The sequence below is a fragment of the Bombina bombina genome, chromosome 1 (genome assembly GCF_027579735.1).
Source record: "Bombina bombina isolate aBomBom1 chromosome 1, aBomBom1.pri, whole genome shotgun sequence".
Taxonomy (NCBI): domain Eukaryota; kingdom Metazoa; phylum Chordata; class Amphibia; order Anura; family Bombinatoridae; genus Bombina; species Bombina bombina.
The window spans coordinates 1095781166-1095853254 of NC_069499.1; the positions used below are offsets into that span (position 1 = coordinate 1095781166).

Consider the following 72089-nt stretch of genomic DNA (forward strand, 5'->3'; position numbering starts at 1 on the left):
GAAACACTTATTTTCAGGATCTCTACTACTTCTAATATTTAAGCCTCCAATTTGGAATCTACAACGAAGTGGAAATTAAAGATTTACACTCTACTTACCTTTCTACATTAAGGATTACAAATTGCTACTTTCTAAACCCCACATTTGTGCCTATTTACCTTCTAATTTAAACAACTCCTTTAAGTGAACAGTGAGACGCTTCACTGAACTGGAAGAGCTGCTGGGTGACGTCATCTCTCACTGAGACGCTCAGTCTCAGATTACCTGCTGCGGACACAGATGACTAGCAAGATTTGTAACGGCTACTTTGTTACACTCACCGCTCCCTGCAAACATTCCAGTGACCGGATTTACACGCTGGATATCTTCTTCTTTCTCTCTGGGGAACGCTGACAAACACTGAGGGCTGAAGCTGCTCCAATCCAAAAAGAAATAATTGCAAGTATTGTTCCTTTTCATTGACTGTTTCATTTAAAGTACCAACATTACAAAATTCCTGTTATGTTATAAGAAGATACAATTTAACAATTTTGCTCTAATAATTGCCTAAGTCTAAATAAGCAACCAACTAACAGAAAATACTGTAAAACTGTCTTCTTGGAATAATTAACATCATTCAAGAGAGACTTTAAGAAGTAAGCAATTTTGTTCTACATACTTGAATTCAGTTACTTGGTATAACAGTGTGCAATTTAACTATTTGTTAACATTGTGCTACTTATAAATCACCATTCATATTGAATCTTTGCTTTAAACAGAGGTACCTGTCATTTCATCATTCCTTTGATGGGTAATGTTTTAAAGCATACAAGCTTCTAATTTATTATTGCACTTCCTTAACAAACTAATAGTGGTTTCACAAAGATATCACAATATCATTGCTCCCAGTATTGTCAAAAATCTTAGAAAAATGTGTCCATACGCAACTATGTGAGTAATACCAACAATCTAACTATCTGACCCCTGATCAATCAGGTTTTCGTCCGAATCACTCCACTAGAACTGCCCTCCTAAAAGTTTGCAACGACATCCAAACTGGCATGGGACAAGGAGACCTAAATGGAGCTATTTTCCTTGATTTTGCAAAGGCCTTTGACACAGTAGACCACTACATACTACTGCTCAAACTAAAAAACTCTGGTATTGCTGATCGTCCGTTAACCTGGTTTTGATCATATGTATCGGATTGATCACAATATGTCTTCATTTCTGACAGCAACTCCCTCCCTATCCCAGTCACTTGTGGTGTTCCCCAAGGTTCCATTCTCGTCCCCCTACTATTCACATTATTTATAAATTATCTGCCTAATATCTGCAAATCCTCAACTGTACACATGTATGCAGATGACACTGTAATCTATGCAAACAATTCCAATCTGCCGCAGCTTGAAGCAGTGCTTCAAGACCAGTTCACAGAGGTAGAAAGTGGATCTCAAAAAACAAACTCTTCCTAAACACTGACAAAACTGTCACAATGATCTTTGGAACGAGACATACATTACACAAATTACAAAATTCTCATCTACGCATCAAAACAAAATCCAATTGCACATTGACCGCAGTAGACTCTTTCAAGTACTTAGGTATGTTGTTAGATCCCAATCTATCTTTTGGCCTCCACATAGAAAAACTTGCATCTAAACTTTATCCAAAACTAGGTGCCCTGTACAGAAACAAATCCCGTCTCAGCCCTACAGTAAAGGAAAAGATTGTACAGCAAATGCTGATGCCTATCATGGATTACGGGGACGTAGTATATGCACCTGCACCGCAAACTCACCTTAATAAACTTAATACACTGTATAACTCATTCTGCCACTTTGTGCTACAATGTAACTACAGGACCCACCATTGTGACATGCTAAAAGAACTAAACTGGCTGTCGCTGGAATCCAGAAGCACCCTCCATCTTTCCTGCCTTGTGTTTAAGAGCCTTTCTGGGAAGCTCCCACCCTACCTGAGCAGATTGCTCTCCCCGGCTATTCCCACCTCCTATAACCTCCGATCCAGTACCAGCACTTTATTTAGCTTGCCTCAATACAAAAAGAAAGCAGCTCGATCCTCCTTTTCCTACAGAGCACCACAGTTATGGAACAACCTCCCGCACACTTTCAAACCTTCCGCAAGCCTAATATCCTTTAAGAGATCCCTCTCTACATATCTCAAAACAGAATGCACCTGTCATGGTTGATTATATATTTCCTACCTGTTCTATGTTAAATTTTTGCATATATTGTGTACTATTATTGTTTTTTTATTTTGTTGTACCCGACTGTATCAATGCAATGTTTTGTGGACCCAGGACATACTTGAAAACGAGAGAAATCTCAATGTATCCTTCCTGGTAAAATATTTTATAAATAAATAAATATTCTTTATATAATTAAACAGCCAGCAACCCTTAGGCCATTACTTTAAGCCATTCAATTAGAATTTTATAATTGTACTATAGTTTTGCTGAGTAGGGGTTTCTGCTACAGTCCCCTATTGCTATTAGATTTGCAGCCCAAGCTCCCAAATCTTTTCTTTGTTGTATTTAATTTAAACATTGAAAAATTGTTGGGTCACAGCTGTGTGTATTTTTTTAACAATGCTACAGTTTTCTCATGGCTTATAGTCTATGTGTTAATGTTTTCTCTTAGCCTTAACCCTAAACTATGCCACGCTGTTTATAGTCCAGCCCTACCATATTCAGCCTGTGAACCTCCCAAAAATCAATATAGCACGCAATAATGTTCGATATTCAATGATAGTTGTACAGAGCACAACCTATAATGTAATTGTATAGATATGGGATATTCTCTGTTCCAAAGTTATCTAATTTAATAGTTGGTACTTCGTTCCTATCTTATAATTGAAAGGCAGACACTAGTGTTCAACTTTGTTATACTTATGTTCTATAAACTTATACAGCATGCCATATAAAATGTTATTTAGCCAGCAAATTTTGCCCCCCCCATATGTACATTTATATGTATGTGTATGTGTGTGTGAATATATTATTATTATTTATTTTTATCTGTTTCTCCCCTACTCCCCCCCCCCCCCCCACCTATAGTGCTTTGGTTTAGGTTGATACCAGAGGCTACAATTGGTACAATTTGGTTTCTCTCAAAATCACCCACTTGTCATTTAATATTTCTATTTTTTTGTCTCTTTCATATATATATATATATATATATATATATATATTTATTTATTTATATATATATATATATATATATATATATGTAATTATTTTTTCACTAGAAATCTAAATATATAGAAATATTACAATGTATATTTTTCCACATTATATTATTATGTTATACCACTTTCATACCTGTGTAACTCACTGTTATACCCACTTAATTACTTGTTTTTTAACTATTGATATATTATTAGCACCTGTGGTTTTCTTATTATGCGCTTAGTAGCATTAAATATATATCCATATTTTACTTACGGCTAGATTTAAGAGTTTGGCGTTAGCCGTCAAAATCAGCGTTAGAGGCTCCTAACGCTGGTTTTGGCCTACTGCTGGTATTTAGAGTCAGTCAGGAAAGGGTCTAACGCTCACTTTCCAGCCGCAACTTTTCCATACCGCAGATCCCCCTACGCCATTTGCGTATTCTATCTTTTCAATGGGATCTTTCTAACGCCGGTATTTAGAGTCTTGGCTGAAGTGAGCGTTAGAAATCTAACGACAAAACTCCAGCCGCAGAAAAAAGTCAGGAGTTAAGAGCTTTCTGGGCTAACGCCGGTTCATAAAGCTCTTAACTACTGTGCTCTAAAGTACACTAACACCCATAAACTACCTATGCACCCCTAAACCGAGGCCCCCCCACATCGCCGCCACTCTATTAAAGTTTTTTAACCCCTAATCTGCTACCCCTAACACCGCTGACCCCTATATTATATTTATTAACCCCTAATCTGCCGCCCCCAACGTCGCCTCCACCTACCTACAATTATTAACCCCTAATCTGCCGACCGGACCTCACCGATACTATAAAAAAGTTATTAACCCCTAATCCGCCTCACTCCCGCCTCAATAACCCTATAATAAATAGTATTAACCCCTAATCTGCCCTCCCTAACATCGCCGACACCTAACTTCAAGTATTAACCCCTAATATGCCGAACGGACCTCGCCGCTACTATAATAAATGTATTAACCCCTAAAGCTAAGTCTAACCTTAACACTAACACCCCCCTAAATTAACTATAATTTAAATCTAACAAAATAAATTAACTCTTATTAAATAAATTAATCCTATTTAAAGCTAAATACTTACTTGTAAAATAAATCCTAATATAGCTACAATATAAATTATAATTATATTGTAGCTATTTTAGGATTAATATTTATTTTACAGGCAACTTTGTATTTATTTTAACCAGGTACAATAGCTATTAAATAGTTAATAACTATTTAATAGTTACCTAGTTAAAATAATTACAAAATTACCTGTAAAATAAATCCTAACCTAAGTTACAATTAAACCTAACACTACACTATCAATAAATTAATTACATAAAATACCTACAATTAAATACAATTAAATAAACTAACTAAAGTACAAAAAATAAAAAAGAACTAAGTTACAAAAAATAAAAAAATATTTACAAACATTAGAAAAATATTACAAAATTTTAAACTAATTACACCTACTCTAAGCCCCCTAATAAAATAACAAAGACCCCCAAAATAAAAAAATGCCCTACCCTATTCTAAAATTAAAATAGAAAAGCTCTTTTACCTTACCAGCCCTTAAAAGGGCCTTTTGCGGGGCATCCCCCAAAGAATTCAGCTCTTTTGCCTGTAAAAAAAAAACATACAATACCCCCCCAACATTACAACTCACCACCCACATACCCCTAATCTAACCCAAACCCCCCTTAAATAAACCTAACACTAAGCCCCTTAAGATATCCCTACCTTGTCTTCACCACACCGGGTTCATCGATCAGTCCAGAAGAGCCTCCGAAGTCTTCATCCTAGCCCAAGCGGGGCTGAAGATGTCCATGATCCGGCTGAAGTCTTGATCCAAGCGGGAGCTGAAGATGTCCATGATCCGGCTGAAGTCTTCATCCAAGCGGGAGCTGAAGAGGTCCATGATCCGACTGAAGTCTTCATCCAAGCGGTAGCTGAAGAGGTCCATGATCCGGCTGAAGTCTTCTATCAAGCGGGATCTTCAATCTTCTTTCTTCCGGATCCATGTTCATCCCGCCGATGCGGAACATCCATCTTCACCGACGACTTCCCGACGAATGACGGTTCCTTTAATGGATGTCATCCAAGATGGCGTCCCTTGAATTCCGATTGGCTGATAGGATTCCAGTCGTCGGTGAAGATGGATGTTCCGCGTCGGCGGGATGAACATGGATCCGGAAGAAAGAAGATTGAAGATGCCGCTTGATAGAAGACTTCAGCCGGATCATGGACCTCTTCAGCTCCCGCTTGGATGAAGACTTCAGTCGGATAATGGACCTCTTCAGCTCCCGCTTGGATGAAGACTTCAGCCGGATCATGGACATCTTCAGCTCCCGCTCGGATCAAGACTTCAGCCGGATAATGGACATCTTCAGCCCCCTCTTGGGCTTGGATGAAGACTTTGGAGGCTCTTCTGGACCGATCGGTGAACCCGGTGTGGTGAATACAAGGTAGGGAGATCTTCAGGGGCTTAGTGTTAGGTTTATTTAAGGGGGGTTTGGGTTAGATTAGGGGTATGTGGGTGGTGGGTTGTAATGTTGGGGGGGGTATTGTATGGGTTTTTTTTACAGGCAAAAGAGCTGAATTCTTTGGGGGATGCCCCGCAAAAGGCCCTTTTAAGGGCTGGTAAGGTAAAAGAGCTTTTCTATTTTAATTTTAGAATAGGGTAGGGCATTTTTTTATTTTGGGGGTCTTTGTTATTTTATTAGGGGGCTTAGAGTAGGTGTAATTAGTTTAAAATTGTTGCAATATTTTTCTAATGTTTGTAAATATTTTTTTATTTTTTGTAACTTAGTTCTTTTTTATTTTTTGTACTTTAGTTAGTTTATTTAATTGTATTTATTTGTAGGTATTGTATTTAATTAATTTATTGATAGTGTAGTGTTAGGTTTAATTGTAACTTAGGTTAGGATTTATTTTACAGGTAATTTTGTAATTATTTTAACTAGGTAACTATTAAATAGTTATTAACTATTTAATAGCTATTGTACCTGGTTAAAATAAATACAAAGTTGCCTGTAAAATAAATATTAATCCTAAAATAGCTACAATATAATTATAATTTATATTGTAGCTATATTAGGGTTTATCTTACAGGTAAGTATTTAGCTTTAAATAGGAAAAAAAATATTTAGCTTTAAATTTAAATTATTTAATAAGAGTTAATTTATTTCGTTAGATTTAAATTATATTTAACTTAGGGGGGTGTTAGTGTTAGGGTTAGACTTAGCTTTAGGGGTTAATACATTTATTATAGTAGCGGTGAGGTCCGGTCGGCAGATTAGGGGTTAATAATTGTAGGTAGGTGGAGGCGACATTGGGGGCGGCAGATTAGGGGTTAATAAATATAATATAGGGGTCGGCTGTGTTAGGGGCAGCAGATTAGGGGTTCATAGGGATAACGTAGGTGGCGGCGGTGTACGGAGTGGCAGATTAGGGGTTAATAATAATATGCAGGGGTCAGTGATAGCGGGGGCGGCAGATAAGGGGTTAATAAGTGTAAGGTTAGGGGTGTTTAGACTCGGGGTTCATGTTAGGGTGTTAGGTGCAGACATAGGAAGTGTTTCCCCATAGGAAACAATGGGGCTGCGTTAGGAGCTGAACGCTGCTTTTTTGCAGGTGTTTGTTTTTTTTCAGCTCAAAATGCCCCATTGTTTTCTATGGGGGAATCGTGCACAAGCACGTTTTTGAAGCTGGCCGCGTCCGTAAGCACCGCTGGTATTGAGAGTTGCAGTGGCAGTAAATATGCTCTATGCTCCCTTTTTGGAGCCTAACGCAGCCCTTCTGTGAACTCTAAATACCAGCGTTATTTAAAAGGTGCGGGAGAAAAAAAGCCAGCGTTAGATACGCGGGTCGTTACAGACAAAACTCTAAATCTTGCTGTTAGTTATCGGCCCATGAGTGGCTCTTTTTTCTTTTACAATAATTTACCTCCAGTATTTTATATAATTACTCATGGGTCCAAGAGTGGCCTTTACACCCACAGGAGGTCATATATATATATATTAGAGGGGGGGGGGGGGAATTAGATTTCGTATACACTTTTTCATCACAACAGCCTTTATATTTATATTTTATCTTATTTCTGTGAATTAAGATCTACAGTCTTATTGATTTAGTAAAATGCTTATCATTATTAAAGGGACACTGAACCCACATTTTTTTCTTTTATGATTCAGATAGAGCATGCAATTTTAAGCAACTTTCTAATTTTCTCCTATTATCAATTTTTCTTTGTTCTCTTGCTATCTTTATTTGAAAAAGAAGACATCTAAGCTTTTTTATTAGTTCAGAACTCTGGACAGCACTTTTTATTGGTGGATGAATTTATCCACTAATCAGCAAGAACAACCCAGGTTGTTCACCAAAAATGGGCTGGCATCTTAACTTACATTTTGCATTTCAAATAAAGATACCAAGAGAATGAAGAACAGTTGATAATAGGAGTAAATTAGAAAGTTGCTTAAAATTTCATGCTCTATCTCAATCACATAAGAAAAAATGTGGGTTCAGTGTCCCTTTAACAAGCTTATTCAATTTTCTCTAACTGCTAAAGATGGCCTAAATTTACCTGTAACTTTGTTTGTTGTGAAGAAACATATTCAATCCTGTATTTGCTAAAAAATCGCAATAAAAGATTATTTAAAAAAAACAAAAACATGTTTAACAATTATCTAACACAATTTAACATTGACATTTTTTTCCCACTACCATCAGAGAACCTCTAGGATATCTTGTGTGAATCAGAGCTTTGTACTGCTATAATCTACACAATAATTGCTTTATTAGAGTTTTCTTATGTCTTCATCAATTTAGCCCCAGCAGGGGAAAAAATACCTGTACCCAAGGGGCTATTCAAGGGGTATGTCCTTGTTCTATGTTTTAGGTATAACTTTTACAAACATAAATAAAACAGGTCTTGCTAGGAGATGAAGCTTCATATCATAGCAGACAGGCAATAGGGAGGACGAGTTACAGTTAGGCCTTGTCTGTTTTTCTTAGCCATCAGTTATAGCTGTTATACACTTTTTTTTGTAGTAGCTCTGATTTGAAGTTAGACATGGACTGAACAAATGACACAATGCCCTGAAATGGAAAACAATGCAAGTTTTGCTAAAACATTAAGTGATAGATTACAAGTGGAGCAATATTTAAGGCTCCCGCTTGCATACTAATTCCACTAGAGGTTTTTTGTGCGCATTAGGTAATGCTCGTATTACAAGTTGAAAGTAAACAGTTTTCACTTGCCCGCTAACCGGATGCGTGCAAAAAGTGGAACTTAGAAATATCACAATCACATTAATGTATTCCCCATAGAAGTCAATGAAGCAATAAAGTGGGAAAAAACCTAACACTCTACTCGCCCGCAAATCGTATCGCATATTCTTATGTGCGCAAACCCAACATGAAAATATGAATATTTCACATTCCAATGTTCTTCACCTAACATAATATGTTCTATTTATTTATAAATGCATATTTCTACATATATCTGATGATAGTTGGTACAATATATAGATATACCTATATATATACATGATTATATATGTGTATATATATATATATATATATATATATATATATATATATATATATATATATATATATATATATATGAATATATATATATATATATATATATATATATATATATATATGAATATCTATTTAAAAACACATAGAGCCTATCTGCTATGTGCAGAACATTGGAATGTGAAATATTTACTGTAAATACACAGTATAAAACTTTATTAAAAATGAATATTGCATAAATATGTTTTTACATGTTTTCATCTACTGTACTTAACTGCAAAGGGCTCCAATGCACTTATATAACATATATGTCTATATGTGTGTACATATATATTTATGTGTTTATATGTGTATATATGTCTGTAAATACATATATACACATATGAATACATATGTACAAACACATATATATATATATATATATATATATATTATATATACATACATATCTATCTTTAGACATGTACAGTATATGTATGTATCTCTATGTTAAAGCCCTTTGCCTGTCTTTTTTTTCTAACACCTGATATCTTTGAGCCCTTATAACTTTTTTGTGCAATATTTTTTGAATCATTGAATCGTTAGATAATGTTAACCAGTTAACCAGAGCTCTGAGGACATGGTAATCATTCTAGTGTAAATCACGATCGCACTCACAAGTTTGCATCTACTTTGAACTTGTAATACGAGCACTACACCTGACGGAACCCCTGTTCATTTTGGGGATGTGGACAGAATATTAGCAATTTCCCTTTTCTACCTTAAAGGTAGTTTAATTTGAAGGTCCCCTTTCATTTTAGAGAATGACCTCAAAGGATAGAAATCTAGGGTACAGGCCCTGCTAAATATTAAGTAAGTTATGAGCCAAGACATCACATGACTTACCATTTGAGATTAGCAATGCACATAATGGTTGGAACTAAAGACTAAAATTTAATATGCTATAAAATATATCAATATGTATTGAGACATAAAAGAATGATAATTTTCTCCTACATTTTAATGAGGCTCTTTATTGAACATCAAGATGTTAGTGTGAAATAAAAGCATTAGAAGACTTTTATTCTGTCACCTCACAAACTTCAGCTTTTTCTTTTGTTGCTCAGAAAGTTGACAATGTCCATGTGGAGTGAATCCTGAACTCTTCTGGAATCTTACCTGAGTTGATAAGAGATAAATTGGGGAAATGCCTTTATGGCCTCCATGAGTAATAATAAACAGATTATTTGTTTTCTTTTAACATCCAGTTCATGCAATTTTTCTCAATCATAGTTGTTTTGTCTCTACAATACGGAGATAAGGCATGTAAGTTTGATGCAACCTTGGCTAGAAATCTGCACCTGTATGTAATACTACATTGTCATTATGGACTTTAAATATGGTTCTTCCACTAAAAGTACTTAAAGCTCTGAAACTCTTCTTGTAGGGTAAATGTCAACAACAATACATAAGCCTTACTGGAGGATTTAGCAGATGCTTATAGAAGTGCATCAAGCACAATTGGTAATTGATAGGGATGCACCGATACTAGTATCGGTATCGGTACCGATACCAAGTACTTCCACCAGTACTTGTACTCATGCAAATGCACCGATACTTAAACCGATACCTTCAGATCTTAGACCTTACCCATACACCATCTTGTGGCATTTTAATTTTTTTCAAACTTGATGTTTCCATTTCATTTTAAGCTGGAGTAGAGACTAAACTAAAAATTGTTCACTTCTGTTCTGCCAATAAAAATTGCGGTTATTTGTATTATTGTAAGTCTGAGAGCAGTGCTCCAAAAGCTGCTATACAGATGGAAGCCTACCTTGGAGAGATCACTGTACTTCATTCAGACAAACCCCTGAAGTACTAGGCAGTTAATAAATTGAGATTTAATGGCCCAAAAATATATTTCTTTCCCGTGCAGTAGTGTGGAAATTGAAAGACTGTTAAGCTTAGCGTCAAACGTCCTTACTGAAAAAAGAAACAGACTTATAGCTGAACATGCAGAGATGCTTCTGTTCCTCAAAAAGGACTTGCCACTAACTTTTGGAAAATGTATTCTAATTGCTAGATTGCCTGTTATACTGCTAGTTCTCATCTTGCACAATTATGCTCAAAACATACTGTACTCTGAGGAACATCCTTATCTTATATAATTGCAGGAAGAGTTGTTCATAGGACATATTAAGTTAATTCCTCTGAACACGCATACTACAATTATAGGACTAGATTTAGATTTCATTTGATTGATAAGCTTTAACAATGCTCTATTCACATTTCCAACTCCATAGACTTTAATGGAGTTGGACATGTAAAGAGAGCATTGGTAAAGCTTTGCAGTCAATGTAATCTATCCCATAGTGTTGTTCCCCATAATTAAACAGTTCACTGTTATATTTTTAACTGTATTGCACTTTTGGTTGGTTGTGAGTTTACATTTGTTATGTATTGTTTTTATTATTAATATATTTTATTGTAATATTTTTATTTATAAACATGTTCTGTGAAATGTCTTCGAGTTTTTACAACTTTGTAACAACAAGCAAATAGAACTGTTTTATTATTCCATAATGTCTTTTGAGTTATAGTTCTTCATAATTATAAGTATTGGTAATTGGTATCGGCGAGTATTTGAAAAAAAGTAATGGTACTTGTACTCTGTCTTAAAAAAATGGTATCGGTGCAAACCTAGTAATTGATGTAATTGTAACTTTAAAAGACTGGATATAAGCCAATGCTTGAAAGAAACACATATTTTATTCCTGAAATAGCCAATCAGGCAAACATTGCAAAAGGTAGTATAAATTTATGTTGGATGTAAATATGCTATATCATCAATTTGCAAAAACATTCCCAGACTACATATTAAAAGGACATTAAAGGAAAATGAAGTCCAAATTGCACCTGCAGTTTTAAGAGACTTTTCAATTTACACTATTAGATTTACTTCTTGGTATCATTTGCTTAAAATCATACCTAGGTAGGCTCAGCAGCAGTAGCACACTACAAAGAGCTATCTGGTGATTACTAGTAACACACATATGCCTCTTGTCATTGGTTCACCACATGTGTTCAGCTAGTTTCCAGTAGTTTACTGCTGATGTGGAGCTGATGTCCACTATGGGTCCCATGTACTATTCGACAAATGGACAAGGTTATTGTGTGACCAATCCAACAAGAGCAGGGTCTGTCAATCACTTCAAACAAACGTGTTTAAGATAATTGATCTTTGACACCTTAGAAGTGGTGAAGAGGTTAAGTAGCAGCGATCATATGACAATTGCTTCTTTCATTAGCGTAAGCAGGCTTGCATGAGCTAGCCTGGTCTGCAAGGGCCCCCAAAGCAACCTGCGTAGTATATAGAGTCTATGTGCCTAATCTATTTACAGGGGTTACACACATAGTTATATATAAGCAACAATGCAATACTAAAATGTAGAATATTAAACTTAACATTGAAAGGTACATTAATGAATTTCTGTTTTGAATATATGAATTTTTGCATTACATATGTATTAGAAAAAATGGTTCTAGTAAATAGCATCACAGATACAGAGATAGCAATAACTATGCATGAATCACGTGCAGATATGCCACATGTACCCTCATTCAAACACTGCTCATGCTCAGAGAGCCAGAAGTTGCATGTATTTCTCAGCTATGATACAAATTGTCATCACTGATTCTTTCTGCTCAGTGTCTAAATGAAAGTGCACAAGACATTTATACCCATAAACAGTAAATGCTATCACTGAAACAAGAAGCATTTTGCTAATATATATCGGTATTGCAAAAATGGTTCTATTCAAAACTGAAATGTATTCATTTGTGTTTCACTTTTGAATTTTAAGCCCCTTTCAAATGTTTTTGAGTAATCCCACTTCCTGGATTACTGCAATAAAATGTAAGGGTTTGTATGATTGTTTATAATTCCCCACAGTAGCTGAGGTATTAGTGTACAGGGGGGAAACATGAATCTCATCTCTGGCAAAAAGCACCTACCCCAGTAACTGAGGAGATGGGAAAGTAGCTGAGGTATTAGTGTATAGGGGGGGAAACATGAATCTCATCTTTGGCAAAAAGCACCCACCCCAGTAACTGAGGAGATGGGAATCCCCTGAAGAAATTATATACTAGATGATTCCTGTTATTTAATTATGGAATTTAGGATAACCCAACTATTGTTATTTTGTTTAAAATAAAAAATAAAATATCTTTGTTGAGTTGCCATTTTGTATGACCAACTGGATGACCTGCTGTTAAAGAAAAAACATGTCTTACTTCCCTGAGAACTTGCTACTTCCTGCCCCCTTGAATATATATGTAGGATTTTACCATCTTGTTCTCTGTATGCATATTTACACAGATTGTCATTGAAGTTTACTTAAAATGTTGCACAATGATTTTCTTTCTCCTCATACATTTCACCCATGAAATGTTTCTCCCCAGCACAAATTGATGAATCCACCAATCCCATTCAATTTATCTGAGATGAAATATAGAATGAAGAATGAAGATTAGATGAGGAGATAATATTGAAACTGATTAATTTGGAACAAACTTACCTTCTTTTCCTTCCAGTTTTCAGGAAATGCGGTTGTAGCAGATGAATTTACCAACTTACCCATTTGTTTTCCTAAAATCTTTATCCAGGTTCTTACCATAAGAAAAAAGTACTGGAACAAACTGGACAAATACAATAAATTGACCTGACTCATTTGAGGTGAAAGGAACACCATGCCTTATCTAGTGCAAAAATGTGTGGGATAAAATGTAGACTGTTGTCAGTGGACCACAATAAATGCAATATGTTGATATAGTCATTAAGATCTTAAATATTAACCATATGCCACGTTATTACATTACTAACATTTTTGAGAAAAACATTGGGCCAGCTTACAAGTGGAGCACTAATTAATGCTCCTGCTCGAGCATTAACTGCGATAGCATGTGTCGAGTTGCGCTATTAAGAGTTGAAATTAAACAGTTTTTTCTCATGTGCAAACTCGTAGAGTGCAAAAAGCCGGACTTAGAATATTGCATGCATGATAACATGTTCCCCCTTAGAAGTCAATGGAGAAAAAAGGCCATCCTACTTGTGCGCAAACCTGAATGTATATTCTCATGTGCGCTTACCTGACATGAAAATATGAATATTTTCCAATTCAAAGTTCTTCACATAGAATAATATGTTCTATTTATTCATAAAGACATATGTCTACATATATCTGATGTTATTTTGGTAAAATATATATCTATACCTATGTATATAGATAATTATATATAGGAATAGATATGTAAAGATAAATAGGAAAACCTATTTAGAAATAGATAGTACATATTCTGCTAGGTGCAGAACATTAGAATGTGAAATCTTTATAGTAGATACATAGTATATCACTTTATTAAAAATAAATATTGCATAAATATGTTTATACATGTTTTCATCTACTTAACTGCAAAGGGCTCCAATGCACTATATATATATGTATGTACAGTATACATATGTATTTATGTGTTTATGTGCATATATGTCTTTAAATACATATACACACATATAAGTATATAAATACCTATGTACACACATATAAACATATATATATATATATATATATATATATATATATATATATATATATACACACACACACACTTTTTAACATTGGTAAAGCACTTTGCATATCTTTCTGTTGTAGATTTGCTGGTGTGCTTGGGATCATTGTTCGGCCAAGCTTTAAGCTCCCAATTGACTCTAGAATACTTTAGTATACAGAGGAGTTCATGTTGACTCAATGACTGCAAGGTACCCAGGTCCTGTGGCTGCAAAACAAGACAAAATCATCACCCCTCCACCACCGTGCATGACAGATGTTATGATGAGTTTGTGCTGATATGCTGTGTTTGGGCTTTGCCAAACGTGGCATTGTGTTTTATCACCAAACATCTAAACATTGGTCTCGTCTGTCCAAAGGACATTGTTCCAGAAGTCTTATGGTTTGTTCAGGTGCAACTTTTTCTTTTTAGAGAGAAGAGGCTTTGTCCTGGCAACCCTTCCATTCAAACCATACTTGTTCAGTCTTTTTCTATTTGTACTGTCATGAACTTTAACATTTAACATGCTTACAGAGGCCTGTAGGGTCTGAGATGTAACTCTTGGGGTTTTTTCAATTTCTCTGGGCATTGCACAGTCTGATCTTGGGGTAAATTTGCTGGGATGTCCACTCCTTGGAAGATTGGCAACTGTCTTGAAAGTTTTCCACGTGTGAATAATCTTTCCACTGTAGAATGATGGGCTTCAAATTGTTTGGAAATGGCCTTATAGCCTTTCCCAGATCGATGGGCATTGCTAATGTCTTTCCTCTTTGGCATTGTGTTAACACACACCTCAATGCTCCAGACCAGCAAATGGCTAAAACTTCAGTTTCCTTACACTGCAAGCCCTGTTCCCTGTGTGTGTGTGTGGGGGGGGGGGGGGGGGGGGCACCTAGAGTGATGCATGATGCCGGTGGAGCAATGCCCAGCCAAGCACCCAATTTTAAAACCAATACTGATTGCAGAGGTGCCCCTGAAATGCACAGATTTCCCAAGCCTAATTCTACTACTCCTTATACACATTTGTTCCTAGGTGGTAGAAATGATATGCATCAAGTGATGATATAAGATACTGCAAACATATGTTTTATCAAACAAAATGACAGTATGACAGTTAACTTCTACAAAAAAGGCAAGTGATGGGGTAGTTTGGCCAATGTAAAACAATTCTAGCAAACAACATGTTGATGTATTCATAAAATGATCACACCCAGCTAATGGTTATTCATTGAAATTCAATGTACCATTACTAATAAACGTTGGACAGACAAGGTTCACATTCACAAACCTGTCTATTAAAATAAATTAAATCAAAGGGGACAGTTTCAGAAAATTAAAGACATTATTAAGTATATTCCTCACCCATGAAATAATATTCAAGGAAAATCATCTGCATAAAGGTCTCAATTCTAAGCCCAATGCCCCTGTGTAGAAAAGGTACTGAACCTGTAATCTTCTATCTGGATACATATAGAAATGCATTTATAGCAAAAATAAAATAATGTTAAAGGTTCTGTGGCACAGTTACGGCAAGATTACAAGTGGAGCGCTAACATTGCACGCTCACAAATGGGCAAATTCGCCTGTTTACAGGCGCTCAATAAATAACCAGTCATTACAAGTTGCTGGTTATTTATACCGCAAGCTCGCAGTAGCAATTAGCGCTCAAAAAATTAACCAGAGGTCAGACCTTTAGTTAATTTTGTAAATGACACCCAATTACCCCAAAATAACATGTAAGGTCCCTTTTAAAAAAAAAAAGTAGCATTTAAAAAAATAAAATAAAACCGCACTAAGCAGTTTTTGGGGCTAAATTTGGTGGGTGTAGGGTGTTAGAAAAAAAATAACAGTAAAAATGCCTTTACATTGCGGTCTATGGGGACTGTGTGTTTCCAGTAAATATATATGTATATGCTTATATACACATATTAATACATAAATATGTATGTATATATTCATATACATATATATTTATATTTGCTGCCCATCGCTGTGCGACTTACCACCTCCGCTACGCTAGTTCTCATGCTGTGTCTCAAGGCATGAGAGCGAGCCTCCCATTCGAGCCTATGGAAGTGTGCTTTCGTGAGCAAGCACCTCACTTGTAATACCAGTGCACATTTGCGTGAGCTGATATTACTAAGTTGAGAGCAAATATCGATTTCGCGGAAGCGATATTTTGCGCTCCACTTGTAATCTAGCCCTTAATAGGGTACATTGTTCCCACTGTCATTATCCAAGTCCAAACCACTTGAGGACCTTTTTATTTTTCATATTATAATAATGAACTGGATCTCATCTGTAAATAACTGAAACTATTTAGAGCATGCATCCTCAGATAATGTAGCAGGATTATTCAACCTGTGATTTCCCAGTACAGCTCCAGTTTTGACCTTTTTATTTTTTTAAATTCTATAGCACAAAAATGTTTATGCCATCCCTTACATTTAGCCACTGCACATTTCTTGGGTTAATAAATGAGGTAGATATCTAATTTTTTTGTTTCTATTGTTTGAACAAGAAATACTGCAAGTGATTGGCCATATGGAGCAGACATTCTGCCAGGAATGAGGGCTAATTTTGTAACTCACTGCCTTCTATGTCTTATTATCTAATAATATGTATCACCTGATTTTAAAACCTAAATTTCAGCTATATCGATTAATTTAATAAGTCATAATTACAGTGCAATAATATGTGGTGGTTTCAGAACTAGAAGAATATGTTATTTCTACATAAGTATGTTATTCATAGTTATTAATATAATTCTAGCATGAATATCCAATCAGATAGCAATCCAGGCTCTGTTTTTCACTAATTTCAAATATCTGTCAAGATGGCCAAATCTTATATTTCTGTATATGTCAAAACATCTTAGAGATTAAATTGTTTAACTAGCTCAATGTGATATTTGCCTGTCACCTTTTGGAAGGATTTGTGTAAGCCTGAGGTGCTTAGCGTTGTAAAATCATAAATATATCAAATGAAGCAGCAAACCAAATCATATGTATTTCCAAAACCCAAAGGTCAAAGAATCTAACACATATTAACCTTTATTATGTTACAGTGACACTAATAAGTAACTTTAAGATTCTCTACAAATATACTGCAATGTGCAAATAATTGATCTAAGGGCTGTATATATTAATTTAGTTTCAACAGATCACAAATAAATAATTATATTTAGGAATTTTAAGGCATCAACTGATAGGTCATGTGCAATCAAGACTAAATTAACAAATAAAAAGTCCTCATCTCAAGCTAATAAAGTGGTTCTGTCTTCAGAAAATGTCCCTTAGGTTTCCAAAAGTGCGTAATATCAATCATGCTAATTAAACGAGAAATAAAAGAGAACCTTTCCTGCGGAGCTAAGCTGTTTTGCAGAGCTATGCAAGATGGATCACTTTTATGTCTGTTAAGCATTTTTTTTGTCATTGTTGTGATCTATTTGTTTTAATGTTGGAACATGCTGCTTAAAAATACCTCGCAAGAAAATTCAAATTAACTTCACTAATGTTTTTTTTCTGATCAAGGTGAATTGGGATCACTTATAACCAGTATCAATTCTAGGCATATGTCATTGCTCAATTCCACATGTACCTCAGTGAAACAGATAATGTGTGTGTTCTTTTTAAATGTACCAGAATATAATACCAACATAGCATTTAATTACAGCTGTAGAGCAGCAAAAAATAATAGCTATAGTAATAATATTGTATGTGTTGATTGAAGATTGCAACAAAAGTTTGTGATTAAGACTTTGTCCTTTTTTCAAACCCGGTATATATTTTTCCTTTTTCGTAGCAAATAGTTCCATAAATGAAATCTGAATAAATCTTGCAAGCAGCTTGATACTGTAATATTATGCATATATATTTATTGTCTGCTTTAATCCAACTATACTTCAAACACACAAAATATTTTCTTTGAAATATCACCAGAATTCAGCGAATGGACTGAGAGCCTTATGGTGTAATCCAATTTCACTCATGAGAAATCAATAAAGTAAACATCAATCCATTGATGGGGGAAAATGACCTTCAAATAACAAAGGTCAGAGGTAAGTCCACTGTCCACAGTTAGGTGATTGTCATAGACTTCACAGTGGGAACACTAGAAAACCAGAGAAGGTGGAGTATTGCCATCCCCCAACAAGATTACCTTTCTCTAACTTCAAGTAAACCTTATCTTCTTTGTCCAAGTAGAGAAGGACGCCATTAGTTGCTGCTTCACGTGTTACATCTTTATCTCCAGCAAAAGCCGAAATGACTGGTTTTCCATTAAGCATCAAGTTAACCTAGGGTATAAGAAGCGGCCATATTATACATAATTAAAAAATACATGCGGTTAGTCTTCCAAGACAATCATATTTTAATCAAGTTAACAAACCTACCTAGCAGTTACAATGCAATGAAGTAAATTATGCAAAGGACTCTCACTTATTTTATATTTCAGTTTATAAAATTTAAATTTCAGAAACTCTGTACTATATATATGATGACCTATAATGAGCCAGTTAACGAGTGTATTGCTAATAATGCTCCCGCTTGAGCGTTATTAATTGAGCTAGAAGTAAGCTTTTTGCGCGTGTTGGGTTGTGCTCGTATTTTAGTTGAAAGTAAACCTGACACGCACAAAAAGCAGAACCTACAATATCATATGCACGTTCAAGTATTTTCTCCATAGATCAATGAAGGAAAAAAAAGGGGGGAAAAATAAAATGCTCCTTACCCGCAAATACGGTCACATATTCTCATGTGTACTAACAAGACATGAAAATATGAATAATTCACATTCCAATGTTCTTCCCATACAATAATATGTTCTATTTATTCATAAACAAATATGTCTATATAGTTGATGGTTTAGTGGTACAATATATATCTATTCAGATTTATATATATATATATATATATATATATATATATATTATAGGTATAGATATTTACAGATATATATATATAGCAATATCTATTTACAAATACTTAGAACATATTCTGCTATGTGTAGAACATTGGAATGTAAAATATTTACACTTCTATATGTCTATATATGTGTACACATGTATTTACGTGTTTATATGTGTATTGTAAATACATATGTGCACATATATAGACATTTAAATATACATACTTATACGTCTTTAAACATGTATATGTATGTATCTCAATGTTAAAGCCCTTTGCCTGACTTCTTTTTTTCTAACACCTGAGATCTCATATCTTTGCGCCATTATAACTTTTTTGCGTAATATTTTTTAATTATTTTTATTATAGTGTTATTAGTGTTACTGTACTTTGTAATGTATTTTTGATGTGTTTTGTGACACTTTTTAGTTTTGCAAAACAGTTAACCAGAGCTTTGAAGTCATGGTAATCATTCTAGCGTAAATTACGATTGCGCTTAAGCAATCACATTTACTTTCAACTCATAATACGAATGATAAACTGGACATGGACAGACACCTGTGATATCCCTTATCGCTCTTGCGCAAACGTTTGTGCTCCACTTGTAATCTGGTTCAATATTGGTTAAAGTCACTTAACAAGCAACCAAATCTTTTAGAGATTTTCTTTGTCTTTGTGCCTTATGTTATATTGTCTTTGAAATGAATAAATAAGGGATAGGTTTGTTTTAATACAATCTCTTTGTATAGTTTAGATTATCAATGAGTATAAAATTTGTTATGTTGTAGTTTATGAGTTTGCTCATTACAGAGGCATACATTTTTGTATTGTTTATAAAAAAGCTCTCAGGAAATTATTTCATGCCCCAGAGTCTTGACTTTACATTCCGGCATGCACAACTAGGAGACTTCCATTTGGAAAACTAGTTTAAACATTTTTAGAAATTCTTCCAACTGAATTTATTTACTGCTATATAAGCAGAGATCAAATAAGAAATTATTTAGAAAAATAAAAGTTAAAAACAAATATAAAATTAAGGACAGGTTGGTGATTAGTACTGGATATGAAAGTGTGAATCTAAATAAAATGCCTGAAAGATAGAGCTGAGCTGGTCAATAGAGTCATTAAAGTAACTCCTTAAAACCTGGCCTGGTTTTAAATTCTGCTGTTTAACAGAAAATCAGAAACAGTACAAATGAAAAAAGAAACCTATACATACAAAAGCATTTTCCAATCTAACAAGAGGATTACATTATGACCCTTTTATTACTTTTTATCTTGCCCCCATTTAAATATGTGCCAATACAGATCAATGTCAGCCAACTTGCACAAATATCCACAGCTGATGAAATGGCTCCTTTTGTGTTCATTTAGTGTCTGTGTTTCCTGGTTATGAATATTAAGGCTTAATTAATAAACTTTGCTAAAATAATTGCCATTTTTAGATGTCAGTATATATATTTTGATTATATAAATATTTAAAAATATTTTCTATCTCAGTAAAGGAACAAATTCAGTTCAGACCCTCATGAAAAAAATGGACAAACCAACTTTATCAAGCTTTTTTGTATCTAAACTAAATAACTACATATAGTTTTCTTGAACTGGTCATATAAGACCAAGTTGCTTAAGTAATTTGCTTTATTTTTTCTTACCTCTTTACCAATTTATATTCTTTACTGTATATAAATGTATTGATTTTCTAGTTTTAATGGGGGATTTTTTAATTTAAGCTAAAATGTTCAGAGATGAAATGGAAGCAACCTGACTACAATGTAAATTTTTGTCATAGGGTTGCTCCAAACTGTAGGCATTGCAAAGAAAAATGAAGAACACAATTTTTTAAATTAATCACAAAATGTATAGTTTTATTAACTACATCAGGTGTCAAAAAGATAAACATCTTTCTAAAGAAAATATGAGAGTATTTAAAAGGGTAAATTCCTGCCTGCACAAGCAGGGCAAACGTATGCTTTTACTTCATAATTTTAATGCTTTTTAGCCTTCTAGATACTTCATATTTTGATAAGAAAAAAATAAAGCTTAGAAATCATGAACTAGAGCTATTAAAGCTATTAACCTTTCTGGCACAAATCAGGTGCATTACATTGTATTTTAATTGAGTTGTGCTGATACTACAAAATGCTAGTTCAGATAATGAATATGATCAGTTCATCAATTGCCAATTTGTACATACATGCATACATACATACATATATACAATGAAACCATCTATGGTAAGTAGACTTAAACGTAAGTAGATTTATCTAGCAATATACAGAATGTGCCATCTCAATGCTACTTTAGATTATTTTAAAGTTACTGTGGCGTATGTCTTTGACCTGCATTTTCTCCTTTAAGGTGGATCTCTGATTGGTACAAAATATTCCCTGAAACCAGCATAATCATAAAGTAAAATACTTCAAAGAAAAATACATCAATACTTTAGCCATCTTTCTAGGCACACACTGGCATTGTAGTGCATTAAGGTGATAACCATATGAGATGAGAATCGCATTTGACTCCCCCAATCACTTATTTAGCAATTAATTGTCAGATTGCATACTCGTCTTAGTTTACATTTTTAGATGCCAATCATTTGTTTCTGAATACATACAAAATTACACAGAATATTATGTGCACAATATTTTATAGACTGTATGTTTTATTTGGAAAAGTTATATGCTAAAATTGCCCCCCCCCCCCTATTGTGTATTCTCATTCATATACTGTATTTATCTATAAGAACTCTAACAGCACAATCATTTCCATTTACATTCACTGCATCTTAAAATTCTTAAGATGCATGTCATCTTTTAAAAGACATACAACAGAAACTATGCCACTGCCAATATATTGGTATTTGAACTCCAAGAAGGATGGTGAGTCCACAAGCTGTCCATATACAATCAGGATGTCTGGTTGCTGTGCACATTATCTTCATTAATATGTATGGGGCAGCTGTATATGTGGATTTTACACTGTAGCTTGGAAGCATTTATCAGCAATTATATATATATATATATATATATATATATATATATATATATATATATGTATTACATATATATATATATATATATATATATATATATATATATATATATATATATATATATATTACAAAGTTGTATCATTTAACAGGGAACATAGGAGGTAAAAGTGAAATATGAAAGAAATGACTAAGTATGTGAAGTGATTCAATAAAATAATGAAACAATATAAAAACTGTTACATCAACCAAAAAAAGTATATGTCTTTAAATATCCATATGTATTTATTGAGAAATATGCAAAACAAAGTTATTGTACACAACTATTTCTGTGACATTTTGCATTCTTTACTTAGCCACATTACACATTGTTTTAATATAGGTGATTAAAGGAAAATGTGAAGAAATATTCTTCTATATATGCTTGAGCCAGTATCTATGGTTACCTAGCAAAATGACTAAGACAGGTGTAAAGTTGGGCTCTTATTTTAAAAGGTTATGTTTAATTAACCATTGCAAGCTGATATTTGTTCCCACAATAGTTTAAGAACTCTGAAACAAAACATAAAAAGCACAAAAGTACAGTGTGAGATAAATACCTGTATAGTCTGACTTTGATAGACCTTTATGACGTGAAAGTTGAAGCTGTAAATACCTTTTCTTGGGGCTACGAAGACAGATTCCAATGTAAAAAAGTTTCCAACATTTACTAAGATCTAAAAAAACATATAAAAAAGTATGTTACAAGGAGAGAACTCAAGCAGTAACATAAGTTTCTAATTGCTTACTTATATAAAACCATATCTATTAATAACAATATTACATTAAAATATGTTAGAGCAGCTTTAGGTTAGACAGATTAGATTTTAAAATCTGCTTTTAAATATACAGTCTGCAAAGCATTAAACCTTACTTGTTCTATATTCATGTTAACATAAATGAGCCAATATTGCAATAATGGATTTTACATATAGTACATAGTATATACAATTACAGAAACTATTTTATTGTTTTAAAAGATTTTATTTCCAATGCTATTTATTTTTTATTTTTTGCATTACCAGTGATATTGAACAGGCTTATAACATTTATAGGAAGTGACATAATAGCAAATAGATTGTTACTATCCATTCAAATGAAACAATTATGACAAATACTTGTTTACATAAAATTTGTAAATAGTGGATGTTTAACATGTTACTTTTTGTCAACCTTTTCATTCATGTCTTACATTCTGTCACACGTAACATTTATACTTATTCCTCTGTAGCACCCACAGTCAGGTGCTATGGCATGCTAGTACATTCAGAAACCCTGGCTAAGAATCAGTTCATTAGAAAACACACAAAAAATCAGAAATACAATCTAAATCACAAATAATTCAGAAAATTTCAGTCCCTATGGTATCATGTAGAGCTGTGTTACTTAGGGGTTAAGGAACTCTCCAAATTAAATGAATCAACTCTGTAGTACAGTGTAATTAGTGGGGAGATTTATTTTTTCATTGTAAATTTTTTTTATTGAAAAAATAGAGAGACGAATAGTTAATCAGCTTAGACATAGAAAGTGAGTGGGCGAGTCAATCAGACAGAGAGAGAGATGGAACAAGTTATTTAATTAAAATCACCTATGCTTCTACATTGTTTTCTATGTTAGGTCAATCTAAAACAGCACTGGGCTTGGGAAAGCATACAATTCCAAGAAAACACACTGGTTCTCTGTTTCTATGTGCTGCCAATGACTTTTCTTTACAACCAATGTTTTCTACTGTGTTTTCAATAATAAATTCTTATAAATCCCTTTTCACCTTACAGGAAATATAAACAACACTATATTTGGGAAATCCTTTAATTATATAATTTGTTAAGTTCTTTTTTACTGCATTGCTCTTTTTAAACTGAACAGTCAACATCCTTATTCTACAGAAGTATATATTTTATAAATTATATTATGTAAAATAACAAATTGATTTAAATGTAACAGTCTTTACAGTTTTTATTACTTCCTCATCGGTATGTTAATGTATTACTTATTTTGTTCTTATGTTAAATATATTGTGCCTTTGTACCTCACTGTGTAATATCTTGGTTTTGTGTAAATAATACTATTCTATCCCAAATAGCTCATTATAAATATATACACATTGATATACAGCCTATTTAAAATACTTTTACAAATAAAAACGTGACACCTGGGATTCTGTGCATGAAGTACCACATGAAACCATTTGTAGTCTAAATAAAAGTGATTTCTGTGGATAGCAATAGCCACCATAAATTGCATCTACTGAAAACCAATCGAGATTATGAGGCTGTAATATATTGACATGTTTACAAATGCTTAATTACAGCAGTCAATAATAAAGTGCATGAAATATTAATTAGATTGAAAAATGTACTAAATCAGGACAGCTGTGAATTGAATGTAGCTTTGAGCACTTTCTGGATGCATTTCCAGAGTTCGAAAGACCCCTTTAACACCAAGCTCCTAACTCGCACCTGTTGATTTCCTCTTCAGTCATATTTTATACAACCGTAACTTGCTATAGTTTAAGTAGACTGAACAACAAACATTAGACACATATTCATAACCAGCGTTTAAATGTGATTGAGATTTTCTTTATTTGTACCTGATCAAAGTAGATAATCCTAGTTTTGTTGCTCATCTCTGAGGGTTCATGATTTGTGCTCCGGACAGCTGAAAAAGCGACCTTAGAGTTAGCAGCCCGGACTGAAATTCCTAGAGGAGAAGAGGAAGATCCTTTGGAATCAGTAGCAGGATTAGAATCACAAACCACCAAACATTTGCCCTCCAAAACTATAGGTTCAGTGTCATTCTGTGCGAGAGCCGGAGAGTGAAGTGACAGACTGGCAATCAGCACTGTCAGGACCATGGATAGCTCCTTCCTGCAGAACCACATTTTCAGCACCCTTCTATTCACACTTCGTATCTCTCTAATCCACTATCAGCAATGCTGCAAAAAAAAAAAAAAAAAAAAAAAAAGCACCACTAGAGTGCTCAAAATATTTTCCTCCCGTTTTCAATAATTAGTCTTCTCTTTCCTTGTTTGGTCCTTTTACAATCTTGTCCACTTCCAAAATATTCAACACTTCCCAATACTTCCTTTTTCCAGGACAGTACATCCAAAAAGCCCTAAAGTAAATTATTGATGAGAAAAAACATGAAAAACAAAAGAGTTGACGTTGCCATGATTTCCTCTGTATCAGATCATCCTCTCTATCTGCTTGAGCTTAGATGCAGTGTTGTATTGATTACAGAGGTAGCTCAATGCTGCCAGCAGCTCAGATCCTGAGTCTGATTTCCTTTGCCAGGGTGCTTGCAGATAGTAGTTCTTACCACAATTCCCCAAAGCGTTGTGTCATAATAAAGCTGCACTGCCCTCAGTCAGCTCAACTAGTATCCCAGTGTATGCATTGCACAATATCATTGTTTGAGTTGTTTACTAATTATCAATTAAATCAAGAAACATTTTGTACATTTTTTCAAGCCAAATATACTTACTTTTTATTATAGTAGTTTTTTTAAAAAAAATTAAAAGGTGCAATGTTTTAGTGTGTTTCTCATACGAAATAGACACATAGACTAGATAGATTGATCGATAGATGGATATATAGACAGATAGACAGAGATAGATAGATAGATAGATAGATAGATAGATAGATAGATGATAGATAGATGATAGTAGATAGATCATAGATAGATGATACGTAGATTGATATATGATAGACAGATTATATAGATAGATTAGATAGATATATATAGAGAGAGAGACTATAGAAAGATAAATGATAGATAGACAGGTAGATAGATAGATAGATAGATAGATAGATGATAGATAATAGATAGAAAGATAATAGATAGATAGATAGATAGATAGATAGATAGAGATAGATAGATAGATAGATAGATAGATGATAGATGATATAGAGAGATGATAGATTGATAGATAGATAGATAGATAGATAGATAGATAGATATAGATATAGATATAGATAGATAGATAGATAGATAGATAGATAGATAGATATAGATCGATTTTCATCTGTCTTTAATCTATTTATTATTTGTCTAGCCATCAACTGATCTCTCTTTTGTGCATGTATGGGAATATTATATACTTTACTGTACATATATAAAAAAATATAGATACAGAATAGCATTGTATAGTATACATGTATTTACAATATTAAACAGTTCTATTTTGTTTGTAATAACAAATATGAAATAATTAGTTTAAGCACTACAAAGCGTTTGAATACATTTATAGAACACCAGACTTAGTAGATTGTTGTTTTTGTATATGGATTGATGTCTGCTTTCATTAACCATACATTGTTGAGGTAAATTAAGACAGAAATGTTGCCAGATCATTAAGACTGATTATCTTAATGAAATCTGAAATGACCGGCACAGTGTGCTGAAATGTAAAACAATTATCAGTTCTTCCACCAAAACACTATTGACAAACTAGCCATGAAGATTAATGTTTTTCTTTGCTGTTTTGTGGCGCTTCCAAGTGGATGTTTTAAGTAACTCCATCTGCGTCTTATCAAAAAGCCCATATGTGCCTTTGAGTAATCCTCATGTGTATGCACAGAAGGCAATATATTGGAGTCGCCAGACTCCCTCTTGTTGTCGGCACTATTGTTTTATAAATATTGTCTGTCTGTGTAAAACTGTATATGTTTGTTTAAGCTCAACTGATATCATTTATATTACAGTCTGAATATAAACATCACTAGGTCCTAACAGGTATGCTGTGTTATTATTGTATTACACCATTCCTCCTGTAAATTGCCAGAAACATATGAGGTTACATGAGTCTGAAAGGAGCACTGCACTACCTTAGTAAATAACAGCATTTAAAAGGACATTATTAATGTCCCTTTAAATGCTGTTATTGACCATATTGCTGCTTTAAAAAGGGACACATATGAAAAATAAATATGCAAAACATTTCAGCCCTGAAAACAGCACTGACACATGTATTTTTCATATGTGTCCCTTTTTAAAGTGGCAATATGTTTACCCTAGCACTTTGAGAAGGTTATATAAAATGATAAATCGTAGATATAAAAAAATCTCTGCTATATTTTTCTTACTTATTTTGATCCCTTTTCCTGTAATTCTATTCTGAAATTGTGAGTTTTTTCTGTTCCTGTTAGAAATGGAAGTGCATAACAATGTTACATCCCACACAGCCATTGGCTGCACACTCTAGTGACCTATTTATAGCTGTCCCAAATTGGCCACAGCAGAAAAGGTAACCTAAGTTACAACATGGCAGTTCCCATTGTTTTACAAACACTAAAACTTTACACTTATTTTGTCAATTCTTAAACAGCTAATGAAACTTCAAAAAATGCATCTACATGTTATTTGCAATCTAATCTTTTACAAGTGGAGCTCAAATGTATTGTTTGCCTGTAAACTGGCAAATGCACCCATTTACGGGTACGCGATAAATAACTAGCCATTACAAGTGGCTGGTTATTGCTACCTCAAGCTAGAGGTAGCAAGTTGCAGTCCGAAAATTAAGCAGAGATCCGATCTCTAGTTCATTTTCAAAATGTGCCCCAACTGCCCCCGAAATTAAGTTTAAGCTTCTATTATTAATAAAAAACAAAGTAGCATCTTTAATTTTTAAAATTAAAGTACATGAAGCAGTTTCTAGGGGTTAAAGTGAGGGAATGTGGGGTGTTAGAAATAAAATGGCAGTCTATGGGGAACTGTGTGTGCTCTATAAATATATATACTGTATATGAATATGCTTATATACATATATATTTATGTGTTCATATGTGTATATACACATATAAACACATAAGTATATATGTATATATTCATATATATATTTTATATTTGCTGCCCATCGCTGTTTGACTAACACCCTTCGCTGTGCTTAGGTTCTGCGCCGTATATGATGGCATTAGAACAAGACTCCCACTGGAGCCTATGAAAGCGCACTGCAGTGAGTGCAAAGCCTCCATGCGAAAGTTAAAAGGACATGACACCTATATTTTTTATTTCATGATTTAGAAAGAGAATGCATTTTTAAACATCTTCTAATTTACTTCTATTATCTAATTTGATTTATTCTCTTGATATTCTTTACTGAAATGCATATCTAGATATGCTCAGTAGCTGCTGATTGGTTGCTGCACATAGAAGCCTCATGTGATTGGCTCACCCATGTGCATTGCTTTTTCTTCAACTAAGGATATCTAAAAAATGAAGCAAAATAAATAATATAAGTAAATTGTAATGTGGTTTAAATTTCTATTCTCTATCTGAATCATGAAAGAAAGATTTTGGGTTTAGTGGCCCTTTAAATTTTGCGCTCAACTCGTAATCTAGACCTTGAAATATAATGCCCCTTTAACCATATTTTCCTTCTGAAAGAAGTCTAAATACAAGCTGTATGAATTGCAGTTGAAACTAATGCATCAGTAGCAGTTGTCTACTTCTTGATAATGATCACTGGCTAATACAGACAATGAACACAGCTATACTGATGAAATGAGAACAACTTCTGCACACTGGACAAGAAAACATTACTTTAAACAGAACAGGAGAAAAAAAATGTTTCTTCTTTTGTTTTGCTTTGTTTTGGGGTTGTTTTTTTTTAAAAAAATGCAATGCATTTCAAATTGTCATCTTCTATATCAAACACAGAAAAAATATCACTAGGATATTTTTTTTATTTGTGTTCGTTTACTTTTTTGAACAGTTTTACTACCATAACTGTTTAGATGCTAGACATTCGGCACATGTAGACAGTTGCATTGTTGATAATTGATATTATCATCTGAAATTTATAAAAAAAAAATCTTTGATGTATTAAATTGTAGTAATATGTGTCAAAGATGCATTAAGCATCACTTAATAGTCCACAGTCTCAATAGTGGCCATTCCTGCCATTAGCATTTATAGCTTTGTGAAGTGCACAATACATTTGTACATCAAATGGAAAAAAATAATTACAACCACAACACTTCACTTGTAAAGTGGTTTGTGTAATCGTTACTGATTGTACAATATTTTATGTTTTGGTCAAAGCATTCTGCTCTACAGAATGAAAGATGTCTCAGCAATCTTACAGACACAACCGAGGGGCGGACCATTTAGGCCCAGCATGCAGTATTCATGAAGAGTATATTGCTCTTGTGGAGTGTTGCTCTCAAAGTTGTCTCCTTTATCTTTTTTTTTCTTTTATTTCTCTTTAGTTGTTTTTAAGTTTTCTTTTTTTAATATGTTTTATAGTAGGATTTTGACTCAACAAAGGAAAAAAAGGTAAAGTATATCTCCCTGGGGAAAAAAATAAAAATTAGGAGAAGGAAGGATAAAAGTATTTCCCTGTACAGTTTCCCTCAAATATAAATGAACACAGCAACATATACACTAGGTGATAGATGTCGATATATATTGGAGTCTCTGTTAACTCCCCACACACCAGGTGATGGATGTCGATATATATTGGAGTCTCTGTTAACTCCCCACACACCAGGTGATAGATGTCGATGTATATTGGAGTCTCTGTTAACTCCCCACACACTGCAACTCCAAAAGCGTTCCCAGCACCTTCTTAAAAAGGCACTTTATTAGGACCAAAAGGCACATAAAAACAGCAACATTTCAGCTTCATTACCCTTAATTATGTTTAAGCATAATTAAAGGCAATTAAGCCAGAATCATTGCTGTTTTTATGTATTTTGGTTCTAATAAAGGGATTTTTTTAAAAGAAGGTGCTGACAGTTTCCTCAGGAACCCCCAGGCAGGATCTGGACACTAATAGATGAATTACAAGGTACTCTATTTGCTTCACTTTATTTTATATTGAGAAGGTATTCCATGAATCCCAGATCTCACTATATAGGGCGGGCAATCCCCTCATTAAATAATGAGCTACCTGATGTTTCCAGCTTCTCACTATTGATAACTGCCATTAAAATACATAAATAGAGATGTTTCCCAGGTCTCAGCATAATCTGGATTCCCAGGGACAAAAGGCAAACCTCATGTACTGCACATTTTGTCAGTTCTATTCAGGCACGTAATGTAAATGCTGAGTTTCTAATCTTTGGGCATTCCCATCACACATGGATATCTGACTCTGTATCTCCATAAGCACACAAACATAAAGGGAAGTGTGAAGGTAACAATTCATGTGATCTTGAGGAAACTGAATGACAACGTACTATTATCTTAAAATACTATTTATATAGTGTGACTTAATGGACAGCAGATCTACTTGTCAATGGATCATGCTTTAGTCCCAAATTCTATGTTAAGATCCCTCTCGACTCCCGCATACTGTGGTTCTTTCTCAAATCTGGGCAGTTTAGTAAACACTAATAATGGATAGAGAGCGTTATCCGTCCCTGGGCTCCTGCTTACCACTTCAATTCCAAAAGTGACAATGAAAGTGTTTTCTCTTTATGAAAACCCTTATCTGTGAGAAGAGCCTGAAAGCATAGCTATCTCAAAATGTTGAATTCATTTTGTAGTGTTAATTTTTATATGTATAAGTGATTTCTGTCATGTTGAATAGTTCTTGATGTGAGAAAAAACCCCAAAAAACAAAGAAATAGAGTCAGAAATAGAGTTGGATAGATGTTAAAAGACAGGGTAAAGAGCAATATATAGGTGCATAAAGATGACAGATATATCAATAGATAGACAGACAGATCGACCGACGGAACCGCTGACTGACCAAGCAACTGACAGACTGACTTATTAACAGACAGACATAGATAGATAGATAGATAGATAGATAGATAGATATTAAAGGGTGAGTATTTAAGGTACATGGAAGGTGACAGAAACAGAGAGGTACAGTATGCATGGTTAAAAAAAAAAAAAAATATATATATATATATATATATACAGGTAACCCTCAGTTTACGCCGGGGTTAGGTTCCAGAAGGAATGGTTGTAAATTGAAACCGTTGTAAATTGAAACCCAGTTTATAATGCAAATCAATGGGAAGTGAGGGAGTTAGGTTCCAGGCCCCTCTCAAAATTGGCATAAGTAACACCTAATACATTATTTTTTCTGCAAACAGTTCTTTCTATGCATTCCAATCTGGACTGAATTATAGACAGAAAGATTTTTTTTCCTTTGCAAGCTGCTCGATAGCTCAGGTCTGGTTAAACTGGTTCATTTCAGCTTGCTTGGCTTGCATATCTATGCTGCAACACAAGTGGACAGCTCCACCTACTGGCTATTTTAATCAATGCACTGCTTCTCAATGATTTTCAATAGCAGTCACATGACTGAAAAAAGAGGTTGTTAAACCGAGGGCCACCTGTATATATATATATATATATATATATATATATATATATATGTATATGTATATATATATATGTATATATATATATATATATATATATATATATATATACAGTATATTGACAAAACAGATCAGCACTCACCAACACTTTAACCACTCAGTGCACGGCCAAAAAGTAAATACAATAATGTGTATTGCATAAGGACAAGACCTGGTGATGATCCCTGTAGTCCCTCGCAAAGAAAGCCAGCACACGAGATTTAGAACAACACACCTTCCTTTAATGCAAAAGTAGCATAACGTTTCATCTCCCACTGGAGCTTTGATCACATGCAGCAGTTCATGAGAATAAGTCAGGCATAAAACAACACACACAAATAAACCCTTAAATACAAGCAGCAATGCGTGTCCATGGAAACTCAATAGCATATATCTTGCAACTGCGCATGCGTAAATGACGTAATAACGCATGCGTGCGCAGTGATGTCATGGCGTCTAAGCTGGTTGTCATGGATACCATAAACAAAAATAGAAGGTCAGCGGAAAAACACAGCAATAACAAAGGCAATATATAACCATCACCTTCACCCAAAAGTAGGCATCAAGACAACACTGCGCATTGCCCACTATTATATACATATAAAATCTATCAAAGACATTGCTGTACGCCAACAGGCATATATCTAGTGAATGACGGAGCTAAACAACCTGTATACAGGTTGCACACAAATTAAATTGCATATGATCAGTTAGTGAAACTAATTTTAAAAACAAAACAGCCATATTTATAGTTAACCACCAGTATATTAATGCATAAGTAATCTATGATTGGTCTATAAGAGAGCAAGTAATCTAGATCAAGATTGGTCTATAAGAGAGCACGAAATCTCCATGACATTTTGATGAAGACCGACCCCATCACAAGCTACCAAAGTCAAACTTGGTTACCCCCTAAGAAGAAGGGATGTCATAGATGTGGGAATTGCATCACCTGCAATGGCATGATTGTTGGGAATAGGTTTCATCATCCACATACGAACCAAATCTTCAATATACGACATCGGCTCACGTGCACTTCTGATCATGTGATCTACATGATCATTTGTCCTTGCTCGCTATATTATGTGGGTAAAACCATTACATCCTTCAGAGAGAGGTTAGCCAATCATAAGACAGCCATTCGATTGGCTTTGGATAAGGGCACCTCAGATCAGCCAGTGGCATGCCACTTTGCTCAAGCGGGACATTCCATCTCTACATTGAGGACTATTCTAATTGACCACGTACCAAAGAGTAGACGTGGGGGTGATCGAGTTGGATCTATCGACTTGACACTATAGCACCCAAAGGCTTAAATATGTCCATTGACTACAGCTGCTTCTATAAATGACTGTGGGTTTCCTTTCATCTGATTATGGATGTTTTTACCATACCCTAGATACACGCTGCAAAATTTTGTAAATATGTTTAGTTATTTCTCTAGTGGCCACTATATGTTTATAATGTCATATTTCAACCTAATTTACAGTTAAGTCCTGATCGGACTATATTAGGGGCTATATTTAGCTCATTGTTTATAAGTAGATTACTTATGCATTAATATACTGGTGGCTAACTATAAATATGGCTGTTTTGTTTTTAAAATTAGTTTCACTAACTGATCATATGCAATTTAATTTGTGTGCAACCTGTATACAGGTTGTTTAGCTCCGTCATTCACTAGATATATGCCTGTTGGTGAACAGCAATGTCTTTGATAGATTTTATGTGTATATAATAGTGGGCAATGCGCAGTGTTGTCTTGATGCCTACTTTTGGGTGAAGGTGATGGTTATATATTGCCTTTGTTATTGCAGTGTTTTTCCGCTGACCTTCTATTTTTGTTTATGGTATTCATGACAACCAGCTTAGACGCCATGACGTCACTGCGCACGAGATATATGCTATTGAGTTTCCATGGACACGCATTGCTGCTTGCGGTTCATGCCCGACATTATGATACACAGCTGATTTGATTATCTTTGTATTTGGCGTTTTTTTGTGTTGCATTTTGATTGGTGGGTGGGGGTATTTAAGGGTTTATTTGTGTGTGTTGTTTTATGCCTGACTTATTCTCATAACTGCTGCATGTGATCAAAGCTCCAGTGGGAGCTGAAACGTTATGCTACTTTTGCATTAAAGGAAGGTGTGTTGTTCTAAATCTCGTGTGCTGGCTTTCTTTGCGAGGGACTAAAGGGATCATCACCAGGTCTTGTCCTTATGCAATACACATTATTATATATACAGTATATATATATATATATATATATATATATATATACTGAGAAATGAGGTAGTAGGAGAAAAGGGATAAGAGAAAAGAAATAGAGGGAAGAAAGAGGCATTTTCAAAAAAACATTTAATCTATATGAACGTTTATGTCAGGCAAAAAATAATCAGTAGTTCATAATAGTAATAGGATTTTTTGTTTTCTGAAAAAGTAAAAAAAAAAAGTATCAGGATTTTTTCACGTCATCTATTTCTTCCAATAAAAATGTGTTTTTCATTTTTTTTTACTATGCAACTTTATATTTGGTTATGACATGACCATATTAACTGACATTACTCTGAATGATCCTAAATAAATGCTTTTTGGCTAGTGCCACTATGTGGTGGCACGAAGAAAGAACATCTATATTTGCAATAACAAACTTCAGTGCAGCAATCAGTTTCACTTGCAGGAATTTTTACCAGTAAGTTGTTAGTGTTTAGGAACATTGGAAATGTTTAAAAATCCAGAGCCCCAGAATTTAAAATGATTAAATAAAAAAACATGTTTCTTATTTAATTCACCTGTTATGTGTGTGTGTGTGTTGTGTATTAAATATGCATAATGTAAATGAAAAACTTTATGATCACAATAAGTGCCATATTTGTTTAAAAAAATGTTTTCATGCCTGATGAACATTATTACAGTGCTGGAAAATGTCACAACTTTAAGACAATTTCAACATCTAAAAAGTCCTAAATAAATTGTTGTAGCTGTAGATAGTTTTTGTGCAGTAAGCATGTATTTACAGCTGTCTTTCCTTACAGTTTATTATAAGGGGCATAATATAGCAGTAATGAAATGCTCTAATACATTAGCATTTCATTATTTCACTATTGTTTGTTTATAATTGCAGAACTAAAATCAACTGTGGCAATGCACTACTTGTCTGAAAACGAACATAGCTGCTGAGACAGCATTAATGAGTAGCTACCAATCACTAGCTATGTTCAAATCACAGCCCATTGTTGCTCAAGAGAAGACTTTAGACCCCATGCAATAACTGACTGACAGACATGCTACACAACTTGGAAACCTGTCCACAGCACACATTGTTCTTCTGCTGCCCATATTTGCTTTTGCACAAGTATTTGGTTGTGTAGCACTGCCCCCTGCTCTTGCTGAAGAGCAGGGCCTGTCAATCACCCTGAACAAGTGTGTTCAGGGTGATTTATCTCCTTAACCTCAAAGGTGGTGGAGAGGTTACAAAAGAGTGGTCGTATAGCCTCAGATTTTCAACTTGTGGGAAAGCAGGCTCACTCATGCATGCATCATCTGCTTAGTACATACAACTCTATGTATCAACAACTTGCAAACATGCAATAATTAAATTATTTAGTAAATTAGACCATTTTATTGCATTTTTTTGTTATGTTCCTTAGATCAGAATGAACTTCTGATGTAAATACTTGCTAGAAAAATGAAATAATGCTATCATTGGTGCAATCACATGATTTCAAGGCTGAGATCATGGGGGACTGCCTACACTGCTGAGCATGCCCCCCAGTCTTGTTATTCATTACCTAAATGGAGGAGGTTGCAGTACGCCAGATAAGGTAGGACGTTCCATGACGTCCTAATGGCATTAAAGGCCCAGCTCTGTTAGGTCGGCATGGAACATTCTTACATCATGAAGGGGTTAAAGCTTGATAGAAAATGCCATGTTTGCTTTGGAACTTTGATAGTCTTTGTAGGGTTAGTACATTTCAGAAAAAGCTTTTATATATAATTATTAAAAACAAAGCTGTCTCCAATGGAGACTTTAACCTAAGACACTAAGGTAGGAGTCAGTTGCTGTGCCGGGAACAAGAAGATTATAGAAATATGTTTATCAACAAGTTCTAGATGAAAATGATCTATAATAATTTTATTATAGATATAAACTGTATTTAACCCCTATTTAGGTATGCTAATGTTCATGTTTCTTCATCCATTATCCACTAGTGTAAAAAATGCTTAAAACTTTTCCTAATATTGTTAATATAATTTTTAGAGGCAAAGTAAGCTGATTTTGAATATAAAACATTCAAGCATGTGTCCAGCTGTCTGTCTCCCTGGGGGATTTCTTCATTTTCTATGAAACATAAAGAAATTATCTCAAATCACTCAAACTTCTAAAATTATCATAAAAATAGATTTTGTTATCTCAGATCATTCCAGTAGCCATTTCCATTACAATTAAATCTGGAGTTCCTGTCTCACATTACTGTAACTTCTAACCACCAATCACCAAATCAAAAATTGCAAAATTCACAAATAATTGTAACTGATCCCTTGTCACATTGAGTTCTATTCTATAAAAAAATTGATATTTTATATGAAAGGTAGGTAACACAGACACAGCTATTAAACCATGGCTAGCACTAAAATCTGGTATAAGTTATTATGAAATTGATTTATTTTAAAATTAGTGAAAAATGCAAAGAACTTATTTTTGCTTTTCATATAATTTATCTATTTCTTCTCACAACTGTTCATTTCTCAATGCATAGAATGAATTCCACTGTCAATGATACAGGCATTACAGAAGGGCCTTCAAAATGTTACTTAACAAACACTTAGATTACGAGTTTTGCGTTCGTATTTTAATGATGAAAAAATGGCGATTTCAGCGTCAAAACAGTAACGTAACCATTACAAAAACGCAACCATTACAAGTCTTGTCGGTATAGCTGTACTGCAAGCCTTTTAGCCTGTAACGCAACGTCAGTACCGCACTAGTAAAAATGACGTTTTTTCATGGGACTTCCATAGCGCTGCCATTACGAGTTTTGCAGTGAGGCTAAAAAGCTTGCGTTACACCCTATAACGACAAGATCCATACCGCCATCTGAGAGCAGTAGTTATGAGTTTTACACAGCAAAACTGTTACATAAAACTCATAACTAAAGTGTTACAAAGTACACTAAACACCCATAAACTACATATTAACCCCTAAACCGAGGCCCTCCCGCATCTCAAATACTATATTAAAGCAATTAACCCCTAATCTGCCGCTCCCAACATTGCCGCCACTAATAAAAGTTATTAACCTCTATTCCGCCACTCCCGACATCGTCACCACTATAATAAAGTTATTAACCCCTAAACCGCCACCCTCCCGCATTGCAAAAACAATTTAAATATTATTAACCCCTAATCTGCCGTCCGGCCACATCGCCCCCACTATACTATAGTTGTTAACCCCTATACCTAAATGGAGGAGGCTGCAGTACGCCATATAAGGTAGGACGTTCCATGACGTCCTAATGGCATTAAAGGCCCAGCTCTGTTAAGTCGGCATGGAACATTCTTACAGCATGAAGGGGTTAAAGCTTGATAGAAAATGCCATGTTTGCTTTGGGACTTTGATAGTCTTTGTAGGGTTAGTACATTTCAGAAAAAGCTTTTATATATAATTATTAAAAACAAAGCTGTCTCCAATGGAGACTTTAACCTAAGACACTAAGGTAGGAGTCCGTTGCTGTCCTGGGAACAAGAAGATTATAGAAATATGTTTATCAACAAGTTCTATATGAAAATGATCTATAATAATTGTATTATAGATATAAACTGTATTTAACCCCTATTTAGGTATGCTAATGTTCACATTTCTTCATCCATTATCCACTAGTGTAAAAAATGTTTAAAACTTTTCCTAATATTGCTAATATAATTTTTTGAGGCAAAGTAATCTGATTTTGAATATAAAACATTCAAGCATGTGTCCAGCTGTCTGTCTCCCTGGGGGATTTCTTCATTTTCTATGAAACATAAAGAAATTGGGGCATATTTATCAGGCTCCGAATGGAGCTTGATGCCCCGTGTTTCTGGCGAGCCTGCAGGCTCGCCAGAAACAGCAGTTATGAAGCAGCGGTCACAAAGACCACTGCTCCATAACCTGTCCGCCTGCTCTGAGCAGGCTGACAGACATTGCCGGAAATCAACCCGATCGAGTACGATCGGGTTGATTGGCACCCCCCTGCTGGCGGCCAATTGGCCGCGAGTCTGCAGGGGGCGGCGTTGCACCAGCAGCTCTTGTGAGCTGCTGGTGCAATGCTGACTACGGCGAGCGTATTGCTTGCCGTATTCAGCGAGGTCTGGCGGACCTGATCCGACAGTGCGGATCAGGTCCGCCAGACCTTGATAAATATGGGCCATTATCTCAAATCACTCAAACTTCTAAAATTGTCATAAAATGAAAACAGATTTTATTATCTCAGATCATTCCAGTAGCCATTTCCATTACAATTAAATCTGGAGTTCCTGTCTCACATTACTGTAACTTCTAACCATCAATCACCAAATCAAAAATTGCAAAATTCATAAATAATTGTAACTGATCCCTTGTCACATTGAGTTCTATTCTATAAAAAAATGATATTTTATATTATAGGTAGGTAACACAGACACAGCTATTAAACCATGGCTAGCACTAAAATCTGGTACAAGTTATTATGAAATTGATTTATTTTAACTCCTTAGTGACCAGACCATTTTTCAACTTTCTTACCCTTAAGGACCAGGGCTATTTTTACATTTTTACGGATGTTTGTGTTTAGCTGTAATTTTCCTCTTACTCATTTACTGTACCCACACATATTATATACAGTTTTTCTCGCCATTAAATGTACTTTCTAAAGGTACCATTATTATTATCATATCATATAAATTATTATATTTTTTTTTATAAAATATGATGAAACTTTGACCCCCGAAAGCTGTTACACATCTACAACCACCAAAAAAACTCCTATGCTAAATAGTTACCCAATGTTTACATGTTCTTTGCTTTTTTTGCAAATAAAAAAAATTGCTGACATTTTTACTTCTCTGGGATCCCCTTTGTTCAGAAATAGCAGACATATATGGCTTTGGTATTGCTTTTTGGTAATTAGAAGGCCGCTAAATGCCGCTGCGCATCACTCGTATATTATGCCCAGCAGTGAAGTGGTTAATTAGGGAGCTTGTAGGGAGCTTGTAGTTTTAATTTTAGCTTTAATGTAATGTAGTCGACAACCCAAAGTATCTATCTAGACCCATTTTGGTATATTTAATGCCACCATTTCCCCGCCAAATGCGATCAAATTTAAAAAATCGTTAACTTTTTCACAAACTTTAGGTTTCTCACTGAAATTATTTACAAACAGTTTATGCAATTATGGCACAAATGATTGTAAATGCTCTGGGATCCACTTTGTTCAGAAATAGCAGACATATATGGCTTTGGAGTTGCTTTTTGGTAATTAGAAGGCTAAATGACAAAGCGCACCACACTTGTATTATGCTCAGCAGTTAAGGGGTTAATTAGGTAGCATGTAGGGTTAATTTTAGCTTTATTGTAGAGATCAGCATCCCACCTGACACATCCCAGCCCCTGATCCCTCCATGACCCCCCTCAAACAGCTCTCTTCCCTCCCCCACCTCACAATTGTCACCCCCATCTTAAGTACTGGCAGAAAGTCTGCCAGTACTAAAATAAAAATAGTTTTTTTAAAATATATATATATATTGATTCTGCAGTGCTGGATCCCCCCTTAGCACCCAACCTCCCTGATCCCCCCCCCCCCATACAGCTCTCTAACCCTCCCTCCCCTACCTTTTTCTACCTGTATGCCAGTACCCAGTTTGCCCCCCCCCCCCAAATGCTTTTTTATTTTTTTTATTTCTAAATAAAAGTTTTCTGTAGTGTAGCTGCCCCCTCAATACCCTATCTCCCCCCTCCCAAATCCCTTGCCCAACATTAAATTCCCCCCTCCTTCTGCATCATTAACAAATCACCTGCCCCCCCTGCACTCTACCGCGACTGTGCCAGCTAATGCTCCAAAAGGAAAAGGAAGTAACCATCGATGGGCCGCCCACCCGCCTCCCAGCAGCAGCTCCCACCCACCAATGATCGGCACCATCGATGACCGATGCAGAGAGAGCCACAGAGAGGCTCTCTCTGCATCGGATGCTTAAAAAAGGGTATTGCAGGATGCCTCAATATCGAGGCATCACTGCAATACCCTGAGAGCTGATGTAAATTATCACAATCGCTTCCAGCGCTCAATTAGACTGAGGACATACCAGGTACGTCCATTGTCACTAACTGACAGGTTTTGCCGAACGTACCTGGTACGTCCTTGGTCATTAAGGGGTTAAAATTAGTGAAAAATGCAAAATAACCTATTTTTGCTTTTCATATAATTTATCTATTTCTTCTCACAACTGTTCATTTCTCAATGCATAGAATGAGCTCCACTGTCAATGATACAGGCATTACAGAAGGGCCTTCAAAATGTTACTTAACAAACACGTAGATTCCGAGTTTTGCATTCGTGTTTTAACGCTGAAAAAAATGGCGATTTCAGCGTTAAAACAGTAACGCAACCATTACAAGTCTTGTCGGTATAGCTGTACCATAAGCCTTTTAGCCTGTAACGCAACGTCAGTCCCGCACTCGTAAAAATTACATTTTTGCATGGGACTTCCATAGCGCTGCCATTACGAGTTTTGCGGTGAGGCTAAAAAGTTTGAGTTACACCCTATAACGACAAGATCCATACCGCCATCTGAGAGCAGTAGTTGTGAGTGTTACATAAAACTCATAACTAAAGTGTTACAAAGTACACTAAACACCCATAAACTACCTATTAACCCCTAAACCGAGGCCCTCCCGCATCTCAAATACTGTATTAAAGCTATTAACCCTTAATCTGCCGCTTCTGACATTGCCACCACTAATAAAATGTATTAACCTTTATTCCGCCACTCCCCGACATCGTCACCACTATAATAAAGTTATTAACCCCTAATTAACCACCCTCCCGCATAGCAAACACATTTTAAATATTAGTAACCCCGAATTTGCCATCCGCCCACATCGCCCCCACTATACTAAAGTTATTAAACCCTATACCTAAATGGAGGAGGTTGCAGTACGCCAGATAAGGTAGGTCGTTCCATGACGTTTTAATGGCATTAAAGGCCCAGCTCTGTTAGGTTGGCATGGAACATTCTTACAGCATGAAGGGGTTAAAGCTTGATAGAAAATGCCATGTTTGCTTTGGGACTTTGATAGTCTTTGTAGGGTTAGTACATTTCAGATAAAGCTTTTATATATAATTATTAAAAACAAAGCTGTCTCCAATGGAGACTTTAACCTAAGACACTAAGGTAGGAGTCAGTTGCTGTGCCGGGAACAAGAAGATTATAGAAATATGTTTATCAACAAGTTCTATATGAAAATGATCTATAATAATTTTATTATAGATATAAACTGTATTTAACCCCTATTTAGGTATGCTAATGTACACATTTCTTCATCCATTATCCACTAGTATAAAAAATGCTTAAAACTTTTCCTAATATTGTTAATATAATTTTTAGAGGCAAAGTAAGCTGATTATGAATATAAAACATTCAAGCATGTGTCCAGCTGTCTGTCTCCCTGGGGGATTTCTTCATTTTCTATGAAACATAAAGAAATTATCTCAAATCACTCAAACTTCTAAAATTGTCATAAAATGAAAATAGATTTTGTTATCTCAGATCATTCCAGTAGCCATTTCCATTACAATTAAATCTGGAGTTCCTGTCTCACATTACTGTAACTTCTAACCACCAATCACCAAATCAAAAATTGCAAAATTCACAAATAATTGTAACTGATCCCTTGTCACATTGAGTTCTATTGAGTTATATTATAATAATTATTTTATATGAAAGGTAGGTAACACAGACACAGCTATTAAACCATGGCTAGCACTATAATCTGGTAAAAGTTATTATGAAATTGATTTATTTTAAAACTAGTGAAAAATGCAAAAGAACCTATTTTTGCTTTTCATATAATTTATCTATTTCTTCTCACAACTGTTCATTTCTCAATCCATAGAATGAGTTCCACTGTCAATGATACAGGCATTACAGAAGGCCCTTTAAAATGTTACTTAACAAACACCTAGATTACGAGTTTTGCGTTCGTGTTTTAACACTGAAAAAATGGCGATTTCAGCTTTAAAACAGTAATGCAACCATTACAAGTCTTGTCGGTATAGCTGTACCTTTTAGCCTGTAACGCAACGTCAGTCCCGCACTCGTAAAAATGACGTTTTTTAATGGGACTTCCATAGCGCTGCCATTACGAGTTTTGCAGTGAGGCTAAAAAGCTTGCACTACACCCTATAACGGCAAGATCCATACCGCCATCTGAGAGCAGTAGTTATGAGTTTTACGCAGCAAAACTATTACATAAAACTCATAACTAAAGTGTTACAAAGTACACTAAACACCCATAAACTACCTATTAACCCCTAAACCGAGGCCCTCCCGCATCTCAAATACTATATTAAAGCTATTAACCCCTAATCTGCCGCTCCTGACATTGCCGCCACTAATAAAAGTTATTTACCCCTATTCCGCCACTCCCCAACATCGTCACCACTATAATAAAGTTATTAACCCCTAAACCACCACCCTCCCTCATTGCAAACACAATTTAAATATTATTAACCCCTAATCTGCCGTCTTCCCCCATCGCCCCCACTATACTAAAGTTATTAACCCCTATTCCGCCGCTCCCCGACATCGCCGCCACTATAATAAACCTATTAACCCCTAAACCGCAAGCCCTCCACAACGAAATATACTAAATTAAACTATTAACCCCTAAAACGAAAGCCCCCCACATCGCAATAAACTAATTTAAGCTAGAAACCCTAAACCTAACTCCCCTTAATGTTATATTAAAATTACAATTTCGCTATCTTAAATTAAATTAAAACTTACCTGTCAAATTAAAAAACTAAATTTAAATTAACAATTAAACTAATATAACTATTAATCTAAAATTAAACTAACTACCAACTAATGAAAACTAAAATACACTTTAAAAATCCTAACACTACTATAAAAATGACAAAGTATCTAATTACAAAAAATAAAAAATACTAAATTACAAAAAATAACAAATGAAATTATCAAAAATAAAAAAGAATTACACCTAATCTAATAACCCTATAAAAATAAAAAAGCCCACCCAAAATAAAAATAAAAATCTCTAGCCTACAATAAACTACCAATAGCCCTTAAAAGGGCCTTTTGTAGGGCATTGCCATAAGATAAACAGCTCTTTTACCTGTAAAAAAATACAAAGACTCCCCCAACAGTAAAACCCACCACCTAACCAACCCCCCAAAATAAAAAACCTAACTCTAACAAAAAACTAAGCTACCTTTTGCCCTGAAAAGGGCATTTAGCTCTTTTGCATTGCCCTGAATAGGGCATTTAGCTCTTTTAAGAAAAGCCCAAACCCTAAACTAAAAAAAAATCCTAACACTAACCCCGAAGATCCACTTACAGTTTCTGAACTCCTGACATCCAGACGGCGCAAAGTCTTCATCCAGGCGGCGAGGTCTTCATCCATCCAGGCGGTGTCTTGTATCTTCATACCGGCAGCGTGGAGCGGGTCCATCCTGAAGACATCCGGCGTGGAGCATTCTCTTCATACGGTCGCTGTCGTATACTGAATCTTCAATGCAAGGGAGCCTTTTCAATATGGCGTCCCTTGCATTACTATTGGCTGATTTGATTTTGGAATTTCAAATCAGCCAATAGGATGAGAGCTACTGAAATCCTATTTGCTGTTTTAATAAGCCAATAGGATGAGAGCTAATGAAATTCTATTGGCTGATTTGAACAGCCAATAGAATTTCAGAAGCTCTCATCCTTTTAAGGGCTATTGGTAGTTTAGTATAGATTAGGTTTCTTTTATTTTGAGGTGGGGTTTTTTAAATGGGTATTAGAATAGGAATAATTGTTATTATTTTGGATAATTTGTTCGTTATTTTGTGTAATGTTCTTTTTTCATTTTGGGGTGTGTTTTTCTTTTTAGAATAGCAATTTTATTATTTTTAATGGGCAGCAAAAAAGTTGAATGCCCTTTTAAGGGCAATGCCCATACAAATGCCCTTTTCAGGGCAGTGGGTAGATTATATTTATTTTTATTTTGTGGGTTTGGGGGGTTTGTATACTGTTAGGGGGTGTTTGTTTTTCTTTTGTAGAAAAATAGCTGATTTCTTTAGGGCAATGCCCTACAAAAGGCCCTTTTAAGGGCCCTTGGTAGTTTATTATAGATTAGGGTTTTTTTAATTTGGGGTGTATTATTTTTTTTTAAGGGTATTAGAATAGGAATAATTTTTATTGTTTTATATAATTTCGTTTGTTATTTTTTTGTAACGGTAGGTTTTTTTAATTTTTGTAATGTTTGATTTTAGTGTAAGGCAGCTTAGGTTTTAATAAAAGTTATTATGAAATTGATTTATTTTAAAACTAGTGAAAAATGCAAAAGAACCTATTTTTGCTTTTCATATAATTTATCTATTTCTTCTCACAACTGTTCATTTCTCAATCCATAGAATGAGTTCCACTGTCAATGATACAGGCATTACAGAAGGCCCTTTAAAATGTTACTTAACAAACACCTAGATTACGAGTTTTGCGTTCGTGTTTTAACACTGAAAAAATGGCGATTTCAGCTTTAAAACAGTAATGCAACCATTACAAGTCTTGTCGGTATAGCTGTACCTTTTAGCCTGTAACGCAACGTCAGTCCCGCACTCGTAAAAATGACGTTTTTTAATGGGACTTCCATAGCGCTGCCATTACGAGTTTTGCAGTGAGGCTAAAAAGCTTGCACTACACCCTATAACGGCAAGATCCATACCGCCATCTGAGAGCAGTAGTTATGAGTTTTACGCAGCAAAACTATTACATAAAACTCATAACTAAAGTGTTACAAAGTACACTAAACACCCATAAACTACCTATTAACCCCTAAACCGAGGCCCTCCCGCATCTCAAATACTATATTAAAGCTATTAACCCCTAATCTGCCGCTCCTGACATTGCCGCCACTAATAAAAGTTATTTACCCCTATTCCGCCACTCCCCAACATCGTCACCACTATAATAAAGTTATTAACCCCTAAACCACCACCCTCCCTCATTGCAAACACAATTTAAATATTATTAACCCCTAATCTGCCGTCTTCCCCCATCGCCCCCACTATACTAAAGTTATTAACCCCTATTCCGCCGCTCCCCGACATCGCCGCCACTATAATAAACCTATTAACCCCTAAACCGCAAGCCCTCCACAACGAAATATACTAAATTAAACTATTAACCCCTAAAACGAATGCCCCCCACATCGCAATAAACTAATTTAAGCTAGAAACCCTAAACCTAACTCCCCTTAATGTTATATTAAAATTACAATTTCGCTATCTTAAATTAAATTAAAACTTACCTGTCAAATTAAAAAACTAAATTTAAATTAACAATTAAACTAATATAACTATTAATCTAAAATTAAACTAACTACCAACTAATGAAAACTAAAATACACTTTAAAAATCCTAACACTACTATAAAAATGACAAAGTATCTAATTACAAAAAATAAAAAATACTAAATTACAAAAAATAACAAATGAAATTATCAAAAATAAAAAAGAATTACACCTAATCTAATAACCCTATAAAAATAAAAAAGCCCACCCAAAATAAAAATAAAAATCTCTAGCCTACAATAAACTACCAATAGCCCTTAAAAGGGCCTTTTGTAGGGCATTGCCATAAGATAAACAGCTCTTTTACCTGTAAAAAAATACAAAGACTCCCCCAACAGTAAAACCCACCACCTAACCAACCCCCCAAAATAAAAAACCTAACTCTAACAAAAAACTAAGCTACCTTTTGCCCTGAAAAGGGCATTTAGCTCTTTTGCATTGCCCTGAATAGGGCATTTAGCTCTTTTAAGAAAAGCCCAAACCCTAAACTAAAAAAAAATCCTAACACTAACCCCGAAGATCCACTTACAGTTTCTGAACTCCTGACATCCAGACGGCGCAAAGTCTTCATCCAGGCGGCGAGGTCTTCATCCATCCAGGCGGTGTCTTGTATCTTCATACCGGCAGCGTGGAGCGGGTCCATCCTGAAGACATCCGGCGTGGAGCATTCTCTTCATACGGTCGCTGTCGTATACTGAATCTTCAATGCAAGGGAGCCTTTTCAATATGGCGTCCCTTGCATTACTATTGGCTGATTTGATTTTGGAATTTCAAATCAGCCAATAGGATGAGAGCTACTGAAATCCTATTTGCTGTTTTAATAAGCCAATAGGATGAGAGCTAATGAAATTCTATTGGCTGATTTGAACAGCCAATAGAATTTCAGAAGCTCTCATCCTTTTAAGGGCTATTGGTAGTTTAGTATAGATTAGGTTTCTTTTATTTTGAGGTGGGGTTTTTTAAATGGGTATTAGAATAGGAATAATTGTTATTATTTTGGATAATTTGTTCGTTATTTTGTGTAATGTTCTTTTTTCATTTTGGGGTGTGTTTTTCTTTTTAGAATAGCAATTTTATTATTTTTAATGGGCAGCAAAAAAGTTGAATGCCCTTTTAAGGGCAATGCCCATACAAATGCCCTTTTCAGGGCAGTGGGTAGATTATATTTATTTTTATTTTGTGGGTTTGGGGGGTTTGTATACTGTTAGGGGGTGTTTGTTTTTCTTTTGTAGAAAAATAGCTGATTTCTTTAGGGCAATGCCCTACAAAAGGCCCTTTTAAGGGCCCTTGGTAGTTTATTATAGATTAGGGTTTTTTTAATTTGGGGTGTATTATTTTTTTTTAAGGGTATTAGAATAGGAATAATTTTTATTGTTTTATATAATTTCGTTTGTTATTTTTTTGTAACGGTAGGTTTTTTTAATTTTTGTAATGTTTGATTTTAGTGTAAGGCAGCTTAGGTTTTATTCCAAAGGTAATTTTGTATTTATTTTAACTAGGTATTTAGTAAATAGTTAACAAATATTTACTAACTAGTCTACCTAGTTAAAATAAATACAAACTTACTTGTGAAAAAAAAAATAAAACCTAAGCTTGCTACAATATAACTATTAGTTATATTGTAGCTAGCTTAGGTTTTATTTCACAGGTAAGTATGTATTTAGTTTTAAATTTGTATTATTTAGTTAATTGTAACTTTAATTTAGCTCTATTTTATTTATGTTAAACTTAGGGGGTGTTAGGGTTAGGGCTACGGTTAGGGTTAGGTTTAGGGGTTAATATAGTTAATTTAGGTTGTTGTGATGTGGGGGGCTGGCAGTTTAGGGGTTAATAAGTTTATTTAGTGGAGGTGATGTCGGGGAGTGGTGGAATAGGGGTTAATATCTTTATTATAGTGTGGAAGATGTTGGGGTGTGGGGGAATAGGGGTTAATATCTTTATTATAGTGTGGAAGATGTTGGGGTGTGGGGGAATAGGGGTTAATAACTATATTATGGTGGCTGTGATATCAGGAGCGGCAGATTAGGGGTTAATACATTTATTTTGGTGGCGGCGATATCGGGAGCGTCAGATTAGGGGTTAATAACTTTATTTAGGTGTCGGCGATGTTGGGGGGTTTATGTTAGGGTGTTTAAACGTAACTTTTTTTTCCCCATAGACATCAATGTGTCTGCATACAGAGCTTTTCATTCCGCGATCGCAGTTTTTTTTAATCCGCTCTCCCCATTGATGTCTATGGGGAAAGCGTGCACGAGCACGTCAAAACAGCACTTGTATTTTGTGCGGTATGGAGCTCAACGCAACCATATCGCACGCACAAGCCGGCTGTTTGAAAACTCATAATCACAGCGCTATGGAGGGTAAAATAACGCAACTTTTGTTGCGTTTTTTTCGCACCCCATTGCGCCCATAACTTGTAATCTACCTGAAACTGATTAACATCAAATACAAAACAGTCTACTGTTATATATATATATATATATATATATATATATATATATATATATATATATATATGGAAATCAGGAGACAGCACTCACTGGTCTTGACAATACTGGATTTATTCAGTGACGTTTCGGGGAATACACCCCTTCATCAGACCAGAGTACATAGAATGAAGCAAACATTTATACTGTTCCATAAGACCCTCCCCCAGTGTGAAATTGCGCCAAAATTGTTGCCATGTTGACCACCAAGTGTCAACAAACCCCATACAAATGAAAAACAAATGAATTAAAAAAACTAAATATACCACAATATACCAAATAAGTGAACATTGCAACCATGTACATATACAGAGCAAGTGGGAATCATAATGCAAACGGTAGATACAATTAAAGATCAAACAGAATATCAATAGAAAAAAGTATTCAGCATAGATAGATGTTATGGATGGGCAGCAGTTAACAGGACCAATGAGCAATGCTTAGATTAAACATTTTATTACAGGCCTATACTGAGCAAGCAATATATACATATACAGGGCATACTATCCCCATCATACAGGCAGGTAGACAAGATAGCGGAACGACTATAAGTAGAAATCACACTGCAGGCATACATTAGCATATATTAGCAGGGGGTGTCCAAGGTATATGTATTGGGACTTATCTCATTAGTATCAATGTAGCGCTGGCAGGAAGAGGGGCTATCAAGGCACATGAACATGGAGTAACCAGAAAAACTTCTGTGACATAAAAAAGAGGATGGCGAATCACAGAAGTGCCATACGAGCAGCCATCGATAAGGGGAAGAGTGACCAACCCGTTGCCAGGCACTTTTTGGAGATGGGCCACACGGTATCTGATCTTAGGTTCAAGCTGATTGACCACATCCCACCGCTAAACCGCGGGGGGGACCGTGACAAGCTACTACTCCGTAGAGAGGCTGAATGGATTTATAAATTGAACACAGTCCACCCACACGGCCTTAACATGAGTATCGACTGGCATTGCTTCTTGTGACATCAGAAGACACAGGTACCACCTTTTTGTTCCCTGTAAACACTGTGTTTACTCTCTGTGGTTAGTCCACAGAAACAATTGTGGTTTACTTATCATTTGACTTATTTTTTGACTTTCTGATGTTCTCCATTGCTTTTGGATATTGTGGACATTGATTACCTGGTTTCATCCTTAAGACCCAAACGTGGGCATTTGACATTGAATTCTATGTCTATGTATATACCTGCTATCTATTGGGTTTGTTTATGTGAATACCTGTTTAAAAAAGTTTTAAAAATTTTTTTTGGTGTGTCATATAACAGGTTGCATTACATTGTGTATTTAGCCATTGGACATTTGGATATGACCGCATACTATATCTTATATATATCTTTTGTGTATTTTTTATGCATTTGGAGTATACATAGCGATCCCTTGAGTTGTGTTGTGTGTGCCTTTTTCCACCCTTGTTTTAATACAATAGGTTAATTGTTTATTTTGTAATCAAATTTGGCTTTTTGTAAATTTGCTTTTTTGATATACTATACATGTACTTTTTTATCCACTGTGCATGTACTCTTCTGTACAATATGCCCCCTTGATTAATTCTTCCGTTTACCATCCAGTGCTAATGGATCTACCAACTATTGATTAGCTCAATATTCCTGCATTTGACCGTGTTAGGGACTGTGTCTGTGCTATATATAGCAGATCAGTTATTTTTACTTTCCCCATATGAGTTATTTTTACTTTCCCCATATGAATTTTTACTTTCCCCATATGAATTTTTACACCGTGTAAGGGTGTCCCTTACAATCTCTGGCTATGCGTATCCAGTGATCTCTTTTTCCAGCTGCTCTTGCTGCTGTCTTTAGCTGTTTGTTGCCTGTTGACAACATAGGGGCTTGTCTCCTCTAACCAATTAACTTTCACATAGCGATAGCCTTAGGGGCGTTGCTTAATTGCGATACGCATGTGCAGTACTCCAAGCTTATTGTATCTCCGGTAACACACACAACTCTCCTAGGAGCTATATCCCTCTAAACCCATCAGGTATTTATCTTCTCCTTATCTGTATGCATAGAGTGTTTTACTGGTTACTCCATGTTCATGTGCCTTGATAGCCCCTCTTCCTGCCAGCGCTACATTGATACTAACGAGATAAGTCCCAATACATATACCTTGGACACCCCCTGCTAATATATGCTAATGTATGCCTGCAGTGTGATTTCTACTTATAGTCGTTCCGCTATCTTGTCTACCTGCCTGTATGATGGGGATAGTATGCCCTGTATATGTATATATTGTTTGCTCAGTATAGGCCTGTAATGAAATGTTTAATCTAATCATTGCTCATTGGTCCTGTTAACTGCTGCCCATCCATAACATCTATCTATGCTGAATACTTTTTTCTATTGATATTCTGTTTGATCTTTAATTGTATCTACCGTTTGCATTATGATTCCCACTTGCTCTGTATATGTACATGGTTGCAATGTTCACTTATTTGGTATATTGTGGTATATTTTGTTTTTTTAATTTGTTTTTCATTTGTATGGGGTTTGTTGACACTTGGTGGTTGCCATGGCAACAATTTTGGCGCAATTTCACACTGGGGGAGGGTCTTATGGAACAGTATAAATGTTTGCTTCATTCTATGTACTCTGGTCTGATGAAGGGGTGTATTCCCCGAAACGTCACTGAATAAATCCAGTATTGTCAAGACCAGTGAGTGCTGTCTCCTGATTTCCATATTCTACACCATATTCTAGCACCCTGGCATTTGGAACTAAAGTGTTAGTGAGAGTGCACCTGCCAATATCTGCTGTATATATGTATATATTTGAATATATATATATATATATATATATATATATATATATATATATATATATATATATATATATATATATATATATATATATATATATATATACACAAAATATAAAACACTTCAAGTAAAAGAAAAGAAAAACAAAACAGCCTCATCAACTTTGAAATAACAAAATAACAAAATAGGACCACGAGACATGAGACATGATACATCACTAAGGAAATCACTTCTTTTTAAATTCTGCATGCAGAGTGGAGGTTTATGTGCAAAATAATGACCAGATGTCCAAGAACACCCCAGAACACCTACAGTAAGCTTCACGTTGGTGTCTCTGTGATTGTCAAGATAAGTTTCATTCTAGTCAGCGAGACTACTTTGCCATAATAAAAAAGCTATGCAAATAGCTAACATTTTACACCTATAGACAGAACTCATTTTCCAAATGTGTTTCCAAAGTGTTGTATTTATAATTATTGTTGGGTATTTTTGAGTTGTTAGAGGTTTTTGTTTGATTTGGGGGTTATTATGTATAGGAGACCTAACATATATGTTAAATACAGGAAAGCAGGAAAGCCCAGTGGTAATAGGCTAGAAGATGAAGTGAGTCTCACTTTCAAATATGATATTGGCAGCCTAACTAGCATCAATTAATATAGCCCATAGTCTAAGCATCTTCATTTTAAAGGGTTAAATACAGCATGTCATTTTAAGACACTTTAATATTCACTTTTATTTTCCAATGTATTTTGGTCTCTTGGTATCCTTTGTTGAAAAAGAATATGAAACATATACTACACTACTTGGAGCTAGCTGGTTATTGGTGGCTACACTAAACATTTCTCTCTTGTCATTTTCTCGCCAGATGTCTTCAGCTAGCTCCCAGCAGTTCATTGGTGCTGTGGAGGATTTTAATTATGTGTTTAATCCCATTGCAGGGGTTAAACATACAATTATATACAAGCAATATGACAATAATAAATTTATCTAACAATGTAAAACGTTTCTTTTTGCAATTTCATGTCCTATTCAAGTGATGCATTACATTTTTTAACATTAACAGTTAATGCATACAAACAATTGTACAGAAGAACAAATCCCAATGTGTACTTTCATTATATCATTCAAAAATCTAAATACAGGCATTCACCCATCCATACTTATGATGAATTTAATCATTCACTGCTTCACTCTGCATGGATCTCTTTCCTATGCAGAAGGTTATTTCTTATTTCCTCTGGAGAGACTGAGATGAGATATGAAAAATAAAAAACAATTGTTATGCTAGTTGATAATCTAAAAAGTATCCAAGTCATGTAGCATCTCACAACAAATAATGGGATCACTTTTCTTGCATTTTGAGATAATGTGAAGATACAGTCAAGTTTCAAAGTGAGAACCCTCCTAGAGCATTGAAGAAACCAGCAGAAATTTCCAGGTTTTCCTCCAAGACACATATATCTTCTAACACATACACTCCCTCTCTTCTTCCATTCTGATTTTTATAATCCACTGTTTTCTACTGATTTCAACATTTTTGTTGTTGGTCAAACTTTAAGCACTTTTGAGAACTGTTGGACCACATATGTCACCCTTTGAGTGATTGTTTGCTGATGATACAAAAATATGTGTGCTTCTTTTGCTGATTACACAAAAAATGTGTAACAGAGTTGATGTTCCAGGTAGGGTGGATCAAATGAGCAGTGATATTAAAAAAACTAGAGGGCTGGAAAAATAAATTTGATTTAAAATTAAATATTGGCAAGGGAAACATTATGCATATAAGGATCCAAAAACCTAAAGGTCAATTACAGTCTCAATAGTACATTACTGATTGTAACTAAAGAGGAACAGGACTTGAGAATAATTATTTCAAATGCTTTAAAATTTGATAAACAATGCAGCAGTGAAGCCGGTTAGGCCAGTGGAATACTTGGTTGCATTGGGAGAGGTATTAGTAGCAGAAATAGTAAGGTTCTTATGACACTTTACGGATCACTAGTTAGGCCTCATCTGGAATATTGTGGACATGCAACTATGGAGACCATATGTTCAGAACAATATAAATAAACTAGAAACTATCAAAAGAAGGGCTACTAAAATGGTTCATGGTCTTAAATATAAAACGTACAAAGAAAGCCCACATCCCTACTGACACTCTTTCTTTTCAGACAATAGAAGAACAGAAGTTATTTTTGTGTAGTGATACTTAGGTTTCATTTCATATTATGTACAAATATCAGGTCCAGGGGTGGCATTTACATTTAAGTTTATTTTTCATATTATATATGTAGATACACTTATTATAATCCTTTTGTTATATTGATCCTCACTGATGCTTATTTTCATAATCCAAAGGTCCAAGAGCAACCTATATAAAGGAAATGTAAAGCAAATTGCCTGGAATGCACATAAGGGTTAAGGTCGGGACTGAGGAGTGGGAGTATTCTTGTGTGCGTGTGTGTGTGTGAAACAAATGTTGCAGTTACCTTTTTAAGACCTGTACAGGAAGTACAAATCCTCTTTCTGCTTGATTCTTTGAAGTTTTCACATGAAGCGTTCCAAAAAAGTAAAAGTACCTTCAAAACGATTCATGGAGGCCCCAGAGGAATCTGCAGAAAGAGAAGTTGTGGAGGAAAGTGAAGCAAAGGAATGGATCGCACCTTTGCGTGATGCGGTGGGTCATACTCCTTTACTTAATTTAAAAAGGGACACATATGAAATATACATATGTTAGGGTTCTTATACAAAACATTTCTTTAAACAGGCCTGAAAACAGCCCTGACATATGTATTTTTCATATGTGTCCCTTGTTAAAGCGGCAATATGGTCACCCTACTTTTTCAGATCCCGGCGGCGGCAATGTCTGGGGTCCTCTGCAATCCAGGGTCCATCTGCCGCTGGTCCACGTGCTCCTCCGGTGGTTTCGGCCTTCTCCGTGTCGACTTCCGGTCTCGGGTCCTCCAGGGCAGTACTTCCGGTGAAGTCACTTTCGGTATCGCCATTCAACGCCCGCCCGTGAAGAGGAGCGAATCGAGTGGGGGAACTTTAGCTCCAGGGGGTAGGCCTTAAGGGGCGGTAGGCGCGCAGCTATCACAGAGGCTTAGTACCAATAGAAAAGTGGAGCTACTGTGGGGCAATCTGGAATGGAATGGGTTCAGTAAGTAGGCAAACAGTCGCTAATAAAAGCACAATCAGCAGCAAATGCCGCTACAGGCCGCAATAAAGGCATGTTGGCACCTCAAAGGTCTAGTATGAGTATGAATGTGGCTGATAATGTGGACTCAGATTCCACAGGCATGAGTTTCGGTATGGATGATGGCAGTATGGATGGGGTTGAGAAAGCGGCTAGGAACATTAGACCCCAGCGTGCTTTGAAGGCACAGGCTAGCACTAGGAAGGTGGTCACTAGATCAGCAGTTAAGCATCACAATTTAAGAGTCTAGTTATGGAAATGGCGCCACCTAGAAGTCGTAGGAAGCCTTCACCCCAGACTCCTAAGACAGTACACTTTAGTGACGAAATTGAGGAATTTTCTGAGGATGAACAGAGTGTGCAAGTGAGAGATGGGCGAAGCAAGCACCCATGTGTGCCCAGAGTGCTTGAAGGAAGGGGTGATCAGAGTGTTAATAGGGGAAGGGGGATAGCTGAACTTCCCTGCATAGTACTCCTCTCTTGCATTCTGTTTTTCAGGATAGCGATATGGCAATGACTGGAGACTTAGTAAGTGGCCTGGAGAGAGGTTCAGAGAGTGGTGCTGATTCCATCATGTCCATCATCAACATCCGGTGTAGTGGCTATACCAACCTGGACGGGAACACAGGCCGGTGAGTCCTCTGTTTCAGTGGGGTTTCATGCCAACTTCAGATAACTCTGGTTCTGAGAATGATAAGGCTTTGAGTTTAGATGCCAAAGGGCACAAACATATGTACAGGATGCTTAGGTTGACAGAGGATAAAGAGGCTGCTAGGAAAGGGTTACAACGGTCATCGGAGCCTGTTACCTCTGATATGTTAGCTAGGGCATCCCAATTCTGGACCAGACTCACTGACATACTTGGCCCGCTAACCACAACTTGGCACTCCACGGCGATACACAATACTGGTCCTCTTATGATCTGCATGAGCATCTTAAAATTAAAATGGTCAAGCGCATTCAGGACTGGAAGTACGTTAACATCTTTGAACTCTCTGTGCAAGCCTATAGGCAAAAGGAGAGAGTCGAGGATGGGACTGGGCCTAAAAATTTCTAGTGCCCAGATACGTTCCGAAAGTGGGGAAGATGTTTCAGGGTCTACTCTTCTTGCTATTTGGAGAAGAGACTTGATCATGGAAAACATGGAGATTATTAAGGAGAATTATTGCGAAGGAACCTGGCATGATTACGATGTGGCCTTTCGCAGGAAAATGGTAGATAACCCTCTCCTTAACTTTGTATGTGTGGAGATGCAGCTCTAGGCCCGGCTGGGTCCAGAATGTCATGTTCATTCGCCATGCACTGTATCTTTAAGGATTACTCATACCAAATTTCTGTTGCTCACTAATTAAGCACCTCCTTCCCTCTCCAACATTGCTAGATTATTTTGTAGCTTACGTGCTTATAGCACCTCTACGCATACCTCTAGCCTCACCGCCTCTGCTTTCCTGAGCCTTTCTATGGAGGATTTGTCCCAGTCACAGAGTCACTGGTGTGCTGTTATTTGATCCCACCTGTACAACCTCTCAAGTTTCATTTCCTTACCGGACGGCGTAGCCGCAACTCCTGTGCACCGCTCCACTAACATCAGCTGCTGAAGCCGGGTGATGTCATCAGCTGCGGCCAGACTGTAATACCCGACCCACTCTGTGTCTAACTGCTCCGGTCAGGTTGTATGACAACTGTTGTTACGAACCTTGTAACTGAACTATTGATTGTTTCCACTATTGTTCCTGAACTGTGTTTCCTGTGTACTTTGTAATTGCAAGGCATTCAGTTATAATAAGCAACGCTGAGTCGCAATACTGAAAAGTAATTACCCAAAGTTATTCACTGCTTAATACCTAAGCTTACGCCTACCTTTATCTTTGTCACACATTTTCCATATGTGCAGTTAAGAGTGGTGGGCTATATTAAGTCACGGAGTTAACATTCTACAGAGGTTTCCTGTAGTTAACACTATGACACAAAACTCTCATTTAAACCTGCATATCTAGCTCCGCTACAATATAGATAGAGGTACAGAAAAATATTCTTTACACAGAATGTATCACCGGGACTTCTGCTCCTCCAACAGGTACATCGCAGGTACGTTCAGCCTAATGGTAGTGCGGAAGGCAGGAAGAGGTGCCCTGCTGGCAAAGTAGGATGTGGAGTCAGCTTTCCGATTATTTCCAATTCACCCAACTTCTTTTTACTTAATGGGTTGTTTTTTTCAACAGATCCTATTATGTTGATCATTGTCTCCCTATGGGGTGTTCGATCTCCTGCACTTACTTTGAGGCCTTCAGCACCTCTTTGCATTGGGCTGTGGCCGAGGTGGCGGGGGGAAACTGAATTGCTCATTATTTATTACTTTTTTTTGGTAGGAAGACCTAGTTCCAGGGAATGCGATATGCTCCTGCACACCATGAGAATTCTGATGAATAAATTTGGCGTCCCCCTGGCAGAAGAGAAAACTGAAGGCTCATGTACATGTCTTACATTCTTAGGGATAGAAATTGACTCTGTGGTGGAGGAATGCAGACTCCCGGCAGATAAAATTCAGAAGATGCTGACAGAGGTTAGAAGAATTGCTTATTCCGCCTTCTGCATGTTGAAAGAGTTGCAATCCCTTTTGAGCCTGCTCAATTTTGTGGGGCGAGTTATCTCTATGGGAAAAAAAATTCTAAAAAGAATGGTGTGCTTGTTTCCGGGGGTGACTTCCCTGAAGGCAAAGATCGCGGTTAACACAGATATGAGGGATGATCTCCAGATTTGGGATCCGTTTCTGAGGGATTTCAATGGGGTTTGCATTTGGCGCAAACCTTAGATGTCCACACATTCCATCCACTTATTCAGGGATGCTGCAGGATCCTTTGGCTATGGAGCTTGCCTAAACGTTAAATGGAGTGCGGAGCCATGGCCGGTGGAATGGACTGTCAAAGGGCTTACCAGGAACCTTTGCCTCCTGGAGCTCTTCCCCATATTGGTGACACTGGAGATATGGGGTGACGAACTGAGGGACTGATCAGTTGTTTTTTGGACAGACAATATGAGTGTGGTCTTTACCATCAATAGACTCTCTAAGGTATTGGGAAGAATGGGTTTTCTTCGGTGAGGTTCAGGTATTTTCATCCTGCGCAGGTGAGCAAGATTAGTTGTTGCTATGGCTCGCGGAGCTTAGGTGTAGACAGGTAAAAAAAGGGGGCGGTAACAGCTAGATTAGTGGCGGTATCCTTCTTCTGTAAGTTGTTTACCCTGATGGACACTTCTAGGACATTATTGGTTCGCCAAATTCTATGGGGCTGGGGGAGGTCATAGGTACAACGAAAGGATATACGTGAACCCATAACCGCTGATAGGTTACTCCTTTTATTCCAGATTCTACCTGATGTCTGCTCCTCAGTTTATGAGGTGCAGCTCTTTTCCGCAGCATTTGCTATGGCATTTCACTGGGCCCTTAGAGTGGGAGAGTTAGTACCACAGTCAAAAAATGCAAAAGTTGGAGGGGAATTGTGCGAGCATGTGAGATTCGATGAAAATGGGGTATTGTTATTTATCCCTAGATCCAAAGTGGATCAGGAAAGTAGGGGAGCGTGGTTGTCACTCCCTACAAACCAGGGAACTTTAAGTTGCCCTTATGCTTGCTGAGGGTCCTATCGGACGTGCATCCAGTGGGTTATCACAGATTTCTGATTCACCAAGACGGTACCCCTCTAACAATATTTCAATTCTGTAGGATGGGCTGCTGAAAAGGCAGGATTGAATACTAATAGAAAATCCCCTCATTCATTTAGAGTTGGGACTGCTACAACAGGGGCTTCTTTAGGCTGGTCGGCTGACCATATAAATGTACTGGGGATGTGGAAATCAAAAAGGTATCAGCTATATGTGAGACCCCTTTTACCCCACTGCTAAGTTAGTATGGTGTGTTTATGTTGTGATGTTTCCTTGTTTTGGTGTTAATTTAACACTTTTGCAGGGCCTAGCAGAGGTCTGCTTCATGTCTGGATAGTTCATGCACTGGGCAGCCATCTGAGCATCAACGCGACCTGGAGGATAGTAGCTGGGCTTTTCTTCTTCTAAAGTGGTGCTTAGATGGTTAGAGAGGAGCGGCTTTTGCTGGTCAGGTTTGCCTGGATTACTGCAGGATGCCATGAGGCGGTTATGGGCTCACGTATATCCTTTCGTTGTACCTCCGACCTCCCCCAGCCCCATAGAATTTGGCGAACCAAAAACCTCCTGGAAGTGTCCAACAGGGTAAACAACTTACAGAAGAAAGATACCGTCGCTAATCTCGCTGTAACCACCCCTTTTTTTACCTGTCTACACCTAAGCTCCACGAGCTATAGCAAAACCTGCGCAGGATGAAAATCCCTGAACCTCACAGAAGAAAACCCATTCTTCACAATACCTTACGTGTGATTTCCAAGTGGAAGGTGCCAGGGAAGCCTTCAGTAGTGCTATCAGTGATTGCCATGCAGTGCCACCTGCCAAAGGAAAGGAGGACAGGGAACACCATTAGTCACTGCGTTAGGCACATTCTTCCTAAAAATATCCCATTAAAAACAAGAAAGCGCATCCCAAGACCAGAATCCAAGATATCTTACCACTGCTGGAGATGATGAAGAGAGTCTATTGATGGTAAAGACAACACTCATATTGTCTGTCCAAACAACAACTGATCTGTCCCTCAGTTCGTCACCCCATATCTCCACTGCCACCAATATGAGGAAGAGCTCCAGGAGGAGTGGGATTGTTCTTGTGTGTGTGTGTGTGTGTGTGTGTGTGTGTGTGTGTGTGTGTGTGTGTGTGTGTGTGTGTGTGTGTGTGTGTGTGTGAAATAAATGTTGCAGTTAGAGAGGAGGGGTTTGGCTTACCTTTTTTAAGACCTGTTCAGGAAGTTCAAATCCTCTTTCTGCTTGTTTCTTTGAAGTTTTCCCCACCCTATCCCTCCCTGTTCATGTTCTATGTGGCAATCAATAGGGAGGATTCATCATTATGGTGATCTCTTTAGAGTTAGGGGAGTCCGAGGCATGATGAGGGCTAGCCAGCCTATTTCTAAGTCCAAGAATGTTATGTTTCAGCTCTCCAGGTGTTCAATGTGGTTTGCCCCTAGTTGACCCTGGTCCTAATGGTCTAGAGTGGTGGGTTAGCACCCTGGGCTTGTGGTTAGACAGTGTCAGGGGACAGGATGTGATCAAGGTAGAGTGATGGCTACTTCCAGACAGGGATGAAGTTCTCAGACACGCGTCTAGGGGGTCCCCTGTTTGTGCGATTTGAAGCCGAGAACTCCCTAAGCCAGAGGTTTCCAAACTGTGTGTCATGACACATTAGTATGTCGGCAGCAGTGTGTAAGTGTGTTCCTGCTTCAGCACAAATTTTTTTTAATTTAAATTTTTTTTGTAAATTTTTTTTTGGTTTACGACCTTCCGTCTGCCTGCTATGCATATCATGTGGTTGACACATGATTGATAATTAGTGGGTCACAGATCATCTTAACCTATTGGCGCAGCTCAGTGGGAACTGAAACTATTCTGATTGGCGACTTTGGCAACAAATTGACTCCTGACTGCACGTGTAGTCTCCCCAGTCAGCTCATATGGATAGGAAATGGAAGCTTAAAAATGCTTGATGATGAAATACATCATCCCATCAACCTCATACATCCCATTAAAATAGTAAGTAGTTATTGGTGTTATTAAACTTTTTTTTTTAATTCTTGCATATACATACTGTTACTTGTAAATACATTTCGTTATTATATAATTTATGTATGTGTCTGTATTTCTCTGCTTACTCTCCTGCATCCCTGGTATTGCCCATCTTGTTAGCATGGGTTACTACGCATTAGCTAGTACCTGATTGTCGCCCCCCTTGTCCATGTTATTGGTGCTGTTCGTTGGTTCCTTTTGTTGCCACAATAAACATGAGCTGTCGGTTTTATAACCAAGAAGTTGTTGTGTCATTATTTCTACTTTAGAAATAAGGTTAAAGTTTACATTAAACGTTATTATGTAAATAGTTGAGTTATTATTTATTTCCCACAGAGGAGTATATGACATTTAATCCCTTAAGATAAAAGGAGAAAAACTGTGAACTATTGTATTGTTTGTTTAATATTGAATATGATGTGAATATCTGACGTGTATATTGTTCACTGCATATATCTGTTTATTTTTGCGTCCTCAATAAAAATAAAAATATAAAATAAAAAAAGCATACAAAGAAAGACTACGATCTAAATATATATAAATAAGGAGAGAGAAGAGAAAACGGTAACATGATTGAAACCTTCAAAACATATGAAGGGACTTAATACAGCAGAAGCTGAAAGCATTTTACAAAAACAAAATCTAAAAGAAGGGGTTACAATCTTAAGTTAGAGGGTAACAGATTCAGGAGAAAAAGGTTGTAAATTCATGGAATACTTTCCAATAGAGGTTGTAAACACAAACGCCTAGATTTAGAGTTTTGTCGGTAAAGACCCGCGGTGCTAACACTCCTTTTTTTTCCAGCGCACCCTTAAGCCAACGCTGGTATTTAGAGTTGTCTGAATGGCTGTGTTAGGCTCTGAAAAGTGAGCATTGAGCATAATTTAGCGTCACTTCAACCCTCAATATCAGCGTTGCTTACGGTAGTGGTAAGCTGGAAAAACGTGCTCGTGCACGATATCCCCATAGGAAACAATGGGGCTGAGCTGGCTGAAAAAAAACCTAACACCTGCAAAAAAGCAGCGTTCAGCTCATAACGCAGCCCCATTGTTTCCTATAGGGAAACACTCTCTAAGTCTACACCTAACACCCTAACATGAACCCCGAGTCTAAACACCCCTAACCTTACACTTATTAACCCCTAATCTGCCGCCTCCACTATCGTTGACACCTGCATAATGTTATTAACCCCTAATCTGCCGGTCCGGACACCGCCGCAACCTACATTATCGCTATGAACCCCTAATCTGCTGCCCCTAACATCGCCGACACCTATATTATATTTATTACCCCCTAATCTGCCCCCCCAATGTCGCTGCCACCTACCTGCACTTATTAACCCCTAATCTGCTGACCGGACCTCGCCGCCACTATAATAAATGTATTAACCCCTAAACCGCCGCATTCCCGCCTCGCAAACATTATAATACATTTTATTAACCCCTAATCTGCCCTCTCTAACATCGCCGCCACCTACCTACAATTATTAACCCCTAATCTGCCGCCCCCAACGTCGCCGCTACTATTATAACCCTAACCCCAACACCCCCCTAAGTTAAATATAATTTAAATAAAACAAACTAAATTTACTATCATTAAATAAATTATTCCTATTTAAAACTAAATACTTACCTATAAAATAAACCCTAATATAGCTACAATATAACTAATAGTTACATTGTAGCTATTTTAGGATTTATATTTATTTTACAGGCAACTTTGTATTTATTTTAACTAGGTACAATAGCTATTAAATAGTTAAGAACTATTTAATAGCTACCTAGTTAAAATAATTACAAAATTACCTGTAAAATAAATCCTAACCTAAATTACAAATACACCTAACACTAGACTATCATTAAACTAATTAAATAAATTACCTACAATTAGCTAAACTAAAATACAATTAAATAAACTAATCTATAATAAAAAAAAAACCCCACTAAATTACAGAAAATAAAAAAAATACAAGAAGTTTAAACTAATTACACCTAATCTAAGCCCCCTAATAAAATAAAAAATCCCCCCAAAATAATAAAATTCCCTACCCTATTCTAAATTACAAAGTAATCAGCTCTTTTACCAGCCCTTTAAAGGGCTTTTTGTGGGGCATTGCCCCAAAGTAATCAGCTCTTTTACCTTTTAAAAAAAATACAACCCCCCAACATTACAACCCACCACCCACATACCCCTACTCTAACCCACCCAAACCCCCCTTAAATAAACCTAACACTAACCCCCTGAAGATCTCCCTACCTTGAGTCATCTTCACCCAGCCAAGCCGAATTCTTCATCCAAGCGGAGCAAGAAGAGGTCCTCCATCCAGTAGAAGTCTTCATCCAAGCGGGGCAGAAGAGGTCTTCCATCCGATTGAAGTCTTCATCCAAGCGTCATCTTCTATCTTCATCCATCTTGAGCGGAGCCATCTCCCATCCAGCCGACGCGGAGCAATCCTCTTCAACCGACGGACTAACGACGAATGACGGTTCCTTTAAGGGACGTCATCCAAGATGGCGTCCCTAGAATTCTGGTTGGCTGATGTTCCGATCAGCCAATAGAATGTGAGGTCAATCCGATTGGCTGATTGGATCAGCCAATCGGATTGAACTTCAATCTGATTGGCTGATTGAATCAGCCAATCAGATTTTTACTACCTTAATTCCGATTGGCTGATAGAATCCTTTCAGCCAATCGGAATTAGAGGGACGCCATCTTGGATGACGTCCCTTAAAGGAACCGTCATTCGTCGTTAGTCCGTCGGTTGAAGAGGATGGCTCTGCGTCGGCTGGATGGAAGATGGCTCTGCTCCACTCCGGATGGATGAAGATAGAAGACGCCGCTTGGATGAAGACTTCAATCGGATGGAAGACCTCTTCTGCCCCGCTTGGATGAAGACTTCTACCGGATGGAGGACCTCTTCTTGCTCCGCTTGGATGAAGAATTCGGCTTGGCTGGGTGAAAACAACTCAAGGTAGGGAGATCTTCAGGGGGTTAGTGTTAGGTTTATTTAAGGAGAGTTTGGGTGAGTTAGAGTAGGGGTATGTGGGTGGTGGTTTGTAATGTTGGGGGGTTGTTTTTTTTTTAAAAGGTAAGAGAGCTGATTACTTTGGGGCAATGCCCCGCAAAAAGCCCTTTTAAGGGATGGTAAAAGAGGGTAGGGAATTTTATTATTTTGGGGGGCTTTTTTTATTTTATTAGGAGGCTTAGATTAGGTGTAATTAGTTTAAACTTCTTGCATTTTTTTTATTTTCTGTAATTTATTGTTTGTTTTTTATTGTATTATAGATTAGTTTATTTAATTGTATTTTAGTTTAGCTAATTGTAGGTAATTTATTTAATTAGTTTAATGATAGTGTAGTGTTAGGTGTATTTGTAACTTACGTTAGAATTTATTTTACAGGTAATTTTTTAATTATTTTAACTAGGTAGCTATTAAATAGTTATTAACTATTTAATAGCTATTGTACCTAGTTAAAATAAATACAAAGTTGCCTATAAAATAAATATAAATCCTAAAATAGCTACAATGTAACTATTAGATATATTGTAGCTATATTAGGGTTTATTTTATAGGTAAGTATTTAGTTTTAAATAGGAATAATTTATTTAATGATAGTAAATTTAGTTTGTTTTATTTAAATTATATTTAACTTAGGGGGGTGTTAGGGTTAGGGTTATAATAGTAGCAGCAACGTTGGGGGCGGCAGATTAGGGGTTAATAATTGTAGGTAGGTGGCGGCGATGTTAGAGAGGGCAGATTAGGGGTTAATAAAATTTATTATAGTGTTTGCGAGGCGGGAATGCGGCGGTTTAGGGGTTAATACATTTATTATAGTGGCGGCGAGGTCCGGTCGGCAGATTAGGGGTTAATAAGTGTAGGTAGGTGGCGGCGACATTGGAGGGGCAGATTAGGGGGTAATATATATAATATAGGTGTCGGCGATGTTAGGGGCAGCAGATTAGGGGTTCATAGCGATAATGTAAGTTGCGGCAGTAATTTTGTAATTATTTTAACTAGGTAGCTATTAAATAGTTATTAACTATTTAATAGCTATTGTACCTAGTTAAAATAAATACAAAGTTGCCTGTAAATAAATATAAATCCTAAAATAGCTACAATGTAACTATTAGCTATATTGTAGCTATATTAGGGTTTATTTTATAGGTAAGTATTTAGTTTTAAATAGGAATAATTTATTTAATTATAGTAAATTTATTTATATTAATTTAAATTATGTTTAACTTAGGGGGGTGTTAGGGTTAGGGTTAGACTTAGGTTTAGGGGTTAATACATTTATTATAGTAGCGGCGAGGTCCGGTCGGCAGATTAGGGGTTAATAAGTGTAGGTAGGTGGCGGCGATGTTAGGGAGGGCAGATTAGGGGTTAATACAATTTATTATATTTTTTGCGAGGCAGGAGTGTGGCGGTTTAGGGGTTAATACATTTATTATAGTGGCGGCGATGTCCAGTCAGCAGATTAGGGGTTAATAATTGTAGGTAGGGGGCGGCGACGTTGGGGGGCAGATTAGGGGGTAATAAATATAACATAGGTGTTGGCGATGTTAGGGGCAGCATATTAGGGGTTCATAGCGATAAAGTAGGTGGCAGCGGTGTCCGGAGCGGCAGATTAGGGGTTAAAAAAAATTATTATAGGGTTTGCGATGTGGGGGAGCCTCGGTTTAGGGGTTCATAGGCAGTTTATGAGTGTAAGTTTACTTTATAGCACAGTAGTTAAGAGCTTTATGTTCCGGCGTTAGCCCATAAAACTCTTAACTACTGACTTTTTTTGTCTGTAGGAGCCTTGTCGGTAGAGGCTCTACCGCTCACTTCTTCCAAGACTCGTAATACCAGCGTTAGGCAAATCCCATAGAAAAGATAGGATACGCAATTGACGTAAGGGGATCTGCGGTAGCCTCGAGTCCCAGAAAGAAAGTGAGCGGTAGACCCTTTCCTGCCTGACTCTAAATACCAGCAGGCGTTAAAAAGCAGCGTTAGGACCCCTTAACGCTGCTTTTGACCGCTAACGCCAAACTCTAAATCTAGGCCATAGACTGCAAAATAATTAAAATTTCCTGGGACATGCCGAAATCTATCCTAAGAAAAAATTAACATGCAATATGAGTAGACTTGATGGGCCTTTTTGGTACTTATCTACTGTCAAATTTTATGTTTCCATTTTGAATGATAGTGTTTGCCTATCAATGTTCTAGAGGTAACATGTATTTGATATAGGGTATGTTAGAAGCAGGGCCTTTTTCAGTCAGCACAAACCAATTTCCATTCTGGAAAAAGTATTAACAGCAAAAAAGATAGTCTAAAGCAAAAATGAGATGCTCTGTTTCTAATAAAGCATGCTATTCTTGCATTTCTGTCCCTAGCTTACTATGGGGTTTGATCACAATAAAAGGGACAGTCTAGTAAAAAAAAAACTTTCATGATTCAGATAGGGCACATAATTTTAAACAACTTTCCAATTTACTTTTATCATCAATCTGGCTTTCTTAGTTGAAAGCTAAACCTAGGTAGGCTAATATGCTAATGTTTTAGCCCATAAAGGCTGCCTTATATCTGAATGCATTTTGACATATTTTCACAACTAGAGGGCGTTAGTTCATGTGTGCCATGTAGATAACATTGTACTCATACCAGTGGAGTTACCTAATATTCAGCACTGATTGGCTAAAAAGCATGTCTGTTAAAAGAACTGAAATAAGGGGGCAGTCTGCACAGGCTTAGATACAAGTTAATCACAGAGGTAAAAAGTCTATTAATATAACCATGTTGGTTATGCAAAACTGGCAAATGGGTAATAAAGGGTTTATCTATCTATTTAAACAATAACAATTCTGGTGTACACTGGCCCTTTACTTTATTACTGTATGTAGCATTATTTAATTTGTTGTGTTATAAAATAAACCCAATATTACAAAATGTCTCAGAATAGCTTAACATATACAAAGATGCAAAGAGGAGGTGAAGTAATGGGTGTGGTATGGGTGGAATTGGATGTAGCGAGTAACATTTTGTCCTTGCTAGTAGCATAGGACTTGACATTTTGAGCCAAGCTATATATATATATATATATATATATATATATATATATATATATATATATACAGGGAGTGCAGAATTATTAGGCAAATGAGTATTTTGACCACATCATCCTCTTTATGCATGTTGTCTTACTCCAAGCTGTATAGGCTCGAAAGCCTACTACCAATTAAGCATATTAGGTGATGTGCATCTCTGTAATGAGAAGGGGTGTGGTCTAATGACATCAACACCCTATATCAGGTGTGCATAATTATTAGGCAACTTCCTTTCCTTTGGCAAAATGGGTCAAAAGAAGGACTTGACAGGCTCAGAAAAGTCAAAAATAGTGAGATATCTTGCAGAGGGATGCAGCACTCTTAAAATTGCAAAGCTTCTGAAGCGTGATCATTGAACAATCAAGCGTTTCATTCAAAATAGTCAACAGGGTCGCAAGAAGCGTGTGGAAAAACCAAGGCGCAAAATAACTGCCCATGAACTGAGAAAAGTCAAGCGTGCAGCTGCCAAGATGCCACTTGCCACCAGTTTGGCCATATTTCAGAGCTGCAACATCACTGAAGTGCCCAAAAGCACAAGGTGTGCAATACTCAGAGACATGGCCAAGGTAAGAAAGGCTGAAAGACGACCACCACTGAACAAGACACACAAGCTGAAACGTCAAGACTGGGCCAAGAAATATCTCAAGATTGATTTTTCTAAGGTTTTATGGACTGATGAAATGAGAGTGAGTCTTGATGGGCCAGATGGATGGGCCCGTGGCTGGATTGGTAAAGGGCAGAGAGCTCCAGTCCGACTCAGACGCCAGCAAGATGGAGGTGGAGTACTGGTTTGGGCTGGTATCATCAAAGATGAGCTTGTGGGGCCTTTTCGGGTTGAGGATGGAGTCAAGCTCAACTCCCAGTCCTACTGCCAGTTTCTGGAAGACACCTTCCTCAAGCAGTGGTACAGGAAGAAGTCTGCATCCTTCAAGAAAAATATGATTTTCATGCAGGACAATGCTCCATCACACGCGTCCAAGTACTCCACAGCGTGGCTGGCAAGAAAGGGTATAAAAGAAGAAAATCTAATGACATGGCCTCCTTGTTCACCTGATCTGAACCCCATTGAGAACCTGTGGTCCATCATTAAATGTGAGATTTACAAGGAGGGAAAACAGTACACCTCTCTGAACAGTGTCTGGGAGGCTGTGGTTGCTGCTGCACGCAATGTTGATGGTGAACAGATCAAAACACTGACAGAATCCATGGATGGCAGGCTTTTGAGTGTCCTTGCAAAGAAAGGTGGCTATATTGGTCACTGATTTGTTTTTGTTTTGTTTTTGAATGTCAGAAATGTATATTTGTGAATGTTGAGATGTTATATTGGTTTCACTGGTAAAAATAAATAATTGAAATGGGTATATATTTTTTTTTTGTTAAGTTGCCTAATAATTATGCACAGTAATAGTCACCTGCACACACAGATATCTCCCTAAAATAGCTATAACTAAAAACAAACTAAAAACTACTTGCAAAACTATTCAGCTTTGATATTAATGAGTTTTTTGGGTTCATTGAGAACATGGTTGTTGTTCAATAATAAAATTAATCCTCAAAAATACAACTTGCCTAATAATTCTGCACTCCCTGTATATATATATATATACATATATATAATAATGTGCAAAAGTCTTAGGCCACCATTAGATTTCTTGTTTTATTTCTTGTTTTAGCAATAGTATAATGACAATATAAAATTATTTCTCTTTATTAGAAAATACAGGATATTTGTATGCAGTATTAAAAAAACAGAAACAAATTGCTTATATATGCAAGTATGGCAAGTATTTGGTGTGACCTCCCCTTACAATTGAGCAATAGCAGGAACCTGGTGCTTGTAAACCTAAATGGAACTCTTTTAATGTCATTGCAATAGCCTGTATTTGTCTTACTATTTCTTGTCAAAATAACTACTGTAAAAAAGGTCTATTACACCAGGTTTGTGCAAGACATGCTTGAGCATTACATACACATGTGGTATGAGTTTAATTCATTGGAAGCTTGCTAAGATTAAGTTTCAATCACATAAATCCGTTAAAAATGCCAAAGATCACAGAATTTGACAGACATAAAATCATACTTTTGAATAAGCAAGTCCACTCTCAAAGGGAAATCAGCAAACAAATTGGATATTCAAGATGTGGTATTGAAGCTGTTATAAAGAAATTTGAAGAATCAGGAGAGGTCAAGAAAACTTTCAAAATCTAAAGTGAAATTTCTCAGTTTCTTCTTTGAGAGACGACCAGAAGAACTCTAGCAAAGACCTGGATCAGCATCTGGCAACCTCACCAGGATGTCAAGTTGACCCTTCTATAGTCCGAAGAAGCTTGATCAGGAATGGTCTTTGTGAATGGGTAGCAACCAAGAAAAGGCTAAGATATGCTAAAGCTCACAAAGATTGGAATAAAGATCAGTGGAAAATAGTATTATGGAGTCACAAATCCAAGTTTAAAATTTGAGTGCTTGTGGGCTTCAGTGAAACCTGGTGGAGGGACTGCCCTGGTTTGGGGCTGCATTTCTGACAGTCCTGTTAGAGATATTGTCCAAATTGATGGGATCATGAATGCTGAAAAGTACAGACATGTTTTATTTCATCATGCTATTCCTTCTGGAAATCACCTGCTTGGGAATGTTTTTTTTTTATCAGCATGAGAAAGTTCCCAAGAACACTGCTAATGCAGTAAAATCATATTTGGAGAGAAAAACAGCTGATAAAACACTGACAGTTATGGAATGGCCTCCACAGAGTCCAGACCTGAATATTATAGAGGCAGTATGGGATCACCTGGATGGAGAAAATAATAAAAGGCAACCTAAATCTAAAGAAGAACTCTTTGAAGTACTGAAAAAAGCCTGGTATAATATACAGAAGATTACTTTAGAAAACTTCAGGACAGTTTACCCAAAAGAGTTCAAGGTGTGCTTAGTGCCAAGGGAGGTCACACTGTTACTGACTTTTATCTGTATTTTGTGTACATATTTTTTTGTATTTTCTGTTTGTATCACAATTAAAGAGACCTAAAAATAAATATGGATGCTCATTAAAACTTTGCCAAAAAAGCTGATGGATGGCTTAAAACGTTTGCAGAGTACTGTGAATAAATATCACTATGGTTTACTTATCCGAGGTTAAAAGCTAGCCCAGAGGGAAAAGGTTAGTAGCCCACTCAATGTTAAAGATAGGAAAAAGTCAAATTTCAAAGTCATCTGCTGCAATTTTATGTTGTCGACAACTGGACCACTGGCCATTGTGTATATATGTATATACATGTGTATATATGTGGTTCTATGTGTATATATGTATGTACACACATATGTATATATATATATATATACATACATACATACATATATACACCCTTACACATAGTATATATATATATATATATATATATATATATATATATATACAGTAAATATTTTATTATATCTTTTCATGTGACAACACAGAAAAAATGACACTTTGCTACAATGTAAAGTAGGGAGTGTACAGCCTGTATAAGTGTAAATTTGCTGTCCCCTCAAAATAACTCAACACACAGCCATTAATGTCTAAACCATTGGCAAAAAAAGTGAGTACACCTCTAAGTGGAAATGTCCAAATTGGGCCCAAATAGCCATTTTCCCTCCCTGGTGTCATGTGACTCGCTAATGTTACAAGGTCTCAGGCGTGAATGGGGAGCAGATGTGTTAAATTTGGTGTTATCGCTCTCACACTCTCTCATACTGGTTACTGGAAGTTCAACACGGCACCTCATGGCAAAGAACTCTCTGAGGATCTGAAAAAAAAGAATTTTTGCTCTACATAAAGATGGCCTAGTCTATAAGAAGATTGCCAAGACCCTGAAACTGAGCTGCAGCACAGTGGGCAAGACCATACTGGGGTTTCACAGCAGAGGTTCCACTCAGAACTGGCCTCGCCATGGTCAACCAAAGAAGTGAAGTGCACTTGCTCAGCGTCATATCCAGAGGTTTTCTTTGGGAAATAGACGTATGAGTGCTACCAGCATTGCTGCAGAGGTTGATGGGGGTCAGCCTGTCAGTGCTCAGACCATACTGTCATCCCAGAAGGAAGTCTCTTCTAAAGATGATGCACAAGAAAGCCCGCAAACAGTTTGCTGAAGACAAGCAGACTAAGGACATGGATTACTGAAGCCATGTCCTATGGTCCGATGAGACCAAGATAAACTTATTTGGTTCAAATGGTGTCAAGCATGTGTGGCAGCAACCAGGTCAGGAGTACAAAGACAAGTGTGTCTTGCCCACAGTCAAGCATGGTGGTGGGAGTGTTATGGTCTGGGCCTGCATGAGTGCTGCCAGCACTGGGGAGATACAGTTCATAGAGGGAATGATGAATGCCAACATGTACTGTGACATACTGACGCAGAGCATGATCCCCTCCCTTCGGAGACTGGGCTGCAGGGCAGTATTCCAACATGATAACGACCCCAAACACACCTCCAAGACGACCACTGCCTTGCTAAAGAAGCTGAGGGTAAAGGTGATGGACTAGTCAAGCATGTCTCCAGACCTAAACCCTATTGAGCATCTGTGGGGTATCCTCAAATAGAAGGTGGGGGAGAGCAAGGTCTCTAACATCCACCAGCTCTGTGATGTCATCATGGAGGAGTGGAAGAGGACTCCAGTGGCAACCTGTGATGCTCTGATGAACTCCATACCCAAGAGGGTTAAGGCAGTGCTGAAAAATAATAGTGGCCACAAAAAATATTGACACTTTGGGTCCAATTTGGACATTTCAACTTAGGGGTGTACTTACTTTTGTTGCCAACACTTTAGACATTAATGGCTGTGTGTTGAAATATTTTGAGCGGACAGCAAATTTACACTTTTATATAGGCTGTTTATATAGGCTGTCCACTCACTACTTTACATTACTGCAAAGTTTCATTTGTTCAGTGTTGTCACATGAAAATATATAATAAAATATTTACAAAAATGTGAGGGGTGTACTCACTTTTGTGAGATACTGTATATAGATTGATATACACCCACACATTGTAGCCCTTTACAGTCAAATACCTTGTCACATACTTTATATCTTTCATTTCTTTAACTGAAGTAATATGAAAAGTATCTTAAAATTACGTGCGCTATTTTTATCATGAGAGTTTAACTTTATTTTCATGTCCCTTTAAATGTGTTGGTCTATGGCATTGCCTAGAAGAAGTATAAATACAGGTGTCCCTCAGTTCAGTCAATATAGGTTACATAATGATACACTTTAAGGTGTCTTTTTTATAAGAGAGTGTTTAATAAATAACCGAAGTTGATAGTTTTCTTAGTGCTGAATACAACAGCAGAATATATAGTTGACATTGAAGAAAATGAATCCCCCATGCTTACCAGCTTAAGAAGTTGAATGAGCTGAAGGAAGTTAACTTTTGGTAATTATGAGATGAGTGTTTAAGAGAAAATCTATGTTATTATTTTGAAATGGCTCTTTAAACCTAGTTGACTATAGTAGTCGGATAGTCCATTTAAGTCCATCTTGCATTTTTTAAGCAACTGAATAAACAAATAGAACATAAGGTTGCAGACATTTGTAAATTGGTATTTGTATACACTTCTTCTAAGAAATAATTATAGCATATCTCCTGTTGTAGAATGTGCATGAGTACCATTGTATATAAACTGTGCATGAAATGGACTAGCTATTCACTTACTACTACATAAATTGCTTGCTGAAATGGGTAATAAACAAACTGCGCTGAATATTGCCTGAAGCTTTGACAGTGCTGAGTAAACAACTCTGATACTGTTTGCTTGCTTAAATTTACTTGAGAATTCAGTGTTAAATGCTGATTTGTAAATGCATATAACTTTTGAATAAATGAATAGATTTGCAAGCTTTGAGTGTCATCAAATCTAAAGTACGCCTATTTAATATTTTAGTTATTTATTAACGTTTTGGAGTTTTTTTGTGGAGAGTTATAACAGAAATTAAAGCATAAATACAGCAATTTCTATGTTTTGGCTCATATCCCTAGACAATACTAACCAGAAATGAAATTAGCTTTTAAAGGAGGTTGGGCAAAACCAGACTCTTACTCCTTAACTGTATAACAGCGTCTCCTCTTAGTAGTCCCTCTGTTCTTACAGATTATAAGACCGGAGGGACCAGAAGAGAATGGGAGCCTAGTCAATATTGTTAAGGGATCTTTTCTTTGAATAAAAATTGCTGTGTATCTGATCTCTAGCTAATCATAAATTCAATGAATTACTCCAAAAATAGAACAAAATGAGGCTGGGTAAAGTCAAGAAAGACAATTGGATGTCAAGCTCTCAGGCTCAGTGTACTTAGCGTGGGCTGGGGCCACGCTGCTGTTCTGGAGTTGGGAGGTGCTTATTGATGGAGGATCTGCTGCTGTCAAAGCCAGGGGCTGTGCTAAGAGATGTCGGCTCTTTGGATGCCCTGATATCTGCATTATGCTGTTTCTTTGCCTGTGCGCTATGCTTAATGCTTTTTTAATCCCCTTTTCCTGGAAGTGACCTTGCCCTTGTACCTGGAGCCAAGCCTGAATGGGAGATGTTAAAAGGTCATCTCAGACTCCCATTCAGTGCTTGGTTATTTGAATAAAGCGTTCTTGTTCCTTGCCTGTTTAACTGATCTTGACCCTGAAAAAGTTTTTGGATTATGCTATACTCTAATGCTATGAATTCTTCT

The 72089-nt window shown here is 36.4% G+C and overlaps 1 protein-coding gene across 1 annotated transcript; it reads right to left on the minus strand.

Annotated features, from left to right (window-relative positions):
- Window positions 1-17348: 17348 nt before the first annotated feature.
- On the minus strand, window positions 17349-25561 carry CBLN4 (cerebellin 4 precursor). The gene is made up of 3 exons (XM_053693772.1): window positions 24840-25561; window positions 22810-22926; window positions 17349-18608 (listed from the first exon to the last, which is right to left on the minus strand). Exons 1-3 carry the CDS (start codon window positions 25128-25130, stop codon window positions 18411-18413), a joined length of 606 nt encoding a protein of 201 aa, XP_053549747.1. The 5' UTR covers window positions 25131-25561; the 3' UTR covers window positions 17349-18410.
- Window positions 25562-72089: the final 46528 nt, after the last annotated feature.

Coding starts and splice junctions, on each gene's coding strand:
- CBLN4 (XM_053693772.1), bottom strand. CDS start 25,130: ATGTGGTTCTGCAGGAAGGAGCTATCCATGGTCCTGACAGTGCTGATT. Junction 22,927..24,839: donor GGATTATCTACTTTGATCAG/GTACAAATAAAG, acceptor ATGTTTTTTTAG/ATCTTAGTAAATGTTGGAAA. Junction 18,609..22,809: donor ATCAAAGTCAGACTATACAG/GTATTTATCTCA, acceptor CTTATACCCTAG/GTTAACTTGATGCTTAATGG.